Genomic DNA, 72,089 nt, shown 5'->3' on the forward strand with positions numbered 1-72,089 from the left:
TCGAAAGTCAATTTTAGAGAAATATGTGGCTCCTGATAATTCATCCAAGAGATCTTCAACCACACGTACAGGGAACTTGTTTTTAACAATCAAGTTGCTGAGTTGTCTATAGTCAACACAAAATCGTCAAGTCCTATCTTTTTTCTTAGCTAATAGGCATTGGGATGCAAATTCTTGAGTCAATCAAGAGCATGAAATAGCCAAGAGGAAGGCGAATTGTCAAATAAAAAATTTAGTGGAAGCTTAAGGGAAATTGAAAAATGAGCACAAGATTTTTAGAGTGGTTCGACTTTCTAAACCAAAGTCTACATTCACAACCTTAGCTATCCAAACTAAGGATTTTCACAAATTCGCTAATTCATATCAACCTTTGAGGACAAGGCGTAAACTTACAACTCCCTCAAGAATCATACCTCAAATTCTTGAGACACTCTCTCAAAGAAGAAATTACAAATTTGCAAACATAGAAAGGCCTCACAAGGAAATTATTAGCACAATTCAAGAACAATTGAAAACACTTGACAAATAAAACAAATGAGTACAAAAGTGTTCTTTGAAAACAAAAGGAATATTAAAGAATGTTAACTTTGATTTTTGGCCCAATGTGATTGCTTTGGCTTTCTCTTTGATCTCTTATCTTCACATATGACTTAGAATCTTGTTTTCATACATCTTCATTCAATTAGAGCCATTGGGAAGATATTTCTCGCAATAAATGTTGTCCAGACTCCTTAAGTATCGATATTCGTGCTTAGAGTATCGGTACTATCTGCATTAAATACAAAAAATTTGATCGTTGAGAGAGGGGGGTATCGGTACTCCAACTTAAGTATCGATACTTGCACAATATCAGTGCCAAAATAGGCTTTTGGAATTTGTGTTTGCCAAAATCACAAAGGGAGTATTAGTACTCCTATTCAGAGTATTGGTACCACTGAGTATTTTTAGGCCAATAGTATCAATACTAATATCGATACCACATTAACAATATCGGTACCAAATAAATAGTATCGTACTACAGGGTTAAAAATTGATTTTTGACCTTAAAAAGAATTTCTTACAGTATCAGTACCACTCGATTTTTTACCTTAAAAAAGAATTTCTATATTAGAACGATTGAATTCAATATAAACTTGAAAATCGAATAAAAACTTTAAAATTTCTTTAAAAATTCTTTAAAAATATTAATTTTCGATATATCAAAATATCAAAGCATAGTTCAACAATCTCACCTTTTTGAAATAATAAAACCTTTTAAAAAATTTAACATTTTAAAGATTTTCTTAAAAATAAATGCTCCCCTTACTCTAACATTTCTCTCCTTTTTGTTAAATAAAAAGGTAAAACAAGATCAAATTTGCCAAAAACAAATTAGTCAATATAAATATATCCTTGAGCAATAAATATGGTCATAATTTAAAAAAAAAAACTTAAAAGCACCATTACTCCTAAACTATGTCATTTCTATCGAGTTGTCCCCTAAAGTATTTTTTCGGGAAGTTTTGCCCCCTGAAGTTTAAATCTTTACTTTGTTTGCCCCAAACAATTAACTCTGTTAAAACAACATGGGTAAATCTTTTAAATTTGTAACATATAATAATTCATTTATATCACATATCTTTTACTCGACACATAAATTTAATTTATAATAATAAATAATATTATAACGTAAATAATGAACAACAGATTAAGTTGTTTGTACTTGAAATTTTAATGAGAGAAAACTTAAATGCTAAATTAAAATATCATAAATATTGCAATTTCTGCAATTGCTCTTATATTTCTTGCCACGTTCTTCCCCTTCTTTTCGTTTCTTCCATTAACATCCCAATCGATTTTGTATGTTTCGAATGGTAATGAAGATTGAATCCATCTAGTTTTGCCTATTCAATCAGTCCCCAGTGATCATTAAGTCGTATACAAGTATGACGTGAGAAATTGAAAGGGATTAATTCAGTGGGACATCCTCAAACTATGAATTAGATTTTAAATTAGTCCCTAAAATTAAAAATGTTATCAGAGTTTTAGTGTTGTATTAATATTGTCCAGCCATCGACCTACCATCATATCTAACGTAGGTAAATTTGTAAACACATGAGTAGTTATTACATAATTGAATTTATCTTGTGAAAAAAAGAAATAACCCTTCTAAATTATATTCATCGTCTTTTTCTTTTTCTAAATAAAAACTTAAGTTTAATGATTATTTTGTAAGAAAAAAATAATGAGGTGACGAAAACAAAATCGTAAAAATAGTTGAGTCACTAAATATGCAATTTACCCATGTTATTTTTAACAGAGTTAACGGTTTGGGACAAACGAGGAAACGATTTAAACTTTAGGAGACAAAATATCTCGAAAAATACTTTTAGGGGCAACTCGGTACAAATATCATAGTTTAGGGGGATAATGATAAATTTAAGCCTTTAAAAAATAAGCATGACTCAAATATCATAAACCATAATAATCATCAAAATAGCATAGATACCCATAAAAGCATCCAAATATCCAAAAGAAATAAAAATATCTAAATGCAAGACCAAACATGAGCAAATAACAAGCAATCTATAAGAAAAGTATGCATCTAACGAATGGGGATCATCATATGAAGATGGAGCGCGGAAAGAAGTTAAGTCACAAGAAATAACATCAATCATATCTGTCACCGTGTCGAATCTAGCGAGTAAATCACGTCGGGAGTCCACGTGCATCACCTCCAATGACAATTGTCGAGCAACAATCTCAGAAACTTGAGTCACCAAAGCAGAGAAGTGAGACTCAACGATAGCGAATCGTAAGTCCATTGTCTCCATGAACATATGAAAGTAAGGAGGAATCACACCCGCATCCTCACCACTGACTCGAGCAGGATCGTCAGGAATGCGATTCACGAGATCGTCGATATTATGCATCACATCATCGTCCTGAGGCCGAGCTGCTTTAGAGGAAGAACCAACTGCTTGCTTCCCTTTTCTTTGCCAAGTTATGCCAATCTTTTCCCATACCGTATGATCTTAATGATGAGTTCGGTATAAAAAATGAAATTGATGAATACCTTATTGTCTTCATTATTCCCATTCCTCCATGCAACAACCACTTAATGTTTTGTTGGATAACAAACACAGATCCGGCTATGGAGGATCCGACGTTGGAATCGGCCAAGTGTTGAAAATATCGTGTCTGATGCGATGGAACATTTAACTTATGAGTTGCGATTTGCATTAAAAACCTAGAAATTATGTATTTGGAAATGATGTTTTGGCCCTCACTATTTGTTGGAAAAATTACCATAAATTGGAAACTTTGAGCAATATAATTGGCCCTCATTATTTTATTGAATTCTTTTATTATTATAAGTTATAATCTTGTTATTCGATTATTCGTTGTATTTTAAATTCGTCTTTTTCGTTAAAAAATTAACGGTCGTCCGAGCTAGATGTTAATATGTTAACTGAGATAAAATAGTCGTTTGAAATTATGAGAACATACTTTATCATATTTTAGTCACTAAATTAATGTCCAACTCAAACTGTCGTTAATTTTTTAACAGAAAAAAACAAGTTTGAAACATAATGTTAAGTCGAGTGATTATTTGGTAACTTTTTATGATCAAATGACTCAGCAAAAAAACTCTCTATATTAATTTTTTCTTCTTTCTTGACCTCCTATTTTTTAGATTTAGATAAAAAAATACTTTTAACACTAATGAATCATAGAAAGTCCGAAAATCTGGATTTGAGAAAAAATCAAAAAGTTTTTACATAAAATTACCAAATAAAAATAACATTATAGAAACTTTAATGATCAAATTAAAAGAAACCATAATTAAATGACCAAAACAGAAACAAGCTAGAAGTTACGTAAGTAAAGATTTAATTTACACTTCTTCAATTTTATGCACACTTGATGAATTAGATAATACTGCAAGATCAAGAATGAATGTCGTAACTTTTATAAATATAGAATATGGGGTAACTTTTAAAATCTTTTAAAATTAAATACTTGAGGGTTAAGTTTATTTTAATTTATTAAAATTATGACCAAATTGATAGAATATATAAGTAACAGTGACCAAATATGTAATTATACAAAATATTTTAACTGACACATCATCTTCTCCGTTAAATATTAACGACAAGTGACTTAATTGAATGCATTTAAATAGTTGAGTGACCTAATTAACAAAATTTCAAAAATATTGGTCAAAATAAAAAAAGAGCAACAGTTAAACGATCACTGGTATAATTACCCTTTATTTTAAATAATTTATCTTTAAATATTTAACTAATTTATAATTATACGTTGAATCATTTAGAATTTATTTTTTTTATAAATTAAATTAATGATGTTCGTCGCTGTAAAATTTTCTAAAATTTAATTATAAAAATTTATAATGATATATTATCATTTAATTTATTTTACTTAATTTACTTATACTATAAAAGTTATACATTGTCAATAGATCAAATGGTAATTCTTTAGTTTAACTATATTAATCCCTAACCAACTATAGTAAGATAAAACACTAGATTCATTAAACAAAGTTAATGATTCAAACATTGACGATTACGAATGGAGCAAAATAGATTTAAAATATCAACCTTGCTTCCGCAATACTCGATCCGAATTAATCGATCAATAAATCAGATATCAGTATTCTCTACCAAAAAATATATACTAGTCCTTACGTTATTTTAAAAGTAAAAATAATAAGAAAATATTTTATATGCTCAAAACGAACCCATGTCCAGCACACCGCCTGCGGTCACCATATATATCGTTTTTGGGTCACTTTCACAGTTTTTTTCTTCACTTTGAGCAGACTCGAGCGAAACATATATCGTCTCTTAAGCATATATAAGTTTTTTGGATTCATTCATGGTGGAGAGAGAGTTTGTTTCACCCAAAAACTTATAAAAGGAAGAGATACTATGACTGGTTATGAGATGAAGTCCTCTCAGGACCATGCCACCGGCGGAAGCTGCTGGATCTTATGCTAGGATCGGATGCGACGGCGAACTGATGGAATGAACCCCAACCTGAATCTCGGTCGACCTGGTTTATTGAAAATGAAGGCAAATGATCTCTTTCCGAAGCATGGAACTGAGTCGAATGAGGGTTTTCGGTATCTAGAAAGTTAGGGGCCGGAGTACCCGGTGGAACGAAATAGAACCCACCCATCTGATCAGATGTTGAGGCCACTGGCCCAACTTGGGCATTAACTCTGTGATTGCTTGACCTTCGGGAGCCAGAAATAATGGGTGTCCGCATTGGTGGAGAGGTGTTTGGATATTGTGGTTGATAGTATGCCTGGAGGGCTTGAACTCGATTGCGTGCCCGGGCGTTGCTACCAGGGTAAGGAGGGATCAATGAAGAAGCCACCGAACTTCCTGCTCTAGCACCGGAACTGTGGAAACACAGCAAAGGAGAAATTATAAAACCGATTCTAAACCATGTCTGTATACTCAAAAAATGTGACTTTCTAGCTACAAGTAATCGGATTTTAAAGCTAAAATTCCGAAGCAGTTGACCATTTATCGAGAGGGGAGGGGATGTTCAGTATGTCTCAATAAAACCAGTTCATTGGAGTTTCCTAGACTATGGTAAATATTTCAGTAATAACTCAATCCAATCAGAAATGGTAAAATACCTGTGGCCAACAACAAATGGACTCGTAAAAGATCCCAATCTTGGCATATCGGAACTACTCCTGGCTGACCTATGACTGACAGGAGGATTTGAAGGTTGATCGGAACTACTGATTCTACCGTTAAATGTTGAAAATGGCGGGGAATGATCCTCCCAATTATGGTAATGGAGATCCACTGCAGGAAAAGCATAAGATGTAGGTACCTCACCAGGCACTGATGGAGTCCAGGGGTTGTTGAAACTAGAACTATCTGAAACACTTCTGGAATTTGACGATGACGGATGAACGGTTGGCCCAAAGTAAGGTAAACATGGACATGGATGAGCAGTGGGTGCCGAATGTTCGGGAAAGATGGCATTCTGTCCCAGTAACTCATGATCTGCATTCCAACATAACCCATATCAGCATATCAGATTAAACAATCTCCACCACAGAAACATTACTTGCAAAACAAGAAAAGATCTTACATGTGGTTGAAGATAACTCCCCTTCCCTGTAAAAAAAGGAACAATTGAACATCAACAAGGAAAAAGAACTAAGCAAAAGGAAATGAAAGGATAACAATTACCTAAGGAGAGTCAATAATAATATACCACGACAACCTTTTTCAACATAGAACAATAAGAATGCCGTAACGTCCTATTCAGCAAAAAATTAACTATAGTTTTACCGAGATACAATGCTCCATAAATCTAAGGAAATACTTCCACCCCAAAATGAGTCTGGTGACTAACACCTCTAATAAATGAAACTCACGATACTCATTTGTTGCATCTCATACAGAACTGGTCTGAAAGTTCTAAACCTATTTCTAATTAAGAAGATATTAACTTTCTACCAAACACTCTCTCACTCTCTCTTGCCATTATTTATCTCAATGATCCATCCGAGAAAGCATGCAAAAATATGCACAAATATTTTATGTCAATGGAGAGACGGCTGAAAAGCACAATTCAGCATAGAAAATCGAAGCAGAAAACTACTCAGGCTTAGCCTCTAATAAGTGAGGTCATACTTACTCGAATGAAGGAAGTCTTGCTAAGCTTCCAAATGGACACCAGTGAACACCAAATGACTTCAAAAACAATAAAAAAAACCAAAATAAGTTGGGGGTAGAATTTAGTTCGACTCATATGTCAGAAAATGCGTGCATATATAGAGCCAGATAAAGCAAAAGCAAGGAAATGTGATTGTATAAGTTTGCAAAGCGGTACATAGCAGTGAAATTTAAACTATAATCTGTTAAATTTGAAAATTTGACAGGTTTACTGAAAGAAATTCGGTTCGTTAACTAAGAGCCTTAAAAATCCAAATTCTCTCTCTAAATAAATCAATGAAATATCATTTGAAGTGACAGGGCTGGGAGGGTAAGGATGAAAATGTTAGGCATATCTAGATGCAAAAAATTATGGCCATCAAAGGTCAAAACCATTTTGGTTTGCAAAAATGTTGAAAATGCATAGAAATATTGCTCCATTACCATTTCAGAGAGACTTAGATCATAAAGGTCCTCATCATGTGTCCAATCATCGACATTAAACTCTGGATATGTACGGCCACCATTGGCATAAAGCCATTGACCTGTCTCGATTTTTCTACAATTAGGGCATTGCATCGAACCCTTTATATTGAATGCCGAACCGATACAATCTGAAGACAACCATTACAAAATATGTGCTGGTGAATTCAAACGTTTAATATAGATTCTAAAAATCATTTCCTAAAGCTATATACCAACCAAACCAACAAATATAATATACAACAACCAAGTCTCGAATCATCGACATTCAACTAGCATCCATCTCCAGAATCGCAGCTAAACAAAATCATTTAGTACAGCTAATAAAACAGGCAAATCTAAAAGCACATAGAAAAATTTTCCCTTGTACTATGATTCCCTGTTACTAATATAATCTACAAAAATCTACAAATTCTTTGAGTAAACCAGTTCCAAATCTAATCAATTTTTACTTACCCAAATGAAACCGGTGACCGCATTGAAGCTTAGCCCACGACCGATCTCCACTATCGGTAACCGTTTCGAGGCAAATCGAGCATGAAACAGAACCGAAAGACTTTCCTCCATTGCCGCAATCAACACCACCGCAGCCAGCACCACCACCGCCCTCATTACCGTCATCCACCACAACATCATCCTCATAATTACTCCCTAATCCCATAATTTATATCAGTATAAACTTTAAAAAAAACTTCAAATTAACCCACCCAAAAATACCAAAACCTAAACTTTTTCCTAAATTAAAACCACCCTCCTCCTCCTCCTCTAATTTTCCCTACAGGTCCGCCGATTTCAATCGGATTAAATTATTTAAAAACAAAAAACAAAAATTACTCGTCTTCTTAAATTATTTGATATCGACCAAAAGAAAGACAGATAAATTAGACTTAAAAAGGAAGTTATGATTTTTGAACGAAATGAGAAATGAAATGAAGTTTTCTTCTTTTCGCTTTTTTCTTTCTTTTCAATACCACACCAGCATTTTCTTTGTATTTTATCATTTAAAATGACGAAGTAATGTGTCCGAATGATAACCATCCTACGGCTCAGATTCTTTTCTAACTTTTTTTACGGTTTTGATTGCTTTACGTTGACTAAAAATATAGGATAAACTACGCATTTAGTATCTAAACTATTAGTTTTGATACATAAATTTTCATTTTTTTAAAATCATACTTAACATTTATTTTTTTAATTTTAATATTTTTTTATTAAAAACTTAACAAACGGACTGACGTGGTATAACTCTGGTGGACAAACAACCAATCCGATCAGTTGATCACGAGAGAATGACGAGTTGACAAATATAATTCAACTTTAGACCCATCGGATGTGGACCATGAAGATTGGAGGATAAAGAAATTGAAGAGTTCATTGTCGATTTAGGGAGGTTGAGACGTTTCCCCGTGAAACGACCTGAATAACGGTCAGGGGTCAAAAAGGTACGAGATGAAAATTTTGGCCGCATCAATTGATAGAAACGACAGTCGATGATTGTAGACGCGATGACCGATGAACCCATCCGTTAAGTTTTTAACAGTGATGATGATGTATTTAAAATGAAACAAAAATTAAATATTAGACATAATTTTAAAAAAATATGAAAGTTTAAATATTAAAATAGATCAAAATTGATAGCTTAAGTACTAAACTCGTAATTTACCAAAAATATATAACAACTTTCTCTTTGTCTTTGTTTATTTATTCTTTTTATATTATTTCACGTCTTAATCTTATCTATAAATTAGTTTTGTTGACTCAAATTTAAATTTGAAATTCAAAAAAAAAAAAAACGTTTTCCTTTTAAATAGTGCACATGATTTCATGTTAAAATGTAAAAAGAAATTCTTTATTTAACAAGAGAAACATATATTTTTTTTAAAAAATTATATAAAAAGTCGTTAATTTTATTAAAAACATAAAATATACATAATTATAATGAAGATTTATAAGTATAACCGTAAACGTAAAATAAATTACAATTAGGACATTTTTCTATAAAAAATACACAAAAACTAGTTACATAAATCACACAAAAATCATTAAAGGAAAAGGTTAAAAAACCTAACCAATGCTCGAACAAAATAAAGAAACGAACAAATTTTACTGCATTGACAAACAAACCACAAAAGGAGATGAAATTACTGAAGGTCGCCGACAAATCGTAAATCAGAGTCAAGCGATGTGGGAAAATTATCCACGAACGCAAAACGCGTATCCAAATCAATTCGAGAGTCCAAAGCAGGAAAGATAGTCGTGATAACAAATAAGCGCCATCTTGATCAGTCGTGGTGATGTCAAATCAACCCTGAGAAAAAAGATTTAAAAAAGGGCAAAAAAATCTTAAACTATCAAAAAACAGAGAAAACCATATTATAAAGACTGTGATAAATGTACTATATAAATAGAGAACATGTCACAAAGATATAATTATTCTTATTAAAAGTGAAAAAAAGATAACTGACAGACGGCATCCAACATCAAAATTGATGTTGTCGGTGATTAAATAAAATTAAAAAAAAATTAAATTGATCAATAAAATTAATACAAATTATAAAGAACGAAAAAAAATAAGAGAGACGAAGAATGAAAAACAATCACTAGTAATGAGATTTAAAGTAGAATAAATCATTAATTAAATACATGCATTATATTCACATACGATGATATTTTTTTTTGAATTAATCACTGAAATTTGATTTATAGACCGATTAATAAAGATCAAGTACTGCAAAGGCGAGGACAACCCTCCTAACCTAATTTGCTTCATTCGCAAACATCAAGATTCGAACCCTTGATCTTGTTTAAGGGACTTAATGTCTCATCCCACTAGACCAACTAGTTAGTTTTATATTCAATAGAAATGGTTAGTTTTATTAAATTAAAAATACTCATAATCACGGCCCTGTCTTTGACGTGCTGAAAACTCCCTCCGATGCCGACAACTAATCTCAATTTTGATGCAAAATTCTTGAAAGAATAAAGGGAACCGTGGTCAGGGGTGGTCTTGGAAGGAGATGCGTGGACGGTGATTGAGAAGTTATCGTCAACAGACCCAGATCTGTCAGAGATCAATGCCTTGATCCGGGAGGTGTGTCGGAGAGCACGATTCGGGGAAGAGACTAAAATCCATCCATGACTTTGATGCCAGCATTCTTGTCCCACTCTTCAGGAGGGGCAACTTCTGCCATCACCAAAGGGTTTGCACCCAAACGGACGTCTCGTATACGTACGAAAGATCAAGTATGGAGAATTTTACTTGTAAGTGTGCTTACCTCGTCAATGACCCCGAACTCTTTAGCTCTGTTGGCATCCATATAAAATGGTCTTTTCATCACATTGGCTACTGTCTCCGCAGACTAATGAAATATAGTCATACAATGTCAATGGAGTACCTTTGGTTTACACAATTTTGCATATAACAGCTAAAAAGTCATTCATTACACTCACATTTCCAGTGTGTCCCTGTTTGTTATTGCCTGCAAAACAAAGATGCAGTCTGAGGGATTCGTAATACAGATTGGATTTATAAGTTGGAAACTCGAAAAATAAGGCTACTAAAGCTTCAAAGAGGAGCTGAGGACCAAACCTATTTGGTACGTATAAGAACATCACTTGCAGACATCAAGCCAGATGATGGGGCACAATGTTGTTGGATCATAGCTGAAACAGAATACGAGTAAGCACCAAGGACAGAGTCAATAAAAAGTTTATAATCGCAGACGAGCACCGAAACATACCTTTGGCATGAGGCATCATGAAACGATGACCCTTAGTTCCAGCAGGGCAGGCCTGACCTATAGCTGCCCCCACAGCAACTGTATATACCTTTATGAACACGGGTTACCAAGACCCGAGAAAAGTTAACTAGTAGATCATCTCATCCTCGATTTTCTTTCAAATAGGAAAAAGCTCAAGAGACATGCAGAGAAAGACTAAATATTATTATTGAACTATAGAGAACAGGGCAATTCGATATCGTTGAAGAACCGAATTTTACCCCATTGTGTAACTGCATAAGTGCGTCATAAATGGCGAAACCCTCGGTCTCACTTCCAACATGTAGCATAACCGCTTCTAAATTATATGAATATCAACCCTGAAGAGAACAAAACGCATGCACATACAAGAAGGGAACATAATACAAGTGTGAATAACAAGCTGAAGAAGCTCCACCAAGGAAGAAGATGGAACTGTCAAAAGATTAGAGGCTATTCGGGTTTATCTCATAGTTTCGTTTTTACACGAGATCGTGCATTGAATCTACAGAAAAAACTACCCAAATCCAACTTTCAACCCAACTTGGCTTACTTCTTGCTTTAAAAGATATACCATACAATTATAACAACTCCAAAAGATATGTGATACAAACGCATAACATCTCTCTATGCAAAGCACATCGTTTCACCGACATCACGAGTTGTTCCGGTAAAATTTATGTAAAGATACATCGGTTGTTTGGGGGTCCATCCATTGAAGATACATTAGTTCCGCGACTACAAGGTCGGGCACCGCAGGCACAAGCTGACAGATAAAAGGACAGTTAAATTGGTTGAACAAGTTACAAATCACAATGCAATACTGCACACAATGATCATCTCAAAACTCTAACATAATCCAAATACGGCGGCGTATTGGGATTCACCGCACGGTTAAGAATCGTCTCCGGGGAAGAGGCGGCAACGGAAGCGAACTTCGAAAGAAACGGATCCTTGGGGTTTATTGGAGGAATTTGGATTTCAGCGGCGTTTCTGGCGGAGAAAGCGCGGCAGCAGCAACTGAGCCTCACGGTCTTTGGTCCACGAACAGATTGAGAAGAAACTGGAGGCCGGATTGTGTAAGCCATCCCAAAAATTTATTTTTTTTATTTTATTCGATTAAAATATAATTATAAAATAAAACTTAAATAACTCAAAAAAATTATTAATTAATAGATTAATTTTATTTTTTTTAATTTATCTAGGATAAGTACAAAGCATAAAATAAAAATCCATAGATAGTTTAATCCAGATCACAAAAGCCACCAGCTAAAAGCATAAAACAAATCCAGATTATATATATAACCCCATAAACAGATTCAAATCAAAATCAACTGGCGGATGCCACCGGCTCCAATGGCTCCGTTTCAGGCTTCTGCTCACCGAAGACCTTGGCAATCTTCTCGGTAGGAACCAGGGGCAAATACGAGACCACTTTATACCCTTTCTCCGCTCCGATAACCACCGTCTGGTTATACTTATCGGTGCAATAAGCGGCCGTCGGGACGACTACCGAGGCGACTCGAGGGAAGAGGGGGAGTTTATTGAGCGTACGCCAAGTCGAGACGGCACATTGTTCAGCCTTGGGTTCATACTTAGCATAAAGCTCCTTCGCTGTGGGTTCATACTTGGTGTACACGGATTTTGCGTATTCCGAGGCGGTGTTCACCACTCCGTCACGGTGGACATCGGAAGCCACCGCCGGAGCCTTTTGGGCGGCGGAGACGGCTTTGGTTGACATCTGCCTGATGACTGGTGGGACTCGACTATCTAGCTTGGTGACAGATTCATCAACCTGTAATAACAACAAATAATCAATCTTTGGAACTATTTTTTCTTGCGCTTTCCATCAAAGATGGTCCCAGAGGCTGGTAGACTGATCGATATCTATAAAATGTTTCAAATTCTGTATAATTTATATATTTTTACAATTTTTTATAAATAATTTAGGGTAAACTTCACATAACTAAACAATAATTCTAGTTTATTTTAGTATTTAAATTATTTTTTTTAAATCATACTTGATTTCGTTAAAAATTAACTTATTTAATACTTAAAATATTAATTTTGACATATTTTAATATCTAAATTTTTAATTTTTTTCAAACGTCAACATTAAATTTTGAATATATACTAAAATAAAGCAAAAACTAAAATTTTTAACCGTATATATTAAAATAAATAAAAACTAAATTTTATATATGATTTTAAAAAATTAAAAATTTAAGTATTAAAACATATCAAAATGAATAATTTAAGTACTCAAAATATAATTTACCCAATAATTTATTTGCATCCCTAAATTAGGGATTTTATAAATTGGCAATAAAATCCAGATTTAAATTTAAATTATTACAAATCATAATACTTCGCGATTCAGATCATTTCAAGTTTAATACTCGAATTTGAATCCTTTCGAGTTTTTGCATAAATGGATTGAAACAGAGAGATTAGTACCTTGGCATCAACGAATTTAAGAAGCTCAACAGGGACGTCACGATACTTATCGTAAACCGGCCGGACCACGTTCTTAACGGTCCCCTCGACCGTCTCGACGCCAGGCTTCAACGGTCCCGATCTTTCCTTAGCGTAAAGGTAAAGGCTGGTGAAGGACAAGGCAGCGTGGATGGCGGCGACTTGCACGAATTCCAAGTATTTCAGCCTCTGTTGTTCTTCCTCTTTAGCCTTTCAAATCGAAATCAAAAACAAAAATCAATTTTCAAGATCCAAAAAAGGAGGAGAAATCCTATAATGAAAAATACCATTTCCTGCTGGATATCGGAATTGTCTCCTTGAGCCATTAAAACGCAAAGAAACTTCAGCTTTTTCTTCCTTACAGAGAAGAAGAATTTGGGGGCAGAGATTCAATTGATTTGTAGGTTTTTTCGGCGTTGAATTTGTGAGAGAAAAGGAGTGGAAAACGGGGTGGTTTTATAGGGCAGGTGAAGTTGGGCGGTGGGTATGAAAAAGCGGTGAAGTAAACGCGTCGGTTTCGTTGGGGGAGGTGCGGTTGCGGCCGGGGCGTTTTGAATTTGGAGGGTCCTTAAGGGCCAAGTAAGTACGTTATTAAAAATGACGTCAGATTAACTAACCCTAGACCATAGATTTGGGTGTCACGGATTGAGCATGAACTTCTAGAACCTACGGTTGTTTCGAATGAAATTTAGAAAGCATCGTTAAAATGTTTCGTGGGGAGTTGTCCTTTATGTGCTATATTAAAAATATAATAATGTTCAATATATATATATATATATATATATATATATACTGAAATAATATATTATATGATATTTTAATTTTGTATTCGACTTAAATTTTTTTTTCATATTGACGTAATAATTTATATGTGAATAATGATACGATAAAAGAAAAAAATTATTTGTGTGGATCGCTCGATGGTTTATTCACCTTTTTTCTTTCAAATTCATGATTTATTTATTTATTTTCAAGTAAAAATTAAATATTGAGATATTACTACGTTTTTTAAATAGAAAAAGTAAGAAAATTACTAATATTAAAATGTTATTAAAAGTTTCAAATATATATATATATGGGACAGTATACACTTGCACAATGTAAAACAAAAGAATTTTACACAGATTTATAACCATTGGATCTAAATAAATAGATGGTTTAGATTTAATGAATCTTTATGACTCATAAATTTATTTAACTTACAGTAAAATAACATTTTTCTCTTTAAGCTTAAAGTTTCGGATTTAGGGTTTATAATTTAAGCTTTAGGTTTTAGGGTTTTGAGTTTAGTGTTTATAATTTGAGGTTTAGGGTTTAATTTTTTTTAGAAAAATGTAGAAACATCCAAAGTTAAAGGAAAATGTAAAAATTTTCACTAATTCATTGATATGAGGTATTCTTTAAGTTCGGATAAGATAAATATAATCATAATCAAGCCTTTGTGATTGACGATATATATTTTGATTTTTATTATGTGAGTTGGTATGCGTATTTGTGGTAACTATGTTCATTGACTCTATTAGAGCACTTTGAATGATAATTTATGTTGATTGTGTACGTTTCGATAGGTTTTTCCATAATATGTTTAATACTCCAAAATTTTGAAAAGTGATCAAAATGAAAATTTTACGCTCGAAGTAAAAAATTGGAAAAAGTACAAGGACCAAAGTAGTAATTTTTCCAAAATTTTATCAAATAGTTCATTTTTAAGAATGCAGTTTTTATGGAATTCATATTTCGATCCGATTATCCAAATATTTTACTAAATTTTATCGCTTAATAGCTTTTTACACAAATTTCATATCAAAATTTGAATTTCATACAAACTCCATACTTAAAAATGAAATATCCATTTATGAAAAAAAAACTATTCATTTATAGAATAATTTTTTTGATAAAATTACCACTTTGGTTCTTGAAGCTTTCCAAAGTTTCTACTTTGGCAACAAAACTTTTAATTTTTTTTTTGTTTTGATTACTTGTCAAAATTTTGGGGTATTACAATGTGTTAAAATCGAATATGCTACGTTTTGTAGTAATTGTTAAAAAATAATCATATTGCTTTCTGACATGAAATGTTTTATACATTAAAAATATTAAAATTTAAAGAGTTACAATTAAGTCACTTTTGTTTAATTGATTGTAGCAATTATATATATCGTGTATCACTGTATCATCGATCGTCGTATATAATAGTTGATAAACTCTAGATTTGACCATAAGATTCAACTTAATATCTTATTTTCAATTCATCATGTTAGATTCTCAATAATATCGCTTAAAAGTCATGACGTCACCTTTAAACTTTCGAAGTTCTTGAACCTTGATCTATGTCGTCTAACATCGGATGGACTTCGTTTCAAGATATGTTATTTTTCTCACCAACGATAACTTTTCCACTGGTCGAACCGTCGAATGGAACCTATGATCTTTGAGATCCCATAACCTAAAATGAGTTTCATTTTCTGATTTTTATTTATTAATAGACTCATTTGAGGTTTATGACTTTTTGAAATTGGATGAGTAATTTGTAATCTTATTAATAATTGAGTGATTTGTGATGCAATTTACCCAATTAAAAAATTATTAAAAATTGTTTTCTAAGGACACATTCTAACATCTATTTCATTTTAAACAGTCCAATGATATGTTTATGACAAAAAAAATTGATTGGCTCGTTTATAAGTTCTAAAATTGAATGATTTATACTTTTAATAATAACTGAGTGAGTTGTGATGTAATTTATTCTAAAATTAATAATAAACGACATAATCGAATAAAATGTATAGATAAAATATTATTAATAATCGAGTGATTTGTTATATAATTTATCCTAAATTTTTTCTGCCCAAAATTTTCAAAGTGCTGCTCTGTTAGAACTGATACAAGGGTGTGTAAGACTGGTGAATTTTGGGCTATAAGGGGAGTATAGGGCAATTTTGGTCCAATACTGTATGCAAGTTAATTATTTAGCTTAATACGGTATCAGATTTTTTATTTTGGGAATTACGATTTTTGTTACAGTGACTTGGAATAAATTGCGTCGAGATAATAAGTTCTAAAAATATCTTTTTATTGAAACTTGTAACTCCGACACGATAAAAATTAATAAAAATATCATATTTCTCTAAATAAATAAATAAATTGTCTGTGTAGCTCAGTTGGTAGAGTGCAAGGCTCTTAACCTTGTGGTCGTGGAATCGAGCCCCACCGTGGGCAATTCATTATTCTAACTGCTGGAGGTCTTCCACGGAAGCTGCTCTTAACCAGGCGTTGGAGGCAGCCTACTATCTACCTCCCCCATACCTCCATTACATATGGGAATATGGCAAAATATACCTCTAAAACTCTCATGGTACAATAATGTGTTTTCCTTTCTCTAACCATACATTGAATTAAAGTAGAAAATATGTATATTTTAGGATTAAATTGAAATTTGAACCAAAATAAAATAGAAGCTAAGAGATGTTGTGAGCAAGAGAAAACAGGTAACAATAATCTTTTACGGAGATATGGCAAAATTAAAATAAAATTATGATAATAATATTTTCGTCAATAACAAGAAAGACCCATTACTAGATGCACTGCCCACCAATGAACTCTTTCATTTTCTTCATGTATATCAATCAAACGCTCAATCATCCAAAATGATGTTAAATAGGTGGGGGGGGGGGGGGGAATCAAAATTAGAAGAAGAATAGAGCTCAGCTCCTGCACCTTGTAATACGGCTGCAGCCACGGTTGTAAGGGTTGGCCTGAGCTCCGGGCTGGCAGTTGTAGTAGGAAGCACCGCGCCGGGAGCAAGGCACGGTGTTTCTCTGCAGCGCGCCGTAGCTGATGTACCTTGTGGTAGCTAATATGCGCCGGCCGCTCTCGGAGTCCAGCTCGAACTCTTCCCCGGCTAAGCACTCGGCTACGGAGCCCTTGCATGGCGATCCGGTGGGTATCCACTCCAGGATCTGGTGTTGCTGGTGGTCCCCACTCGCATCGACGGTTATTGCCGCCGCCGCCGCTATGAGCGTCGCGCAGATCAAAACAAGCTTGCAATTGAGTGCTTCCATTTGCAAAATTGAAGATCTCTCTCTGTTTTGCTGCTGTGAGCACCGGCAGCTATGACTGTTTCCTTTGCTTTCTTCTCTGCTGCGTCTGTTTGGTGGCTTTATATTTGATTTTTAAAAAAAATCCAGTTGAAAATTGAACGGGAAGAGCACAAAGAGGCTAGCTTGGCACTTATAACTGACATGGCTACGCCCACCGGTATAAATGACAGTGAAACATGCTGTTTATTAACTTTATTATTATTGTCAAGTATGGCTTTAATATTTTTATTAGCCAAGCAACCTTAGATAAGAGATTATTTGTTATTTCTTCGTATTTTAGGTTCGAATTCCGCACATATAAGGGATATAAATACTTATTGTCAAATGATTGAGTCTTAAAAATCTTTAAACATATACTATTTTTTTGTTATCCAGTTCCAAGGCTTCGCATTGACTAATCTAAATCAATCTGGGTCGTACACCTGATTTTAGTGGGTGAGTCTCCCAACATGGATTTTATACATACACAATAACTTGAACCTGAGACTTTACTTAAGTAATATTAAATTGTTTATCATTTGAACCTACCCCGTAGTATATACTAATTTCTTTTTTGTATATGCATTACATTTTTTTTTAAATGAACAAATAGAACACAAAATAAAAAAGAGAAATCTTTTAACGAAAACACCATACCCAGCTGGATATCAGAGTTGTCTCCTTGAGCTATGAAAATAATAAGCAAGTTTAGGTTTTAAACCATAATTAAAACAAAATCAAAATAAAATATTAAATATGATTTTGAAAATAATAATAATTATCTAACATCCTAGATTTGATTGGGTCTATAGTGTCACATTGAGCTATCGAGGCACTGCTTAAAAGATTTGTTCATACTATTTTGAAAATATACACAGTGATATCATAATTAAAATCATACATATCATATATAAAAACATTTTATAAAACATTTTACAAAAACCGGAGAAGATAAAAATAATACAAACTCTTTCTTTAAAAATCTGGATACATAAGTAAGGTCCCCTGAATATGCATGCCCTCTAAAACTACCATACAGTACTCTAAAGAGGATGTTGGAAGTCTAGCCATGATGGTGCTCCACGAGCTACTCAGCTACTAACCTGTCCACTGAAACATATGAAGGCTGAGCTTACAAAACCCAGTAGTATAATCACTAATCTAGAGTAGCATAAGAATTCATAAATGCAAGAATACCAAAGATTGAGTCCTAAGCAGTAGATACATACACGACCTGAATGCAGACAATGACTCTGCTATACTAGTATCTGGTATCACACAACATCATATACTAGCCTCACTGACTCTGCTATGTTAGTATCTGGTATCACACAGCGTCAGATACTAACCGTAATGGGTTACTATGATAGTACCTGATATCAAACAACATCAGATACTAGCCTACTGAGAGGGGGTACTGATATCACACAATGTCGGCAGGGCCCTCTAACTACTGGATGACCTCCTGGTATTACACAACGTCAGGAAGATCATCGAGAAGTGTTGAATTATGTTTTATAATGTTTTGATATAACAAATTAAGGCAAAATGTTTTTGGACTTGATTGAATTTGTTTAAAATTTTCAAAAATAATTCAAAGTCCATTAAACTAGAATTTGAGCACAAAATTATTTTTCTAGATACGTAGTACCGATACTGTTCATGTGGTACTGATACCAAAGGTAAGCGAAGTATCGATACTCTCTATGTAGTATCGAAACTACCAGTTGTTTTCCAAATTGCTCAAATTCTAGAATGCAAAATAGGTACCGATACTCAAAGGGTATTGATACTACTTTACACACTAGTCTCGATACCATAAAACATAATATCGATACTGGTCAAGCCCAACGGTCTTTAACGGCTAGTTTATTTAAATATTACAAAGGTAGTACCAATACTCATTAAAAGAGTAACGATACTCCCTGTCCTGTGCAGTTTTATTTTACAGAAAATTAATCCCCAACGGTTAGAAACGACCACAAACTCATTCCAACTTATAAAAACAAGTTTAAGACACTTGAAGAAGGTTACCAACATCTATCCAAGCATTCATACACAAGAGAAAAGTTTTTCAATCTTTATTTTATTTCTCTTGTAAATATTTGTGTTTTGAGCTTAATTGTATATCCTTAGATTTTGCTTTTGTGAGCTTAAACCTTTGTAAACACCTTCATTTTGAAAGGTTTTTCTTGTTTACATCTTATTCATTTTGTAAAGAGGATTGGTTCTAGCTTAACCTTTGAAAAGCTAGGGAATTATAAAGGTTATCTCTTTATCCTGAAAAAATAAAGAACAAATTAGTGAATTTGTTAGAAAATCCTTAGTGGGGAGTTAAGGTAGTGGATGTAGACTTGGTTGAGAAGTTGGACCACTGTAAATCCTTTTGCAAATTGTCTCTTCTCTATTCTCCTTACTCCCTAATCTTAAAAAGCCAATTCACCCCCTTTTGGCAATTCATTCGGTTGTTCATTTGAGCTTCATCATAGAATCCCAACAAAAAGGAATCACAGTATCACACAGCATCGGAAATTCTCATTGATCTAAAGAATTGGCTTGGTATCACACAACATCAAGCCAAGATTTTCTAATAGCAAAGATACTGAACTGATGCAACTCTATATGCATACCTAAGGCTCAAATGTCATACAACATTAAATATGCTAACTCGCTCTTTGCGAGTGTTCGGGCCTTGCACCCTAGCTAGCTCCTAAAGTGCCTCGTGCACTGACACTGCCCTACTAGTACAATTAAGGTAACCTAGGTGAATTAGAGTACAACTGTACTAACTAGGGTAAGATTGCTCTCTCTTTATATTATATCGCTCGTTTTCTATATAGTGTGTTATGTTGGGGTTTGATATTCTACTACTAATGTTAGTTATTGTGAGGTTATAAACTAGTTGTTCTATACTTAGGGGTATACTAATCATTCTCTAGTTTTAGTGGAGTCTCTGTTTGTTTCAGGGTTTTATGACGATTTTTAGGTTCGCTGTTCTCTGTATTTAACACGGGATAATCCAATACTTAACTCAAGCAACTTTTAGTAGTATCCCTCTAGTCTCCCTTATCGAACTTCCTTTCAAGACCCCTTGAACTGAAAAGTATGGCTTACCTTTCTTGGGTTCACTGATGTTCTCCAAAATTACATTTTTCGTTACTATTGACTCTGACTTAATCCTTGTACCACTTATCGATATATCCTTTGCAACAATCCACATCCTCAACAATTCGTATATATCCTCTTCTATAGGTGTTCCGGCGTAACACACTTAATATGGTTACACAAGTTCTAACCCACTTCTATGAGGGATTATGGGTATCCTTAGTCATTCATGTCCCTTCCGGACTAATTCTTATTGTTACGACTCATCCTTAGCTCTTACAGACCTTAAACGATTCAAAGTTGACCATCCAAAATAAGTAGTATCGATACTTTAGGGTCAAGTATCGATACTCCTATGAGTATCGGTACCAAAAATGCATTATGTCTTCGAAATTAAGGTCCAGTTTCGATACTCCTCTAAGCATTTTCAATACTTCCAATTGAAAGTCCTAGATTTTGGTTCTGATTCATATAGTATCGATACTATTGATCCAGTATCGATACTCAACCTCAAAAATAGGTATTTTAAGCTCGAAAAACTCTCCAAATTCACCCTAAAGGACTTTGTTTGAGTTCTAAACTTATTCTAAAACTTTGGTAATTTGTTTAGGGTCTTAAGGAAGCTTAGAAACATATTTTAAACTTCTAAAACATGATTTGATCTTTATATCAAACTTAGATCCTAAAATGGTTAAGAATCCAAATCTTATTATGAAAGCTTGATAGTACAAAGGATTAAAGATACACCACCTTACAGTAAGATCCCTAATTGAAGCTCCTTGCTTAGCCCAAAATCCTTTTCTTGATTCTTAGGGTGAAAACCTCCTCTTTTCTTAACTAGGATCAACCCAACACTTTGATTCTGTTGTGATTTTCAGAAGCTCGAATCGACAATCAGAACGGTTTACAAAGAGGGGTTGGAACAATTTTTGTGTTTAGGGAGTAAGGAGATTGAAAGATAGAGAATTACACAACGGTTTATAGTGGTTCGACTTCTCAACCGAGTCTACATCCACTACCTTAGCTCCTCACCAAGAATTTTCCAACAAATTCACTAATTTGTTCTTTCTTTTTAAGTACAAAGAGATAACATTTACAACTCCCTAGTTTTTCACGGGATAAACTAAAACATTTCCCTAACTTTTACACTGGCTAAGCTAAAACCATTCCCCTTTGCAAAAGGATGGATAAAAGAAGTAAACAAATACATCTCTCAAAGGTAGGTGTTTACAAGAATTAAGCTCACAAGAACAAAATATTTACAAGAAAAAGATGAAATAAGAATAAAAAGATCTTCTCTTGTGTTTGATTTCTTGAATAGTTGTTCTCTTACTTCTTCAAGTGTCCTCAGCTTGTATTTATAGCTTGAAATGAGTTTGAAGTCGTATATAACCGTTGGGGATGTTTTGGAGCCGTTTTGAGATTATTTTTCTACAAAAATAGGCTGCCTAAAACAGAGTATATCAGTACACTATCAAGGTGTATCGATACCCCTTCATTAAATTCAAATTTTATGACCGCTGGGCTGCGTGAACAATGGGTGTGTCGACACACTGTAACAGTGCATCGGTACACTATTTACGTTCGATGTTTTTTAGCATCGATATTATTCATTATTGTTCATTACTATTCATAAAACATTTTTGTGCTCAAATCCAAATTAAATGAACTTTTAATTATTTTTGAAACCTTTTTAAAACTTTGAATAAATTCAATTAAAGTCCAAAATCATTTTGTCTTTAAATTTGTTATATTGAAACATAATTCAACAGATTCTTTAAAAACGATGTTGCAAGAGAATTAAAAACAAAAATGAACCAAGAAAAAGTTTTAAACTCTTACCTTGAAGCTATGGACACTTGAAGGATAGGAAGGAAGAATGATTCATGAGGAAAAGTAGAGAAAATGTGGGAAAGGAACCAAAGCTGAAATCTTTAAAACCCCTCAAAAATATCTCAAACTTCTACTAATGGGTTAATTGCTCTTTTAGTCCCTCAACTTTTTTACTTTATATTTTAAACCCCTTTTTAGTGGTTAATTGGGCCCTAAACCAAACCCAATTTAACCCAACAACTTAAATTAGAAAATCTACAAGTCCACTTACCTCCCTGATAAACCCAAAACTATTAATCCAAAATTTGAGATGTTATAAATTGTGCGACTAAAATAAGAATTAAATAATAAGTAGATGATTAGATTCGTGGTTTACCCTATTTTGTTTTAGAAAGAGGTAGAGAAAAATTTGTGGTGGTTTAAAAGTTGGACGTAAAGGGCATGCAGGCATTAAAATTGCAGGGCCTGACCGACACAGATCACCACCAAGAAAGTGTTCACGCCTCCCCAAAACTAAATAAACTGCAAGCCATGCCTCCTGCTTGTTATCCACATTTTTATATTGATCAAACCAACATATTTTTCTAGGTTTATTAGTTAAATCCGAATCTACTGGGACCCTATCTGTAGATTTCCAAGATTCTGGAATCAGCACCCAGAAAATGCAAAATCCTCAATCCGGTGATCCAAATCTGAGTCAATTGCATATCCATAAAAATATTAAAATAAAATCTTATATATATATATATTGAATATTGTTTGTTTTAATTCTATTATAATGTTTTTTTATTAAATAAACTTAAGAACACCTTGAAGACAAATGATACTCAAATTCGGATCACCAAAGAGAAACAACCATTAAGTCACATTAAAAATATATTAACAAAATGATCAAAACATATAAAAGAATTATTTGAAGAATATTTTAAATTTTAAAATCTAATTTAAAACAAGTCATATTCCAAAAACTAATATAAAACAATTTTAAAAATCAATTTAATATGGGTCTCGATTTAAAATGAGGATTATAGTATAAACCTTTTGTGCAATTAACTCGATTAGTTTTACATAAATTTAAGACCATTAAATGAATGAAAATAGACGGATAAGATTAACTTCTTACCATTCCGAGTAAAAAAACATTTTTTTCACCGCATTTTCCAAAACAACGAACATACCCTTGATACAATGAAAAAAGAAAGACTAACAAACCAAAGGAATCTCTGTCACCAAATATTTGACTTACCAACAAGCTAACACGAGCACGAAGCTTGTGAGTTGTGATTCATTTCACTCCCTGCAAACCTATAAACAATCAAATATTATAGATCATTCCATGTTAAATGATACCAAAGCTAAATCAGAATGAAGGATATGACTAAAAAAGAGATGTCATTCATTAACTGAGTGTTACTGTTCTTCACAATATGGTGGCGTCGACTGAACGCAGAGTTCGTTATTGTCATCCCCATCCTCCTCCTCGTTTGCATCGACCCAATTACTCGGATGACGTTGTGATAATCCATGCACATTAACCTGGCTCCTATCTGAGCACAACAAACAGGGGGGAACGTTCTCAATTATTGCAGAAGTCAATTAAAAAATTACAAGAGTACAACTAACAAATCCTTTGATTAACCTTGTGCACCAGCCTTGGGGTCCTTTTCGACTTGGCCGCCGGTACTACAGACAGTTAAGAAAACTCAGGTAAAATAAGAGCCCGAAATGGCAAATGACAGGACCTAGCAATTAGGTTTAAAAAGGGATGCAGGATGTTAACGGCAATATTCAGGATACAAAATAGGAGCAGCGGGAACATTCTCTCTAATCGGAGCATCTTTTGTGATCTGCATCATGCTAACCCTTTGAATATCCCTCTGTTCACTGGCATTTAAGTTTTGCTGTCTTTCAACCGGCCGTTCTTCAACCCCATTACCGTTTCTTGCTGCACTTCCTGAAAATGATCTTAACGCATGAGGTTTTGCATGAGCACAACATCAAAATCTCGATGGAGAATATTTCGTTACCTGAGAGGTCAGACCATATTCTGGTGTGACCAGATGTATGCTCAGAGACATTTGCCCTAAACTTCTCTTGCTGTGCTTCAGTCCCTGCCTGGTTATGTACAGTTGTAGCTGCTTGTACAGGTTGAGAGGGATTGCCTTCGTGTAGCTGTGATGTAAGCATGGTTGCAAGTACAAGTGCAGCATCAAAGTTTGAGACAGAGCCATCATCCAGGCCAAACTTTGGTGCCAATAAAATCGGCCTGTTACCGAATAAACATCTATTCAAGATCAAACACACATTCTTCCTTAAAAGTGATAATAGTGCACAGCAAGTGGACGAGACCGATAGTTTAACTGATTCGGGTAGCTATCTTATAGAAAACACATGTTTGATATTAGAAGCAGAGATGCAGCAAAAACAGATGGCACAGGCTTGATATAAGACAAGGCTATCTGAATTGGTCAAAATCACTTGATGATGTGAAATACTTTACAATTCAAAAACAAGTTGTCCTGTGAGTTGCAAAAAAATAGATTCCTAATGTTCCACAAATGCACGAAGAACTAAAATTACTAGAAGAATATCTTACTCGCCGGCTTTGTCAAGAAACAAGTGTATGTCAACCTCGCAGCCTTCGCAAAAAGTCAGGAATGCCTACGTTTCAGTTTTCCTTTTCAGATAACAAAGTGCAAAAACTCGTGTTTACCTCAAGGATCGATGGTAGAAAAAAGATTACTGCGTGTAAGTTGGATATATGAACCAAAGATTATCAAGTTGATGCAAAATCTACTCTCTGGATCGAGATTAGATACCTTTAATTCCTTCATACTAAAAGTAACATCCACAGGATCTCCAGTGTGAGTATACTGCACAAACTCTTCTGAAGGATCTATCCAGAGTTGAGTGTGCAATGAGGAATCATTCTCTGCACGGATAAACGAAAGAATAAATTCCGTTTTCAGATGAAATAGGGGGAAAAAACAATATTGTTGGGTACCTTTAGTTGGATCTATATAACTTCTAAGCTCAACAGCTTTTCCGCCTATTTCATTTGCAGCATCAGAAGGTAAGAACGTCGGCTCTGTTGAGACGATGGTAATTTCCTGAAGTGATGATTGAAAATTAGCTAGCAATCTAGTTAGATCACGAGGCCTAACAACCAAGTTACTTGGAAATCTTCTCCTATCAAGAGACAAGTGTTGTATATCAGGTTCAACATTGCAGGTAATCCAATATGATTTTTTCAAACCTGCCAAGCATATAAGAAGAAAATATTTAAAAACCAAAATAAATCCATTTATGTACGATATCAAAAAAACGTGAGAGGACTCTTTGTGTGGGAATTCCCGTGTTCTCATAAACGCCACAACAAGCAAAATAACTAGATTTTCAAGTCTTCCCGGAACGAGTTACGAGTCCAGTTTCAAATACTTATTTTGGCATTGAGACTGGATTAGTTAGCATAAAACTGAACTTATACACTAACAACAATAAATTAATTGCATTCCAATGCTAAAACTAACTGCATAGAATGGTGTCAACTTCCAGACTCAGAATTATAGCAAATTGTATAGAGTATTAACATACATGAGAAACCTTTCATCTCAGTCCTGATTACCGTATTCGAATATGGAAGAAAAATGCAGTAGAAAATCAAATAAGCACTTTACCGGTATGGCATGCCAAATCCCACTGTATTTTCGGCGCATCAGGATCAGCCAATTTCACAGTCAAGTTATCAATACTTGCAATAGGTGTCCTAAGAACAGAGCAAACAGCCTAAAAATACAAAGTCACTTGAAATGCTACCTTACACGATCCATCAAAAAATTATTTATACAAGCAGTGAAAAACAAAATTATACCTTCAAAAGCACACTGCACTGCACTTGAGTACCAGAAATTGTATACACATCAAAGAAGTTTGGCTTAAACGTAACAGATTGGTAGGCCGACCTTGAAGAATTGAGCGTATGAAGTGCAAGCTGCAAATATTGCCAAGTTTTCAGTCAATTTGTGTGTTTTGGGGGGGGGGGTAGTATAGATGAAAATTCCGAAATATAGACTATGTATTATAATATTCTGTTTGGCTGCAGAGAAATATCTTTCAAACCAAAATCCTTTTCACTACTTCGCCGAACAGCAACTGAAAACAAAATATCACTTCAAACCACCTTGATCTATCTTTCTTTCTTTTCTAAATCTGTTGCATAGAGAATGAATCAAACTATACCTGAATCCAATCACGAATAACTTTGATAGCCTGTGATTTCAGTTCACTTTCCTAATCACCAAACAGTCCGATAAATCAGCATTTACGCCCCTCAAAAACCTTAATTCCAGTGCTTAAACTAACTAAACAAACACTTAGTTCCAATAACTTGCATAAAGAATGAATCGAACTAAACCTGAATTCAATCACGAAAAAAAATGAGAGCCTACGATTTCAGTTCACTTTCCCAATCACCAAACAGCATGATAAATCAGCATTTAAGCTCCTTCAAAAGCTGTATTCCAATGCTTAAAGTAACTAAGCAAACACTTAGCTCCAATTACTGGCTAATGAAACAGTTGAATTAAAGAGATTCAATTCGGAAGTAGGAAGTAGTACCTGAGAAGGAGAAGCTTGGAAGACGAGCTCGTTGCCTACACGTGCGAGGCACGTGATCGAACGACTAAAGGTTTTGAGAGCGTTGTCGCTTAGACTCAGCTCCATCGCCTCTTTTCTCTCTCTCTCTCTCTCTCTCTCTCTCTCTCTCTCTTTAAGCTCCGAGTTTGACTGTATGAGAAATTTGAAAATGCTAAACTCAGCTCTGTGACTTTGAGTTGGGACTCGGAAAGAGAGCGAATTCTGACTTGGGATTGGCGGGAAAAGGAATTAGGGTTTCATCAATATTGGGCCAATGTTGAAATAAATCTGCTTTCCCTTAGGTAATACCGTAATAGGCCATGCTAATTTCAACCCATCAATTTTTAACCTTTATATTTTCCGAGCAAGTTTCAGGAAGAAAAAAAAAAGAATTAGGGTTTCTTAAAAAAAAAGAATTAGGGTTTCTTCCTTTAACATATAAAGAGAGGAAACAAATAACCTAATCCTCAAGTACAAGTTAAAATATAGTTAGATTTTCCTTTTCGTTACACGTTTTTTATGAACATAAACAAACATATAAATGAACATGTTCATTAACGTTAAACGAATATATTCGTGAACGTTAAACAAATCAGATGCAAACATTCAATAATTTAAATGAACACGAGCCAAACATTAACATCTTTAATTAATTAATTAATTAATTAAAGCATTTGCTATTTGTTTATTGTGGACCTAACCACCTTTTAGTGAGACACCTCCATCTTTAGGTACATGGAGTCTTTCATCACAACCATAAAGTTTGGTAGCTCCAAAGCCTATGGCATTTTATTTATTTATTTATTTATTTATTTAATGTTCATCTGCCACCATTGTGTTAACAAATCATGATTGTCACCATTAAAATCATAATTATAGCATCATTAATTTTTTAAATATTTGTTATAAATTTATTTTAGAAAGGTAAAATAATGGGTAAACTACACATTTAATACTTAAACAATATCAGTTTTGTTTCATTTTGATGCCTAAACTTTTATCTGTTTCAAAACCATACATAGTGTTTACTTTTTGTTTCGTTTTGGTACCTCGTTAAAAATTCAGCGGAACTGTTAGAACATGACATTTTTTATGGGTAAATTACATCATTCATCACGTAACTACCTTCTCACTCCTATTTTGATCTCTAAAGTTTACAATTTTCAATTTAATTACTCAACTTTCATATTGCTTATATTTTAATCACTCTAATTTATTTTATTAATATTTTTTGTGACATGACATTTTTATTATTACTTCATTAATATATATAATTAAAATAAAAAATTAAAATTGAAAGTTAGAGTGATTAAATTATGAGTAATTGAAAGTTAAGTAATTAAATTAAAACAATAAACTTCAGTAACCGAAATAAGAGTAAGAAGATAACTAAGTGTTTTTGACGGCAATATACCAAAACAAAACAAAAAGTATATGTTATGTATGATTTAAAACAAATGAAAGTTTAGGTATGGAAATAAAATGAAACTGATAGTTTAAGTATTAAACCTGCAATTTACTCTAATTATTGTTATTTTTAGAATTAAATTATATTACATCAACTTTTATTCAGATTTTTTTTAAAAAAAACAAAGGGTGTATTTCTTTTTAATTTTTAAGGGAAAATAAATTTAAATATTAATGTGAAGAAAGAATTTAAAAATTAAATTAATAAAAGAAATTGATGAATTCAAATATAAATGCTGCTTATTCCTCTTCTAGATTCACCCCTTTCGAAGATCTCATCCTTATCAATAAATTCATCTGAAAATGCTCTGCTTATTCTTCTTCTGGTTGCTTCTACACACAACTCGCTAAAAGCTTGGTAGGACCTTTTTTTCTGATAAATTACCTTTTAGATCCTTTTACTTCTAATTTTTTATAAATTGAACTATGATTAATAACTTTTTCAGTTTTAATTGATTCTTAAGTTTTTGTCGAATTCAAAGTCAAACAAATTAGATTCTAATCCATTCTTTAAAAGAATTAAATTAATAATTCAATAATCAAATTTCAACCCTGATTTTGTTGTTGTTTATATTAGACTCCTAAAATTTTATTCCGACTCTATCTCTAGATTTTATATTTGAAAGCCGTTTAAATAGGGATTAACCTAGTTAAGAGGTGTGAAGGATCATGGTCCTCAAAATTTATGATTTTTTTAACTATTAGTATCCGATCTATTGATCGAATAATTTGGATCAGGTATTGAAGAGGCAAAGACGATCCTCCCAATCCAATTTACTCCATTCTCAATCGTTGGGATTTGAACCTCTAACCATGCTTTAGGAAATGTTTTATTCTACTAGACCAACTGGTTGTTATTTTCTAAAATATTTAGATTTTTATATTTAATGTATATCTATTTGATTCTAACTTCGTTTATACATCTATAGGACCATTGGATGAGAGAAATTAAAGGCTGAGATTAACATTAGAAAATATTAAGATGTTCGCTGGAAAAAAAACAATGAGTTAATCTCCGCCTTTGATTTACTTCGATTCAATAATCATAAAAAGATATAAAATTAAAAAAGTTATACCCGACGGAAGTGGATCCTAACTAACTATATATATACAATTCAATTACAAATCATAAAACTTTTTAGTTTTAAAGAGATTTAAAATCGTTGGATGAAAATAATTAAACGACTGAAATTAATAGTAAAAATATAAAGATATTTATCAAAATAAAAAATAAATCTTAATTATTTATTTCATCTCATCCAACGACCTTAAATCTAAATCGATATGGAATGCCATACTTAATGGTATAGTATTGGGAGAAATGAGAAGGCTTGGGAAGCAAGAAAGATGGGGTAGAGGGAATCAGGTTCATATTAATGGAAATTGCCCCTGATTTGATAAACCAGGAATATGCTGTTAGATTGATTGATTGATTGACTCAACACTGAGTTGATATTGATTTTGTTTTTTCCCCTCAAAATTTTGTGCTGCTTTTGGTTTAAGACTTCTCGTTAATCAGTTTCATTAATACAATTTAGTTGTCACTTGTTCCATATATATAATGGGGTAAGGGGAGGTACGATAATAAGTTACCCTCAATATTAGGTTGAGAGCAGCTTCCGTAGGAGACCTCCAAATTATAAAATACCCTCCATAAGACTTGATCCCACGACCTCAAGGTTAAGAACCTTATGCTCTACCAACTGAGCTTGATGGTCATTTCATTTTCATGAATACAATTTTCATTTTCATGAATACAATGGTCATGTTAAATCTTATATTGCTTAATCAATTGATAACCCACTAAATTAACTTCTAAAAAAATTACACTGCTTTACATGCATACGTACGTACATACATATACATACATGCATATATATGGTGTTCAAACAGTTAGTTCAGTTAATTGATCGAAACAAATTATCTAAATTTCATTAATCAATTTTTTTTCCATTTAACCGTTAATCAAATTGAATTTTTTTAAGAACTTTAATATAACCGAACTAAGTTCGGTTAATTGATCGGTTAATCGAATTAACTGAAATTTATAAATAATATAAATTAAATATTTAATATTTTGGTTTGTTCAATTAATTCAAGTTCATTCGGTTAAAATCGAATTTTAAACACCCCTATAACTAAATAATATATATAACATATTGAATATTTAATAACTTTGGTTAATTAGTTTAATTAACTGATTTTCAACCGAACTAACCGAAATCAAAATTTAAAAAGAACCATTAACCGTTAATCGACTGAATTCAAAATTAACAGATCGATTATCCGACCAATTCAGTTTTAATCGAATTATGGACACCCCTGCATCTATCTTATCTTTCCCCTATACGTATTTTTATCGTTTTTCAAAAACTCATATTTTTTCCAGTTTTAATACGATACAAATACGATGTAGTATTTGTTCAAAGATTCTCAACCATTTTACAATAAATGCTCGTACCCTTATATATACGATACCAAAATCTGAAACCTCAAGAAATAACAATAATCCTTTAACTACTGAGATTATTTAGCTTATGCAATTATTGAGCTTTCAAAAGTTATAAAATAGATATTAAATTTATCATATTATTACAAAATAATCATAATAACGTTATAATAAATGTAAACTTTTAATAAATGTAATGATCATTTTTTAAATATTTAATAAACTTTAATGATTGTTGTAACAATTCTATAAATTTAATAATTATTTTTGTAGAAATTTAACGATCAAAATTATTGAAAATTAATTTAATGACATATGATGTACTTTACCCTAATTTTTTAAAAAAGATTCTCATTAAACCTCTCGAAGTTTTTGAAAATTTTAATTAGGCTTCTAAATAATTCAAAGGTTTTAATTAACCCTCAAGCTGTTATGACAAAATTCATCACTGATAACAGAGGTGAGAAAGTAGGGAATATGACAACGTAAACCATCAATTTTCTTTTATTTTCATTGATCACCCCTAGGGATAGAAATGCACAAAGTCGGATTTAAATCCGATCCGATTTTTTCACCTAGCCAAAAAATCGGTTTATAAAAAAACCGGTTCGGATTCTAACTGTTTTGGAGGGCCGAATGGTGTAACCAGTTTCGGTTTGAAAAAAAAAACTGATTTTATTATTAAAATTATCGTCATCAATTGCAACAAAGTTTACGATAATTGAAATACTTAAATACTTCCAAGTTCGATAAATTCAAATACTTAAAAACTTTTAAGTTCGATAATTGAAACAAAATTTACAATAATTGAAATAAAGTTTAAAAATAAACTACATCGCCATCTCTTCTTCATCATCTTCGCCTTCTTCAATATGTAAGTTTGATTCTAAATCGACATCAATTGCATCTTCTGGGGTGGTGATATGTTTAAGTGTTGTGTAATAAGATTTGAGAAAGTTGTAATTAACCAAATACATTCACAACCTATTTATACATGTTTAGGGTGGTAAAATGGTAAATTTTTTTTAGAAAAAAAGGTCACAAAACCCCCCAACGATTAGTTTTTTAAACCCATACCGATTTTTTCTATATAAAAAACCGGTTTTTTAACCGGTCATTTTTTTCCCAAACCGGTTATATTATCCGTTTAAAAACCGGTTTTTTTAAAATTCGGTTTCGGATATTTTTTGCACAAAATCGGATATTCGAATTTTTTGTGCAGTTCTATCTAGGGATGTGCATGGGACTAGAACCGACAGGTTCCAATCATATCGTATTTAAAAAAATCGAGTTCGAGCCTGGTCGGATTTGAGTTTTTTTAAATTGTTTAAAAAAATTATTTTTATATATTTAAGAATAATTACAATAATATATGTATATATTATTTTGTTTCATTAAATCTTTATTTTTATTAAATAAAAATAATATTTTTAATAAATATTATTTCATGTTTGATCAAGCCAAATTAAGATTTTATCTTTAAAAAAATCGAGTTCAGATCAAGTGAAAAATATATATATATTAAATCAAGTTCGTGAGATTTTTAATTTTTAAGTTGGATCAGGTAGATCGAAAATTCGACCCGACCCGTTCCTAATAACCCCAACACACACACCCCACCTCAAAACACCAAATTTTGGTGCACAAAGTTCGACACAAAAAGCTCAGAAAACATGCCCATCTGCTTTATTGTTTGTACTAAAAGGATGATATATGGGGTCCCATGATCTGAGTAAGCTCATAATTAAGACCAGCATGTGTGAAAGAAGAATTGATGTATCATGAAGAAAGGGAGTCCATAAAAGATTCTCTTTCAACCCATTTTTCAGCATAAAAATAAAAAACCTTGTAGCAATGATCAGCATCTGCCATTCCTCTTAAACAGTCGACTTAAAGATGAAACACCTGCAAAAATCATGAGAATCCCTTTTAACCCCTCAAGAGCTTGGAATGTCAAAATGAACTTCTTCAAGTGCACAGGAGAATACAAACCCAAAGGGATGAGCTTTCTCTGTGTATGTATTTGGATAAGGATTTGTTAAAAGGGTGATTTTGATAGATTTATGGTGTTAGAGTAAAGAATTGTCCATGCAGCTCAGTTGGTAGAACGCAAGGCTTTTAATTTTGTGATCGTAGGATCGAGTCTCACGATGGGTAATTCATAATTCGGAAGTCTCCCACGGAAGCTGCTCACAACCTGGTGTTGGGAGCAGCCTACTATCCTATCTCCCCTTACCCCATTACATATGAGAATAAGGGTCAGTTAATTTTATGGTGTTAGAGTAAAAATAATAATCTTAAAAGTATTTTTAATATGATCGATATAATCATAAAATAAATCTCGAGAAATCACTGAAGTCATTCAATAAATTTACCGACATTTTTTTCTCCTCCTACTTATGGAGAAAGTAATCTTTTTATTCTCTCTTTTGATTAATCTTAAAAGTAATCTTTTAGAGTAAAAATAATAATCTTAAAAGTATTTTTAATATGATTGATATAATCATAAAATAAATCTAGAGAAATCACTGAAGTCATTCAATAAATTTACCGACATTTTTTTTCTCCTCCTACTTATGGAGAATGTAATCTTTGTATTCTCTCTTTTGATTAATCTTAGAAGTAATCTTTTAGAGTAAAAATAATAATCTTAAAAGTATTTTTAATATGATCGATATAATCATAAAATAAATCTCGAGAAATCACTGAAGTCATTCAATAAATTCACCGACATTTTTTCTCTCCTCCTACTTATGGAGAAAGTAATCTTTTTATTCTCTCTTTTGATTAATCTTAGAAGTAATCTTTTAGAGTAAAAATAATAATCTTAAAAGTATTTTTAATATGATCGATATAGTCATAAAATAAATCTCGAGAAATCACTGAAGTCACTCAATAAATTTACCGACATTTTTTTTCTCCTCCTACTTATGGAGAAAGTAATCTTTTTATTCTCTCTTTTGATTAATATGTCTACAAATTCTCTTTTAAGGAATTGGAAAAGAAAGAATAACGCTTGCTAGGAAAAAGAAGAAGGGGGAGAGTGTTTATTTTTGAGCAGCTAGTTAACGCTTAAGTAAGCTTTTGAATTCGAGTTTTTGTGTTTGCTGAAAAATTTTGTCTGGAGATTCACTCACCAAAAACATGTGTACGACACAGATCGGTCTAAATTAGTTAAGACAAAACTTTGGAATCTGGAAAACAATAAAAAAATTAAAAATAATTTGATAGATATTAAATTATGTTAAAATTTTATTGTACTCTTTTTTAATATGATCGATATAATCATAAAATAAATATCAAAAAATCACTGATGTCATTTAATAAATTCACCGACATTTTTTCCCCTTATGCGGAGAAAATTCTTTTTATTCTCTCTTTTGGTTAATAAAGATACGTCCACAAATTCTCTTTCAAGGACTTGGAAAAGAAAGAATGACACTTACTATGAAAAAAATGGAGAGTGATTATAAAAAGAATTTAATGTGATCTTTTGACCAACAGTTTTTATCGTTGATTATTACGATGCTAACGTAGCAATCCACAATGAATTATGACGTGGCAAGTGGCTAAATTCTTTTTTTTTAAAGTTCGAGGTGTGAATTCTTTTTTTAAAGAGTATGAAAAGTCCCTATACTTTTAAAAATAAACTAATATGACTCTCTAATTATTTATCTTTCAATGTAGTCCTCTAACTAAGAAAAATACTCAATGCTACCCTTTGACCAATGTTCTTGACCAATTTTTTTCGTCATTGACTAATGCATTCGTTAATTCCTGTTGACGTGGTATGTCAAGCATATTAGCACCCTCCGTTTGATGCTGACTAAGTGTCTTTTGGGTTTATAAATCCAAGTTGATATAAATCCAAAACGCGCCCAATCAACATTAAACGGAAGGCATCGAGGCATCGACCTGCTTGACGAATCACGTCAACAGAAATTAACGTAATCGTTGGAAAATGATAAAAAAACGTTAGTTAGAGGGATATATTTAGTTTTTTTTATTTAAAAGATCATATTAAGATAAGAAACGGGAGAGTCATTTCGATTTCTTTTTAAAAATACAAAAACTTCACGTACCTTATAAAAAAATCAAATCAGCAAATATTATTTGCATTAAAAAATAATGACATTACAATGGGATTCCACTGTTCTAACTTCGAACACACAGTCTTGCATTTATTGGAGTCAAAAGTTGCTAACAATTAGGTCCAGAGGGACCTATATGCATAAAGAGCTTGCATGTTTTGTTTTGATAATGAACTTTAAGTTATCTGCAACCCTACTCAATTGCTTTACTTCTAAGGTCTTGTTAGTCAATATATTATATTCTAAATAGAATCCAAATCAACAAATTATTGAATATTTAAAAATTTAAAATGAAAGAAAGTTTTTGGGCAAAGTACACAAATAGTCCCCTAATTATGGGGCATTATTTTGTTAAGTCTCATGACAATCAAGAGTTGCAAAAAAAAAAAAAAAAACTCATGACTATTGAGCTTCATTTTATTGAATCCACTGACTATTAAAAGTTATAAAATAATCACTAAATTATTCATATGTTTCAGATTTGTCATTCTTGGTTAAAAACTAGCTGCAGTCTGGACTAGACATAAATTTATTGATTGTGATCAGGGGCGGATGTATGTGGCTCCTTAGAGGAGCCATTGCACACCCATTATTTTGAGAAAAATGTTAAATTTAGTTTAGTTTGTTAATAAAAATAGAAAAAAGTAAAAAAAATTGCATACTCAAATTTTTAGAATATGAACATTAAAATTTTAGACTCCCATTTTTTAATTTCTAGATCCGCCACTTATTGTGCTATGATAAAATTTGATCTCGAAATCGTTTGAGTCGTGTTTAATGAATTGATTCTCCGTTTGCATGCATTATGTCGTCGAGTCTATACTCAACATTATTCTATTGAGTCCGCATTTGAAAGTAACAACAACGCTCGTAGACATCATTAAAGATGTGATTTTATCATATCTCATTTAGTAAGTTAAAGTTTATCTCAAAATATCGTCAAATTTTTAATAAAAATAAATAAATTTAAAATATATAAATAATTAAAAAAATATTTTTAAAACTTTTAATAATAAAAAATCTCATCAAAGTAATAACCTCTAGGATGTACCTTACCCCAACTTACTACATGTAGAATAAAAGGATGCAATAAAAGCAAGTGTGGAGAAAGTAATGAGTAGTCACAGATTTCAAAGAAGGTAAATTTAATGAGAGAGAGATTGCTTTTGGTTGTAAAAGAAAACTTGGCAGCGAGAGTAAATGGCCTTAATGGCCCTGCTGGTGCTGCTGCTCCACTCATAAGCAGGTAGAGAGATAGGGGTTTTATTGACTCTTTACTTCCACTAGGGACAAAAATCATGGCATTTCACCTGTAATGTCAACAAAAGCAACACTTTGTTTACCCTTCAACCACTAGGCAATGGGTTACTGAACGAATTGTTTTTCCCTTTCAAAATATTGCACAAAAAACCAGGTAGAATTTTAAAATTTCATCAATTAATTTTGGAAAAATTATTTAGTTTTAATGAAAAAGCTAATAATTAGTAATTTAATTATTTATCGGTTAGTATCACATGTCTCTTGTCATTATATTTTCTTATGGCGTTTAAAAAAAATTATTGATAACTATCAACTTTTTGTTGTAAGTAAACTATGTGTTCAGTATATAAATTATTAATTTTGATTTATTTTATAATATATAAATTTTCATTTTTTTAAAATCATACATAATATTTACTTTTTGTTTCATTTTAGTATTATGCCGTTAAATGTTTAACGGAAGGACTGATGTGACATAGTTCTGGTGAACGGAGGACCAATTCGAACAGTGGGCCACGAGAGAATGACAATTTAACCAACACGGTCCAGTTTCAGGCCCATCGGACGTTGGACCATGGAGATCGAAAGATAAACAAATTGAAAAGTCCATCTTCGATTTGAGGAAATTGAGGCATCTTCTGGTGAAACGAAGGCCGTAATCGCATTTAGAGATTGAAAAAATGTGTAGACTTAAAAGTTTGGGCTTAATCGGGTGACAAATGCAATGATCAGAAACTATGGACGCGATGGCCGAAGAGCTCGTCCGTTAAGTTTTAAACGACAATGTACTAAAATGAAACAAAAACTAAATGTTAGGTATGATTTTAAAAAAATGAAAGTTTAGGCACTAGAACTGATCAAAACTGGTAATTTAGGTACTAAGCACGTACTTTACCCTTTTATTTTTTTAGAGGATATTAATATATCTTTTTAGAATTTTTCATTAAAATTCTATAAATTTAATGTAGAAAAATTACAGTATATCATGTAATAAAAATATTTTACGGAAAAGGTCTTAAAACTTAACAATTAACGTAAAATAACTTAATTAGTTTAATTTTTTATTTTAAGAATTTAATTGATTCAATTTTCAAAATCAATGACTTAATTGAATATTTAAATTTTTTAAAAACTTAATTGATCTTTTTCAAAAGTTTGAGTGCGTCAAACACATTTAAACCTAAATAAAAACATCAGATTTCATGTTTACACATCAGAAATGACGTGTTTTGGGGATATTTTAAAGGGTTCCGCACAAAGTTTGGTACCAAAGTGCAAAATGACAAGTTTTTAAAGCTTCATGTAGCATCACCTAACATGACAATTGTCTTTCAATGTGGCAAAATTTCCCAACAAGAAAAAAAAACATGAGCCTTGGGCCCGAAATACAAATTAAATCTTTGGGATAAAATAATTTTCAGTCCTTAAATTTTGATAATATTTTTAATTTACTCTCTAAATTTTTTGGTTTACGGTAATTTTAAATTTGATACTTTATTTATTTTTCTCATTTTTTAGTTCGTTTGATGTTGTACACTTTGAGACCAAACCACGTGCTGTACTCTTAGAGTGTCAAATTGATAGAAAATAAAAATGTAAGTACTAAAGATGACCAAAATTTTGCAATGATTAAATTTAAAAAATTATCAAATTCAATGACTAAAAGTCAATTTAATCCTAAATCTTTTGAGGGTCCATTCCATTTAACTATAGCTAAGCATTCATTTAAACAGCGCCATCAAAATAAAAGCTAAAAATGCCAAATCAAATCGAACGAGGCTCAATTTTCTTGGCCCCAAAGTCTAAATTAAATGTTTGGGATAAAACCGTTTTAATCCCTAATCTTAATAAATGTTCATTATTTGATCCCTAAATTCTTTTTGATACACATTAATCCTTAAATTTGGTGAACACTTTGAAATCATACCGTCCTCTCAAAATGACACCTCATTAGAATAAGCAAAGACAAAAGTTAACAGAACAACGTGTAAAAAGAACTAAAGGCCAAAATGAGAAAATTATCAAATTCAAGGACTAAAAATTAGTATAGTCCTAAATAAAAGCTAAAACGCCAAATCAAAACCTACATTTTACACATCACATAGAGGAAAGAAAGTAAAGAGGAGTGGGGCAAAGGCCCTACACCATCTTTTCCACCACTCTTATTGCTTTAACCTAACTTCGAGTACAAGGTTTCCTTCCATATCTACATACATTGCAAAATTATACCCCCACAAAACACACTTATACTTGTATAAGCTCGGTATTCTTTATACATGTCACATTATCGAACATGCGTTCGGGTTTTCGTCGCTGAACATCTCGAACGAATCGGACTGTCGGGATGAGTACGATGGATACGATGAGTACATGTCTGGATCAGGCGGTGGACGTTCGCTCATGTGGCCCGGGTGCATATACGCATACGAATACAGCGGAGGTGAGGTGTAATACGATGTACTATAGCTACTACTTGGATACGCCGTGTTGTAGCTAGTGAGGTACATCGGCGGTGCATTGTAGTACGTCGGGTACTCGTACATCGGGTGCTGATGTGGCGGGCCGTGATTGGCTGGAGATGATATGGGAATCGGACCATGGGGTCCTTGACCTTTGAAATGTGATCCAATGGTTGGTGGTGCAGCTTTGCCGTGATGTTCCTTTTCATCAGCATTAGCATTCGTATTTGCCTTTTGCCCCATCTTTTTGTTCTTTTTACTCATATTGCCACTGCCACTTTCTCAGCAGCATTACCCTCACTTTCACCGCCGGCACCACCACCATCACCGCCTCCAACTTTCTTCTCATCCCCCGGGGACTGGTTACCAGCCGCCGGGGTCACATTTTGCTTCACCTCAGGTTTCGGTTCCTTGGCTTGATCATGGGTCACATTTTGCTTCCCCTCAGCCACCTTGCTTGACCCGGCACCATTCTCGGAGCTTTTAGCACCGTCGTCTTGATGAACGGAGGCTTCGTTTTTCACCGTTTCTTTCTCTTTCTCGCCGCCATGGTTACTGTTATCATTAGCTTCATCACTGGGCAACTTGTTTGCCTTTGTTCTTCGATTTCCCTTGCCTTTTCTCTTTTTGTTCAGATTTTTCAGGCCATATCTCTGCATGTCTCCCTTTCTTAACTAGCTTCTTGATCAAAGTCTCCGGATTTACGTGTACGTTGGCTTTTACAGTTGCTTTTTGTTGTTTCAAATCAGCATAAGCCTCGTAAACGCCTGCAAATCACAAAGAAAACAGAATGGAAGATGAACGAGAGAGAAAATGATGGGTAAAAACAGAAGAAATTTCCCCGCAAAATAAAATTTTGATAAATGAACGAGGGGTTAACTGAAAATCAAAACAAAACCCAGATGAGAAAAGTTGACAAACGACAAGATTTTGATTGTTCGAAACAATTTTGGACTAAAAATCACTGATATCATACCATAGTGATGAACAAAAACTATGTTAAAGTAAAAGATAAGAGATTGTTCAAAATATTACCATCGATTTTTCTCAGTTTCTTTTCGACTTTCCTCTTGCAACCTTCACAATGAATGGAGACTTTCAACACCCAAGCCTGAGAAAATCCATAAAAAATAAAGGGTGAAAATCATTCGACAAAGAGAGGGAAAAAAAGGGGGATTTAGTTTTTGTTTTTGTTCATGCATGCTTCTACCTTGTACTTGAGAGGAGGTTCTTGGTTTTCTTCAACCTCTGGTTTAGCTTCTTGTTTGGTTTCTGGTTTTCCTTCTGATGTAGCCATTGGAACAATAGCAAAGGGAAAGGCAAGAAGAAGAAAATGTTTTTGTAAGAAAACTGAGTTGAAAACACAGAGAGAGGGAATAAATTCTGAGGGAAAATGCTTAAGAAGTGAGGGCTTAAAGAGGAAGGAAAAAGAAATTAAAGTAGGGACTGGGAGTTGGTGCTGAGTGGGGGTGGCAAAAGGACTAGCTTACTAGCTTCTGTGAAATAAATAAATTAATTTACTACATTAATATTATTTACGTTATTTTTCATTAAAAAATAATAATAATTTGAGTTCAACGTTAATTTTTTAACTAAGATACTGAGTTTATATTATATCATATATTAGTTAGTAGGTTAACGTTCAACTCAAACTGACATCATTTTTTAAAAGAAAATGACGATTTAGAACACAATGAATTATCAGGTGACTATTTTGTAACTCTTAATTATTAGAAGACTCAATAAAATAATATCGTATAACCAAATGACCATTTATATACTTTAGGCATAATTATAAGAATCTTGTTTAGTTTTAAAATCGAATCTCCTTAAACTATTATAAAAAAATAAGGATAAAATACAAATATGATTCTCGATTATAAAATACCATTTTATTAAATTTTCGATTATTAAAAGTTATAAAATTTTTTTCTAATTGAAAAACGTGGTCTCCAGAAAATCTTCAAACATGAGATTCACCTTGACAAATTCTGCTGCAGGCCATGCATCGAAAGGGCTTAAGTTCATCACTGCCAAAATAGAAGTGCCCGTAAATATAAAAGGAGACTCGATCAATAAAATACAGTTCAAATGATTTTGTTATCAGATTTTATCATATCTTAATCAGAAAATTAACGTCCAAGTTAAACGACCATTAATTTTTTAACAAAAAGACGAGTTTGGAACATATAATAGTCGAGTCAAAATTTTGTAACTTTCAATAATTGATGGACTCAACAAATTAACACCGTATAATCAGAGGACCACATATATAGGTCAAATTCGAACTCAATCAAACACGATTTTACATTTAAAAACCCGATACTAAACCTATTCCAATCCTTTTTTTTTATTAAATCCAACTTTATAAAATCTGATTAAATCTAAATCCATTAAGTATCTACCGGCGATCAAAACAACACCAAAACATGATGTTAGGGATCTTTTTGAAAAAGGAAAAATCAGTAGGATGATGAAACAGAAATTAAGTAATAGGTGATTGATTAAATAGGTAATTTACCCTAATAAAATAGGAAGGATAGTTGGGTAAGAGTCATCATGAATTCAATATTATAAATTGGAAAGTTTAACCAATGAGGAGATGAAAGGACTTTGATCCTTAAGAAGCATTAAGAATAAAGTCGTCCATTTTCAAGTGCCAAAATAGTATATGGAAAGTGCTTAGAAAATGCATATACAAATTACAAGCAACAAAGGTGTTTAGAAAGTGCCTAGAAGTTCTCCTTGTGGAAATCGAATTTGGTGCTGGTCTTCCTTGAAAACTCTTGAGATAACCTTCTTAGCTCCCCTGTTAGTCCAGGTGCACCACAACATATATAATTTTATATTTTATGTTGTTTAATATTTATGTCATCGTGCAGCCACCGCGCCGCCGTGTCGATAAATAGATCTTTCTTTTAGTTTAAGAAATGAAAATTAGAGTATGCTATTGGAAATACTGATATGTATCAATATATGATTATGTAGATATTGAACATAAATCTGTTCCGGAACAATCAAAGAATTAGAATCAATTTGAATTAAGTGAGGCTAAGGTGAGTGCTTAATAGAATTATAGTTTAATGGAATTAAGACTTGTAATAAATTGAAAATAATAAAAAAATTAGTTACACATGTTGGAAACCCCACCACATTCATGCACACCATTTTTTATTTTAAATTTTGGTAGGTTTAGTAAAAGAATTGGTATATTTAGACTAACCCTTCTAAATTCATCCATGCTTGCAGATACAATATTTCGTATGCAAGTTAATTATGGGTGTACATGCCTTCTCCAAATCATCAACACTGCAATTAATGAACTAAAATTCTACTCCATCGTGAATCACACCCTCACACTCGTTGCACAAGATGCTTCCTACGTTAAAAGGTTTACCAGCGACTATATGATGATCAACCTTGGACAAACCATGGATGTTTTAGCTGTCGCCAACCAAAACGCCGGACGTTATTACATGGCTACTAGACCTTTCTCCGATGCTGCTTTTCGGCCCGTTGACTTCATTACCACTGGAGTTTAGATGGGGGATGATTTCCCTAGTAAATATCTCAGATTTGGTGGGATTTAGGCTATTTTTAATGGGGTTTTAGATTTGGTTGTTTGCTGATTTGATTTGCCACACTGTTCGGTTGGATTTGATGACGAAGGCAATGTGGGAGTCCTCGTAGCCGGTTCACGCGTCGGGGAGCAGAGCGGTGGAGCTCACACACTAGTTGGATGGTCGATCAACACTGTAGGTGGTGGTTGTTGACACATTTAGGGTTAAAAACCCTAGATGGAGTTGCATCTGGGACATTGATTTTCGTCAGATCTGACGGTGGAGATCGTGTGATGCATAGAGGCTGCTGAGGGTTCAAGAAACCCTAAATGAAACTTCCAATCATTTAATAATGAATGCTCAAATATCTTTGCAGACGTCAAGCTTAAACTCGAAGCTTTTAAAAAGAACAATCATCCCTTTAGTCATTGAGGTTACTCAATTTGTTGCTAAGGCATCCAATTTATTAAATATTGTGGGTTCGCAAAAACTTGATTTGATTTTTTTATATTTATTTAATTATAGATTATGCTTTATTTTATATTTGTTTTTTTATTTTATTTTAGATTATTTTTATTTTTATTTTTTTTTAGTTTTAGTTTTTGTTATTATTTTAAGTCTTGAATGTTTTTTTATGAAAATACTAGTTTTTTATTTTTCAATTTTTTATTTTATATATTTATGTATATAATATAAATATTTAAATAGATTTAATTTTGGAATAACATACAATTATTATTGATGAGATAAAAAAACATTTCAAATATCACATATGAAAAGCTATGCTCATGACCTTAAATAGTTGGTACAAAAATGTCATCAATAGACTATATTTCTTTAGTTATATATTTTTGGCTTAAATATACAAAAGGTGCCCAATGTATGCATTTGATTCTAGTTTAGTGTCTAACATTTATTTTGTTCTAGTTTGGTGCCTAACGTTTTATTCTGTAATTCAAATTGAGTTGAGCCATGGCAGACCGTTAAATTTGACCGCTAAATGCCACTTGTAATGATTTTTTAATATTAAAAATGATTTCTCCCTCTCTTCCTCTTTCTCTTCGCCAGTAAAGTCCCTGAACTGTGTAACAAGTAAGCACCGAAGGCCAAACAGGGATCATGTGGATCCACAGGCAGCAAATTTGGATTAAGAAACAAAAGTATTGTTTCAATTGCTTGAACCAGAGACAACAAGGTTCGATAAGTTTCAATTGCTTGCTTGGGCCGTTCCCGAGCAATATGAGGTACAACTATCAATCTAAGAAGTTGTCTGTCATCAAGGGTTGAGTTTTGATCACCGTTCGATGGTGAGTATTTTTGTGGTGGTAATTCGAGCTGGGGTGGCCGGACGGCAGCGGATTTGGCCGATAAAGGAGTCGATGGTGAGATGTTGATTTGGGGGTTAGGGATTACAAATTTGGGGAAAATGGGATAGCTCAATCAAGGGGAAATAAATTTCACCGGGTATTAAAAATGGGCAAATTCAGGTTCTAATCCTTGCATTCACCAAGACTTCCTTAAATTGTCTACTAGTTACTAAATTTTATAATTTAGTCCCCAAAATTTCAACCTTTTTGATTCTTTTATTTTCTTTCTAATTTTTTTTCTAAAAATTGGGCTGTGACAGTACAATTTTGGTATCGATACTCTAGGGGAGTATCGATACTTCCCATAGGAGTATCAATATTTCTTCTTCGTTTTCAATAGAAATCAGTTGTGGATTATTGATACCCTTAATGGAGTATCGATACTAAAAGGGTGGTATCGATACCGAGAGGTTAGTATCTATACCAGAGTGCATTTTTGAGAATGAAAGTTCAGGGGCTTTAAAAAAATATGAGGTTTCCCAAAACTCTTTAATTCCTCTCAAATAAAACTACAAGTGAGAACAAGAATAATGTTAACTACAACTAGCCTTGATTGAATACTCGGGAAAAGATCAGGACACCCAGGTTACTTTAGTAACTGATACTAGTATCAATGAATATAATCAGTCTGAATATCCTTAGGTAGTGCGCGACGCACTTTAAACTGACTAACTAGAGCCGAGGCCTGACACTCTCGAGGGGTGGGTTAGTCAAGGGTGTTGTGTTCGATGTAGAGTTCCGAGACTAGAGGGGTGCTTGAGCTCCGAGATGCAGAACCCTTAATCGCACCATGATGTCTACCATAGAGTACAGAGTGGGTATACGAGTATACTCACTGATGCATTAAACTTGATAGTTGGAGAATTTATTGAACACTTTTAGTATGATTTAGTTGTTAGTGTGACATTGGGCTAGTAAACTCATCGTTTGAAATTTATTTCCTTACGCAGATTCGTAGGTGGAGCATTCAAGGAGCCTTTTGAGCATCCGAGATCCAGACCGAGTTCAGAGCATAATACGTCTCAAGTATTTCTTAGAGGACATGTATATTTATAGACTCTGTTTGTATATTCGAGTTGTAAGTTATTTGAAAAGTCAATATGTATATTTTTGATATTTTTATTTTGAGATCTCCCCGATTTAAATACTTTATTTATACTTTATGATGAACTTCTTTATTGGACTAGTTTTCAAATGGTCGTTTTTAATAAAAAATTCAGGAAAATTTTAGATTAACCATTCCGATGGTTCCGTGTAGCATTCTAATAAGTCACTTGTGTGTCGTACTGATTTAGAGTGTTACAAAACCACTAGTTTAAAACTAAAAAGTAATTATATCTTTTGATTTTTGAACAAATAACAAACCACTACAAAACAAGCATTTTACCCTGATTAATATAAGGTTGGAAACAATCTTGTTACTTTGGACAGAATATAACCAACTAATCATTACTTTTTTTAAGTCAGATGATTATAACTTTTTATAATCGGGTGACTCCATAATAAGGTTCTTATAATCGAATGACTATTTAAATATTTTACCCTAGTGAATATAAAGTTGGAAACAATCTTTCTTGTAATTAGGAAAACATATCAAAGAGAATACGGGTATTCTCCTCATATGACAGTAATACCAATTATGGAAACAATCTTTCTTGTAAGGAAAAAGATCAAATATATTTTGAATATTATTGGATCACTTCTCTCCAATAACTTGTCCCCTCGGCCACTTATAACTTCAAGAGAATTTGCATGTATTTTCCCACTTAGGGCACCATATTATGAAGAGTTTTAAGGTGTATGCCATTTTCATGCTGGTTCTCCTTGTTGCAGCAGGTAAACCATTCATTGATTTACTCGATCATAATTCTTCTTATAATTTAACGTCGATTATAATAAAAAAAATAGTTATTATTCGTAATTTTTTATTGTAATATTTTCGTTTGATCATTTCAAATATATAGGAAAAGAAGCAGTAGGAGAGGTAACATGCCAATCAATTGTAAATCTTACTGGTTGCTCACACTTGGCTTGCTTGACAAAGTGCGCAATTTCATATGGAGCTTCTGCTAGAGGAGTTTGTGTTGGGTTTCTCTTTTACTGTCGATGTACTTATCCTTGTTAACCTTTTTTTAAAAAATTGTGTATGATGTGACCAAATCTCATTAATAATGAATAAAAAACTTTTTTATTGTATTCTTCCTAAATTTTTTTTGGGTTTTATATTTTTGTTTTCGTATGAGTTTTGGGTTTAAATTTTGAGAATATTATAAGCGGCGAAAAAATTTAGGAAAATAGAGGTATTTGAGAATTATTTTGATATTTAAGTCATTTTTTACAATACATGTGAAATTTGTTATAGGAGGTGACGAGTTCAATAGGATATATTAAAATTTTAAAAAATAAAACTTGTCATATAAAATGTAATAAAATTGTATGGAATTTATCACGAGGAGCGGCGAATTTCAATTATTCATTATATTTTATGACACTTGTCAACGTCTCATGACGAGTTCCACGTACACCGTAACAAATGACCTAGATCATAAAATAGTTATCAAACACCTCTATTTTTTAAACTTTCTCCCGCATGCATTGTCTGGCCGAATAACTCAATTTTTTTTGGTGATTATTGTCCTCATTTTTTTTCTATATTTGGGTGCATTATAATCCTGATTTATTCCTTTAATAATATTAATGAATTTATTGCCATAGTTAAAAAATATAAAGAAACTATCACTTAATTGGATGACGTTAGGAATGAAAATGAAAGATTCAAAAGTTTGGGGACCAATTTAGAATGAGTGTCATAGTTTGGGGATGAAATTGGAATGCTCAAAAGTTTAAGTACTAATTTAGATTAAAAAGTAACAGTTTAAGGTTAAAATTAGAATATTCAAAAAATTTAAAGATTAATTTAAAATAGGGATTATAGTTTGAGGACATACAATGCAATTAACTAGAATTACAAGATAGTATATGTTAAAAAAACTTCTATTCATTTGATAACGAATGCTCAAATATGTTTGTAGACGTCAAAGCTTAAACTCGAAGCTTTTAAAAACAACCATCCCTTTAATCATTGAAGTTGTTCAATTTGTAACTAAGGTATCCAATTTATTAAATATTGTGGGTTCGCAAAAACTTGATTTGATTTTTTAATATTTATTTAATTATAGATTATGCTTTATTTTATATTTTATTTTAGATTTTTTTAGTTTTAGATTTTGTTATTATTTTAAGTTCTTGAATGTTTTTAATATGAAAATACTAGTTTTTTGTTTTAAAATTTTTTATTTTATATATTTATGTATATAATATAAATATTATATAGATTTAATTTAGGAACAACATACAATTATTATTGATGAGATAAAAAAACATTTCAAATATCACATACGAAAAGCTATGCTCATGACCTTAAATAGTTGGTACAAACATTTCATCAATAGACTATATTTCTTTAGTTATATATTTTTGGCTTAAATATATAAAAGGTGTCCAACGTATGTGTTTAGTTTTAATTTAGTGTCTAATATTTATTTTGTTCCAGTTTAGTGTTTTAATATTTTATTCTGTAACTTAAATTGAGTCAGTGATGAAATGACCATCCAACTTAGTTGGTAGACCGCAAGGTTCTTAACCTTGAGGTCGTGAGATCGAGTCCCACAGAGGGTATTTCATAATTTGGAGGTCTCCCACGAAAGCTGCTCTCAATCTAGAGTTAGGACAGCCTACTATCCTAGCTCCCCTTACCCCCATTACATACGGGAATAAGGAAATTGAGTCAGTGAGGTACAGCTATCAATCTAATAAGTTGCCTGTCAGCAGAAAGTATTAATGCCAATAACTTCCATCCTCTTCCCGAGTTTTCAGCCACCATGCTAGAATACTTCATTGCGTTGTTGAAGGCTACATCAAAATTCCTCTTAACTGCATTTTCCAGACTGAGGTCAAGCAAAAGCCAAGGAACTTGTAGCAGCATTCCCATAGCAAATGCCAATGAACTTATGGGCTTGAACATTGAAATGTCCATTCGCTTCATCTGCCAAATTGATCACATTACGAGCAAAAGCTATTCCATGACGAGCATGCTTTGGATCTTGAGGAGATATATAAGCACCAAACAATAAAGCAAGGATATGAGGTTCGTGCTTTGCTTCGGACAGGCCGGAAACCTCTTTAACAAGTTCAATGCCACCTCATTCTGGCCAGCAGCAGCATAACGAAGAGCAAGAAAATACCACCTCTCGGCTCTTTCATATATGCCTGGAGGGGCCTGCTCCCCATCCTCTGCTAGTAATTCAAACAGCTCAGTAGCTGAGAGAGCATTTAACGGAGGATTGGTACATTAATCCTACTATGAACCAGGAGTTTCAAATCAGGGAGCTTGGTTTTCTCGTTCCCTTAACTCTTCAACCAACCTGAGGAGGTCGGCGATGTCAGAGGGACAAGGCTGGACCTGGGCTGAGGATCGAGGGAAGTAAACGCCGAATGAACGTGAGAAACCCGCCTTGTGGGAAGTGTTCGTTTGTTGTTAGCTGAGCTTGAAGATGACAATGGGGGTTTTGATGGAGTTTCTTGCTTTGGGGTTGAAGATTTCAAGATTTCCCAAACCATTTACTCGTCGATCTTCGCTCTTCCCTTCACTTTTACTTCCTTCCTCGTCGCCAAATCCTCCGTTTATTATTCTATTTATAACAGTGGTGATGGTGGTTTAATCGGTAGCTTTTCTATGGCTACAGAAGGAATCAGATACCTTATGACCGACCATTATCGAGATCCAATTTTTACAAATATGGATATCCAACTTTTACGGATTAGAATCCAATTATAAACAGATTGTCCACTCTCACGATTGGTCAAGATAGTAATTTTTATTATCATTTTGATTTTTTCTATTTTGGACTCTCAGATTAGATTTGGATACGTAATTTACATTTGTGAATAGTTTTTTTTTTCACGTCACTCGATTCTGATTTGTATGTTATTTGTGGTCTTTAAATAGATTGATATCATTCTGCAATTCGTTTGATGATGCAATCAGAATTGTTCGTAAATACCATTTGTTTGAGAATATTTTGTTAAGTTTTTAAACATTTTCTTTACATGGTCATTGTATGATTATAAGTCATTAGTTTTCTTGTGTTAATGGTTACATAAAAATGTCTTTATTATGTTTTAAGTTTACGGTGGTTGTGGTTCAAGCTATTGAAAGAGCATAAAATTAAATACAAACAGATCTGATCGCATCGGCAAACGACCTACAAAAGGCGATCAAGCTATTGAAAGAGTACCGACAAACCACAAATCAAACTCGAGCGACGTAAAAAACTATCAACGAATGTAAATCGAGTACCCAAATCCAATCTGATGGTCCAAAGCAGGAAAGATCATAAGATACCAAATAAGCGCCATCTTGATCAGTCGTGACGATGTGTGACGATGTGAAATCAACCCTTAAAAATGATAAATAAAAAACGACCAAAGAACCGAAAAATATGTAAAAAAAACATAAGAAAATGTGCCATAAAGACATATGAAAACGTGTAACATAGACAGACTTATTGAAAATAAAAAAAAATAAAAGAAAATAAAGATATGATATAAAAAAAAAAGAAATAAAGAATACAAACAATCGAGAATCAATATTAAAGTTGGTGCTCCTACCGATCAACAAAGACGAAAAAGAAAAGATATGAACATCACACAGACAATATAAAACTAAATTTTTAAGATTTCTTTTATTTTCTTTCTTAAAAAGTAAATAAATATTGTTGTTGTTGTTTTTAATTTTTCTAATAAGATATTTTGAATGTGATAATTTTAAAATTAAAAAGAAATACATTTAGTGAGTTAGAAAGGTATATTTAAATTTTTTATGAATAAATAATAAATAAAATACTTATCTCTACTTTAAAACGGTATGTACAATTATTTTCAATATTGGTAATGTATGATATAATTATTTTTAAATAATAAAATTATCTTAATATAATTTAAATTTATTGAATGCACAACAACAATTTTAAGTCGAATACAAAAAAGGCAAAACAACACTAGAATTAGGCTAAACGACATCATTTTCATGATGTAGCTTTATTGACGGTTCACTCCTGTGCATACTTTTTAGGGTAAAATATATATTTGGTGCCTAAATTATTACTTTTGTTCCAATTTGGTACACAGACTTTATTTTGGTGCCTAATATTTAGTTTAGCTTTATTTTGAAGATGCAGTGGAGCCAAGAGTTAGATTGGGCTTGCCAAGAGTTAGCTTTATTTTGATGATGCAGTGGAGCCAAAATTTCTGGTATCTAAAGCGCCTCTCAGATAGGTTAGAATTCTCGACTTATTTGCCTAATTTGTAGTATGATTTCAATCTTTTCATTAAATTCCGTTTTTCCCTTTAACTTTTAAATCCCTTAACTTAATTGTGTTTGCTTTGTGTTGATTTTGTGTACTGGGATGAAGCTCTCGTCACTATGTTGAATGCGTTACTAATTTGTTTATTTCTTAAAATAAGTTCTATCGTTTGTCTCTGTAAATTACATTTGCCTGCCCTAGTGAAAGACTTGAGTTTCTAGATTCTACGGCTAATGTTAAGTGTATTAGAAACTTTAGAAAATGGGAAAAAAGAAAGAAAGAAAGGGAACTCAGCTGAACCAAGTAGCTTTTGCTTTATTTATATAATTGAAGTATGTTTGACCGTAGGATGGATTTTGTTTGCTCTTTGGTTGACAGTCCTTATGAAACGGGAGGAAACGTTGTGTCCTCTGATCAAGTTATCGAGAAACTTATTGAAATGGGGTTTGAGAATTCTGATGCTGTAGAAGCTGTAAAAGCCATAGGACCATCAGTTGATGCTGCGGTTGAGTATGTTTTGAATGGTTGTGGTAGGGATACACTCAGTTCATCGACTAGTTCTCAAAGTTCTTCAAGGGATTTAAAGAGTTTGGGTAAGAGAGTTATGACCACTTCCCAATGTAAAGGTCAAGTGCGACAGTCCACGATATGGGATCATTTTCAGTCCTCAAGGAAACCTAAGCGAAGCAGAGGTAATGATGTATCTGATGGGGTTGTGTCCAGAACCCAGGTGCTGCCTAGTCTTGAGGAAGAACAAAAGGGACCATTTCTCCTTATAAATAATCAATTAGAAAATGTGGCAGAACCATTCCAAGTTAGCTGTGCCGAGGAGCCGGATGTTGGATCAAATTGGGGGCCAAAGGTTCATGGTTTATTAAGAAAGCATTTTGGTTATTCATCCTTGAAGAGTTTCCAGAAGGAAGCCTTGGCTGCTTGGCTTGCACACCAAGACTGTCTTGTTCTTGCAGCAACGGGATCTGGTTAATCTTTATTCACTTGCGTTTCTTGTTTTTTCCATTCACTTTATAATTTCATAACTTGGAGAGTACTTTGCCTTCTGCAGGGAAGTCTCTCTGTTTTCAGATTCCAGCATTATTAACAGGAAAGGTTGTAGTTGTTGTTTCTCCTTTGATAAGCTTGATGCATGATCAGTGCTTAAAATTATCAAAACTTGAGGTCTCTGCTTGTTTTCTTGGATCTGGACAACCAGACAGCAGTGTGGAGCAGAAAGCGATGAGAGGAATGTATAGTATTATATATGTTTGTCCAGAAACAATTCTGAGGTAGATGCGTTCATTGCATCTTGCATGTCTCTGAACATTTTAATTCTTTATTTTGTTTGTAATCGAGAAACTACTAGTACTTTTGTGCAGACTAATAAAACCTCTTCAGAGGCTAGCAGAAATCAAGGAATCACATTGTTTGCAATTGATGAAGTCCATTGTATATCTAAGTGGGGCCATGATTTCGGCCTGACTACGGGTATGTATTCCTTTGTATTATTTATTTGGTCCTTTCTCATTTTTAATGTCACCTATCTTTTTATAATTTGTAATTTTATTTAATTATGTCTTTCTAAGTTGTATGTATATGTTCCACTGTCAGGCGATTGTCTATTTTGCGAGAGAATTTCAGTGCTAGAAGTTTGAAATTCTTGAAGTATAACATCCCAATTATGGCATTGACTGCAATTGCAACAGTTCGGGTTCGACAAGACATTCTTGATTCTTTGTGCATGTCAAAGGAGACAAAGTTTGTGGTTACTTCATTCTTCCGTCCAAATTTACGATTCTCAGTGAGTTTTCACTTGTTTCGACGTGTTTTAAATCACATTTGGTTTTTTTTCCTCTTCTGCTTTCTCCATCATTTTTCAAGCTTACACTTGTCTAATTTTATCTTGTTCAAATTTCCTTTATAATGCACAAACTGAACTTCTCTCTAGTATCTCTTATCATGAAATCCTGTGTTTTAGTGGAACCTTAAAAAAACATTTCTTCTCTTACAGGTGAAACACTGTAGAACATCTGCGTCTTCATATAGAACGGATTTCTGTCAACTAATAGATGTTTATGCTAGAAAGAAAAAGATTGATGGAATGAAACAACCTCCAGGTTTTCATGAATTTCATTGTCAATCTGATCCAGATGATTTTTCTGCAAGCGATTTTAATGACATTGAAGAAAGTGATTATGAGAATTCAGAAAAGGAAAATGGTCCAATTTCTTCGAGGGATAGGGAAATGTCAGCTGAGTACTTAGAAAATGATGTCGATATCTTTCAGAGTGTGGAAGATTGGGACGGTATAATCTTCTGGGACTTTAATTTGATCTTTTACGTATGCTATCATTTGGCTTATGCTATAGACATGAAAAGATTCCAGCTTCACAGCATTTCTGCTATATATTAATTGCTTTTGTTTTCAGTTGCCTATGGTGAATTTGGTGGACAAGTTCTTTGTGAAGAATGGAATTCACATGGGCCAACTGAGACAATTGATCCACCTCTGCAAGAGCCTTTGGAATAAGGTCCGACCATCATATATGTTCCCACAAGAAAAGAAACGCTGAGCATTGCAAAGTATCTTTGCAAATTTGGAGTAAAGGCTGCTGCTTACAATGCAGCGGTAAATATTTATGGAAAATTTACTCTGTTTATGCATTGATGCATATCACATCCTTGCAATCACTAAGCACTAGTTCTTTCAACTTTTAAGTTTGACTATCTTTTTTTTTCATCTGCATTCTTACTAAATCAAAACATCAATTTCTTGCAATCATTTAAACTCTATTTGTCATGTGATTTTGGACTGGGTGTCTGCTTGGTTCTTGTTTACTATGGCATTGTTTCTGTCATAGATACTGTTTTCCATGTTTCTTATTTTTACTGTCACTGTTCATGCTAACGAATCATCCTGTTGGTCCAATAAAACTGTCTTGGCATATTCTCTGGTTATTTGTCTGGTGTTTTTACTGGTAAACCTTGCATTCTAGGTTCTACATGAGTACATGCTAATGATAGGGAGATTTTTTTTTTTGTATGATAAATAGCTATATATAAGTTTCCCCCACTTTTCTTTTCAGTTGCCAAAATCACATTTAAGGCAGGTTCACAAGGAATTTCATGAAGACTCCCTAAAGGTAAGGTTTATCATGATTGACCTAGGTAGTTAATTGGTTCTGCGTGATTCTATATTTTTATTGTAATCTGTTTGTAAAGTTTTCCAGAAATTACATCGTTTTAGTATTAGATATTTAGATTTCTTTAAAAAATTCAGTTACTTTTCTGATTCTCAAAAGTCAAAACCATTTTACTTTTAGGATGAAGCCTAGATATGATTGCATATACAATGATGAGCTTCATTCTCTCTCTATAAAATGGTTGTTACATAGCTGTTGATGAATCTGCTTTTGTTTGTTCTGCACTCTGTCTATGTTTTAGACCCTTTACATCCTTTTTCATTTTTTTTCCTGTATTGTTTATTGGGATCAAATGAAACTGTGTAGATTAACTACTGTTTGTCATCTTATCCAGTCATCTAACAGGCAAGGTTTCTATGCAGGTTATTGTTGCAACAATGGCTTTCGGAATGGGGATTGACAAGTTAAATGTTCGAAGAATCATACATTATGGTTGGCCACAGGTTTATCTTCTGGCTTTGATGTATTGTGCATCTTCTGTTGTAACTTTTATGCCTATTATTTTACGGGTTTATGTCATATGTTGGGGGTATAATTCTCTCTTTTTTGTTCACTTGAGCATTAAAGCTTGATTCTGCTTGCAGAGTTTGGAAGCATATTATCAAGAAGCTGGTCGAGCCAGAAGGGATGGAAAATTAGCATGTTGCAGTAAGCCTGTTTTCTATTTTAGAATATATGTCAATCATTGTCAAAGGAAAATCATATGTACTTTGTTTTCTAACTGAGAACTAATACATTTTACCCTTAACAGTACTATCTGAGGCTTGTTTTTGATCAGCTTCTTTACCCGCTATTTTGGGTACATTTTTAATGTGAACTTGATCTGCACTCTTTCTGCTAGCAGTTTTATATGCAAACTTATCAAGAGTACCAACACTACTGCCTAGTAAAAGAAGCGAAGAACAGTCAAGAACGGCTTATAAAATGTTATCTGAAATTTTCAGGTTTACATAAAAATATGTTCTTGTTTTGCTCTCTTTCCTCTTTGATGTTTTATCACAACTTTTTATTCACTTGCAGATATGGAATGAATACTTCTTGTCGAGGGAAAATCCTTGTCGAGTACTTTGGGGAGGATTTCGGTGATGAGAAGTGCCTCTTGTATGTAAGCTTATTTTAAGGTTTTGTATGGTACCATATGCAATGTTATTTTGGGATTTTTCATTTTTGTATGAATACTTATTGTTATATATTTGAAAGGGAAATCAATCTAGAACTATAAAAAGATAAGTTTATAACTGTTTGTGTGTATGTGCATATATATATATATATATATATTCTAACTATTTTAGTGAAATTCCTTTTCCTCAGGTGTGACGTTTGTGTTGATGGACCTCCTAAAATGCAGGATATGAAAGAGGAGGCAAATATTTTTATGCAAATTATTGCGGCTCGTTATGTAAGTGTGGTTTTTTCATTTTTGTGGTCTAATTTCTTACATTGCATTAGAAACTTGAAGACAACATGAAATTAAGATCAAATTATACACTGGGGATCAATTGGATTTAGTTTCTGAAATATTCCATTCATGATATTCATATAAAAATTGCAGGCAGAGAGCAGTTTCATGGACGGTACATATGATGATTCTCTGTGTAGTGATATTGAACGGAAAAAATTCGTAGCGAAGCCAAACCTCAGAACCTTTGTTTGTAAAATAAGGGAGCAGGTGATGTACCTCTCGTCCCTGAATCTACCTGGTTTAACATGTGGTATATATGTTCTTCTATCTGATGATTGCCATATGATGGCCATATGCAGTCTCAAAAATTTTGCAACGATGGATCTGCTGTGGTGGAGAGGCCTTGCTCGAATCATGGAAGCTAAAGGATTTATCGGAGAGGGGAACGATAAGGTATACGCTTAACAACCGGCCTTCCCCGATTTTAGTCCATGAACAAAATATTAAGTCCTCTTTCATTGCTCCTTTTTATTGGTTGTTCATTTCTTTTCTTAGATTCCATAAGGCTTGCATTTCTAACACACGAAACGACACGAATATATCTCATGAGCACTCCGGTTTATTGTTTAACCGTGCAGATCCATGTTCAGATCAAATTTCCAGAACCAACAAAAGGGGGACTGGCGTTTCTCCAGTCTGAAAGTGATGAAGCTTTCTGTGTTTACCCGGAAGCAGATATGCTTCTCTCAATGAGAAAACCGAGAGCTTATTCCAGTTTCTCCGATTGGGGAAAGGGCTGGGCTGATCCTGAGATCCATCGTCAGCGTTTGGAGAAATGCCGGTCATCCAACATGAAACCCGAGAGGCAAGAAAAAGAAGATCGAAAAAACATTTCTCGGATACTAGTACTTCTCGGGGTAGAATATCCGCGAAAATCTCGAAACAGAAATGGTGAGTTTGAATATTTATTCTTTCCACATGATCAGAGTGGACAAAGTTTAGAGGATTAAACCATTTCACGAAGCAAACAGTGGAGCAAGAGTATCAAGCAAGCAACCAAGAACGTGTTAATGTAGAAGCAAGGCATCTCCTTTTCTCTACATAAACAAGACTTCATTTCTCATTCTCCTAATAAACAGAAGCGTCTCGATGGACTATGTTCGAATAATTTTCGCAGTTTTCGGCTTCTCCACTTCGCTCATTTTCGTTCTCCCCGGTTTGAAGAAATGGCAAAGGCAACAGGTTTTGATAGAGAAGCTAAGGATCATTAGCCAGGCATTGGAACATGCTGAAGAAAGAGCTATGAGGTTCCAAGAAAGGCATGACCGTATACTTGGCCAAATGTGTTCTTATTATATGGTTAATCAAGAGCTTGAAGACGCCGTGGCCGGCGCTCGGACCGCCATGAACGAGGCTTTGGAGTTTGCTGTTGGATTGAGGAAGATGCAATTGCAGATTCTGAGGTCCATCGATGAAATTGATGCTTTTCATGTTGGATAGATTAAAATGTCAATCATGGAGAATTAAAGTAATTTTCTTTTCCCTTTTCAATTCACTTTAAAGATGATTTTTGAAGTTATTGTATATAATAATATTTTCATCTACAATATTGAAACATATAAAAAATATTAGTCATTATATTTAAAAAGGGGCCGGGTCCGCTTACATTATTTAAAAATAAAAAGTTTTAAATTTTTTTGAGATCGTTGGATGAAAAAAAAATCAAAGTCTAAGATTAATAGTAAAATTAAGAATATATTCACTAAAATAATAATAAATTAATCTCAGCCTTTGATATCTCTTCATCCAATGATTCTAAAAGAGTTTTGTACCATATAAATGGATTTTAACCCATTTAATAATATATGTAAAAGCACTTTTTTAGAAAAATTGACGAGAAAATCAGTTATTATTCGTCATGGTACTAAATGAAATATTTACATAAAAATATGTATTATAAAATGAAAGTTATAATTTAAGGATAAAATAATAACAAATAAAATTTTGAGAATCAGTTTAGAATGAAAATCATTTTTTAAGAATATATAATATAATTAACTCTATATGTATATATTTTACGGTAAATTGTACCAGTGGTCACTTAACTAAAATCTCCTTTTATTTTGACAATTATTTTTTAAATTTTGTCGATTAGATTATCCAATTATTTGAATGCATCAATCAAGCCAATTGTCGTTAATATTTAATGGAAGTGCTGACATGTCATTAATAAAATTGGCATAATTACACATTTAATCCTCATTACTTACACATTTTATCAAATTAGTTATAATTTTTAAATTAGTTTACAATACATTTAATCTTCCAATTATATAAAGATATGTGCTATAATAATAATACTGGATAAAATTTTTCTTAATTTAATTTTTATTAAAGATTTCTTTCCTCCAATCAGACGATGACACCTGACATCATGTGGAAGAAAAATAAATAATGTGTGAAGATGTTTCACAACATTTCTTATTTAACTTATATTATAAGGAATGTCAAAAAATGAAAACAAAAGTAACATAAAATAACTCGAACCATAGCTTATTGCGAAATATAAAAACCAACTTACACTCGTAATTTAAAATAGATATTATTAATTAACTAAAGATATTAAATATAATTTAAAAATATAAAAATCTTAAATTTAATTGATAGGGTGAAAGTGAAATGATCGACATTAGTGGAAAGTGAACTAGTATTTCGGGTTTTGAGTACGGATGGGCATGATACCTAAATCAGACGGGTTTCGATCTGATCCAATCTGATTGAGTCAAATATTTTTTTAAAAAAAATTAAATTCGGGTCGGATTGGATCGTGTCAGGTTCGTGTTTAGAGTAAAAAATACATAACCCAAAAAATTATATTTTTACCTTATATATTTAGGGAAAATTACACTAATACAATCTATATATTATTTTCTTTCAATTAAATCTTTATTTTTACTAAATAAAAATAATATTTTTTAATAATTATATTATTTCAAATTGGTCGTGTCGGATTCGGATCGAATGAAAGGTGTATATTTTTTGGGTCGGATTCAGATCAGATGAAGGATTTATAATTTTCAGATCAGTCAGAAGGACAAAATCCGACCCGACCCATACCTATCCCTAGTTTTGACGGGCTGCAATCAGATAGCATAGAACACATGGGATATAATTTTTTTACTGTTCAACCAGGTTTTTGTTCAGAAAATTCCAAGGAATCATTATGTGGCTGTTTGGTTCAGGGGATCTGGAATTACCGGGGAATGATCCCTATAACACAAAACTTAACTAGAATCCATAGATTCCCACAAATCTCTCAAGGCCCGTTTTTTGTTCTATGCTTAAAAACTAATGAAATGGAACTTAAAACAAAGTTTGGAGGATGAAGATTGACATTCTCACTTTAGTTTCACCATACTAGACTTGAAATGCTCGAACTCTCACTTAGAATGCAAGAGGGAAGAAAGAAGAAGAGCATTTGGTGAGAAGATAAGGGGAGTGGTTCACATAATATAAGACAGGAGAATCTTCCTTGTATCTAATCATTGTTTCATTTTCATGAACATCTTTTGAGTTAAGCTAATTCGATACAAACCTGGGAACACCTATCAGAGCATCTTTATATGATCTTGCATCTCTTATAGTATACCTTTGCACCCAAACTTTGTTGCCCGTGATGGGTTCTCTGGCCTTCCTTGAGCCCCGACCTTCCTTAGTATCCATGAATACCCTAATATAGAAGTTCGGCTCAATCCATTAACCGTACATACTGATTGAAGATTCCTACTTGACCTTCTCATCTTTAAAAAGAAAGAAATTAATTTTAATAAAAATATTCTAAATTTTTTAAATTTAATTATAATTTTAAATACATTAAATATAGTTATATTTGAATTAAAATTTATAAATAATTTAATAATTTAAAAATCATAATCAAGGCCATCTTCAACACCAGCTTCATAGGCATCCTCAACCATATTACCGATCAACATTCCACCCAATAATCCACCGGCTATCCCCAATCCCAACCCTGCCCCCATCCCTCCTTTCTTCGACTTCTTCGGTTTCTGCTCCGACGGCGGGTACCCATATCCACCATTCGCCGTCGGATACACATACCCTGGAGCCAGTCCCTGCTGGTACCCATACGGCAGAGGAGGAGGATAACCACTGGGTGCAGGGTAAGCATACCCCACCACCCCCTGTGGAGGCGGAGCATGATGCCCCGAGCTCGGCTCCGGATAACCAGGCGGCGGTGGCGGATACGCCATAACCAGCTTCTCCCCATGTTTATTGCTCATATTGTTGTTTCTATCCACGTACATGGATGAGGACGCCGCGATCGGAGGCGGCGTGACGGATGGCATGGTGAACGGTTCCCTGAATTTGTAAGAGAAACTTAACACGCCTTTTGTCTTCCCGTTCGGCAACCTGACGCTATAACTCACGTTCTGGTACTCCACCTTGGAGTTCCCGTCGTTGTGATCGAGCAGGTCCTTGATCGGCACCTGGACGGTCCCGATCTCTTTGTCGCGGAGCATAAGACCGGACTTCAATCGGATCACGAGGTTGTGGTGGTTCCGACGGGCGATGGCCTCGTCGATGGTCATATTCATGGTGTGATTCCAGTTCGGGTATGCACCGCACTCCTTGTCGATGGGTGTTTTCTGCGCCGTGCGACGGTCACCGTTGACTGAAACGACGGCATAGACGTTCATCTTGGTGAAAATATTGACGTTCTTGAGGTCTTTGGCACAATGGAGATTGATTTCTAATGGCATGAGCTCCATTGTTGGAATTTTGGGGACGAGAATGAAAGAGACACGGGAGAATGGTAATGATTATATATAGGGATATACCAAATAGAATACGAACTAAATAAGGTGGCATCATTTTTAGCAGCAATATGTTTTTTTGGAGGGATTAATTATCCAACTAATCCTTTGGTTTAATTTAGTTTTAGTTAAATTCGAGATTCTTTTTTGATAATGACATCAATAAGTCTAAATTGATAATATCATTATTCTTCAAACGCCAATGTGATGCCAATATTTTTAAGAAAAATAATTAAGTATTTGATTGACGTGCAAATTTATTATTGATCTAATATAATTACTTATGAAACGGTGAAAAAAAATTACATGATCAGACATCGCATAAAAAATTTACCTTGTACAAGTCCCTGAATAGTTACTAAGGACAGGGGGATTTTTATTGTGTTCATCTTTGTAACAAGAGCAAATGTCTCAAAGTATTCTGTCCCATAGGTTTGAGAGTACTCCTTTGCCACCAACCTTGTTATCTGACTTACACTTGACTATAAATACCCATCTATATCCCACTGTTTTCTTCCCTTCTGTCAGCTTCACCAAATCCCATGTTCTATTCCTCTTTAGTGCTTCTATTTCCTCTTTTATAGCATTTTTCTAGTTCTCATTCTCTAATGCCTCAGATACAATCTTAAGAATTATAATAGCATTTAGGCTGGTAAGGAAGGCTTTGTGATTGGTGGATAAGTTTTTGTGTTGGTCATGAACAGATAGGAAGGATATTTTGTGGTACAAGTTCTTTTTCCTTTTCTAATGGAAATTTCAAAATCAAACATAGAATTATTTTCAGAATCATTTTGATCAGAATGAGTTTCAGAATGTACCTCAGACTGTATAGGAGCAGGAGAAGGGTATGATTGGATCTGCATAGGTGCTTTCTTCCTTGAGTAGACCAATAGGGGATGAGTAGTGTCCTGGATATTTGGTTGTGGTGTTTTAGGCTCTAATTATAGAGAAGTTGGAGTAGGAGTAGGCTGTGTTGTAGGAGAAGGAGTAGGTTGTGTTTGTTGTATTTGTTCAAAATATATAGGTATATGGAAGTTAATGAGGGGCTATATGAGAAACAAATATGCATCCTTATCTTCCCTAAATGATATCTCCCCCCTGAAGATAAGGAACAATAAAATAACATTCTTTTTCCACAAAAGTGACATCAGCAGACGTGTATTGTTTCTTATAGGTGGGTGATAACACTTGTAGCCTTTTTTAGTGGAAAAATAACCAATAAATATGCATTTAAATGCCTTTGGATCAAGCTTACCCCGGCCTTGAGAATGTATATGAACAAAAGCAACATACTCAAATATTCTAGGTTTTAGGTTAAGTGTTGGGCTAAAATTTGGAAAAATATTTGTGAGGACTTGAAGTGAACTTTGGGATTAAAGAGTTTTAGTGGGTAGTCTATTCATCATGTAAGTGGCAGTTAACACATCCTCTCCCCAGTAATGTTTAGGAACTTTTTTAAATAGAAGGGAACTTGTTATGGCGAGGATATGAAATTCTTCCTTTCTGCTACACCAGTCTGTTGGGGAGTATTTACATAGGAAGATTCATGTATGATAAATTTTTTTAGAAAATAGAGAGATATGACTTGATTAAAGTTGTCATTGACATTGTCTGATCTGAACTGCTTTATTTCAACCCCAAATTGAATCTTAATCATGGTGTAAAAGGTTTTAAAAGTAGAGCTAACATTTGATTTCTATTTAGTAGGAAGATCCATGTAACTCGAGTACAATCGTCTATAAATGACATAAATCATCTAGCACTAGTTATGTTAGGAATAGTGGAAGGCCCCCAAACATCATAATGAATAAGAGTAAAAGGACTGGATGTCTCTTTATTACTTGTTGGGAAATAAAAACGTTTATGTAACACCCCAGATTCTGGGTTTGTAGTTTCGGGTTTACCTTAAAGGTAAATGGACCCCGTGAATTTTATATTTTCAAGTTGTTGGGTTAATTGGTTTGAGTTTAGAGCCCAATTAGCAAAAAAAAAAAGAGACTTTAAGTTTTGAAATTAAAGAAGTATCAAAAAGGCACAATTATTCCATTTTAAAAGTTGAGCCTATTTATTTATTTCATTTTCTTTTCCCTTCATTTTCACGTTTCTTTTTTCTTCTTCTCCTCTCCAAGAATTTAGCCAAGGTAAGAGTTTAAGTCTTTTCGTGCTTCATTTTCATTTGTAATCCTTTTAGCAAAGTCTTTTTAACGTTTCAAGACATTTTATTTTAGGGTAAAAATGATCCCTATTTTGAAGTGTTGAATGTGTGTTAACTAGCACGAACCAACTTACCTCAGTGGTTAAAGGAATCGTTGTTGTTCCTAGAGGTCACGAGTTCGAACACCATCGACTGCAGCAGAGTGATTGAGCGTTCATTTCAAATGGTTGAGAGTATATTTAGAACAAATATTACTTTGTTAATCACCTTAGCTTAATAAAAAAAAGATTGTGTGTTAACTAACGGTTTCCATATATAAATAGGGTTATTTGCTCGGGTTATTTGCTCCAAAATGAAACGTCAGTGCCAAAATGCTCCAAAAAATAATGGTAATTCCACTCTATTATAGATGTGTAAAAGTTCGTTACGAACTTTGATGAATGTAAGATATAATAATATATGGGGTAAACTATGATTTTAGTACATAAATTATCGGTTTTTATTTGTCTTAGTACTTAAACGTTCAATTTTTTTTAAAAATCATAACGTTTAGTTTTTATTTCATTTTAGTATTACTCTTTAAAAACTTAACACGTTTAGTACCTAAACTATCAGTTTTGGTTCATTTTAATACCTAAACTTTCAAAACTTAACGTTAAATTTTGATAATAGGTACTAAAATAAAACAAAAACTAGATTTTTAATAGCGTGATACTAAAATGAAACAAAAACTAAACTTAAGGTATAATTTTGAAAAAAATTAAAAGTTTAGGTACTAAAATGGACCAAAACTGATAGTTTAGACACTAAACTTGTAATTTACCATGATATATTTTCTATGAAAAAAACCTTGTTTAGGGTAGGTTAATACGAAATGCATGGGTTTAATGCTTAATATCTTGCCCTTTAGCAATAACATTTAGATTCATCTAAAACATCAATCCATGGCTACAAGAATGCATTTCAAAAAGAAAAGTGATGAAAGAAGTTACAAGCAAAAGGGAGATACCTAAGCTTTCTACTTGTATTTTTAAACTTTCCACATTGCTGCATGTTGCTGAAAATGGCTAAACCCTTGAACCCTACCTTCCCCAATTCCTCCCAACTGATCCAATTCTTGCTGCTGCTGCTGCTGCTGATGCTGATGCTTCTCAAGTAGATTCCTCGGTCTCGATCCCCCAATCCCCAAGAAATCAACAGTCATCGTATCAGCACTGAACCCTGATAAACCAGCACAACTCGCATTGTTCTGCTCGAAAATCCCCGAAAACATCGCCATATCGTTGTTAACAGCTGAGCTTTGCATCGAAAAAAACGATGGTGGCGCCATGGTACTTGTGGTGACCAAACTTTGGTTAATCAACGTTGGAGAGTTGAGGCTGCTGGTACTTGCCGTTGCACCCATTTGAGCTGCTTTCTGCAACAATGCAGTGGCGGACATGGAGGCCGGGCCGGAGAAGAGGTGTCCGCTGTTTCCGTCGAACCGAATATTGCCGGGTTTCGCTCCGCCGAACACGCTTCCGTGGCCGTCTGAAAACATGGTTCGCGTCATGTTTAACGGCTGCAAAGAGCTTTTAGTGTCGTTGCTGAACGGATCTGATATGTTGGGATTGTTATTGATTGGAATTGCGGGGATGAGATGATCGGCGGCGGCGGCAACAACTTGGCCTTGTGGATTTGTCGGTCCAACGTTTGGTACTGCAAGTCCTTGGCTCGCTTTGTTGTTTTCTTCGGTTAGGGAATCACAGAAAGCTCTATGCGTTATAAAGCTGTCCCTTCTGCACACACACACACACACACAAATTGGGTTAGTGATTTATCACTTAATCTTTAGATTATCGACGAGAACCATGGTTAAGGCTTTTAACATTGACTAACATTATTGATGTGATGAGATCACCATATTAAAATAACAATTCCATGTGGTCAAACAAAGACTATAACTCTTTAATCTCCATATTCATTGACCCAAAATACAATATGTTGAACTAATCTAAATAAAATAAGATATAAAAAACCTAATCTTCAACGTTTTTTTAATGATTTTTTTTTTTATTTTTTTAATGTATTAGTATTCAAAATGACTCATATTAGATGGAAAGAGCTAGTTGATTATCGATCTATATGTGTTGATGACGTAGGATTTTCACATATATTAATTATTGACGTGTAATGACATGATTGATACATCACCGGGTGATAATATGGCATGTACCACATCACTCAACGTGATATCATAATATGTATCACGTCACTCAAAGTGATGAGATGACATATAATTAAGCACATGATATCACATCTGCAACATGCATTGGTTGTTAGTCAACTAACGAATTTCATTCAATATATATATATGATATTTTGATAAAAATTAAAACATTCGGAGATAAGATATTTTAAGAAAAAGATAAAAAAAAATAAAACGATTATTTGAATAAATATTAGAGGCTTATTTCAGTATTATAGCTCTAAATGATCCAATGTAAGCAAGATCATCTATTAGAGTCTTGTGAATAGAAAAACGTTGGGAGAAAGACTTTCCATGCATTATTATAGTGGATATATATACCTGGAGAAAATGGTGCCACAGTCACATTTGTATTCCTTTGTGCCACAGGTCTTGGAATGAGCTTTCCAATCAGATTGCACGGCGTATTTCTTGGAACACTTGTCGCATTTCCATTTCTTCTCGCCATGTTTTCGACAGAAATGCTTCTTGATCCCCGTGAGATCGCCGAGTGCTCGAGCCGGGTTGTGGTGGACGCACGACGGCTCCGGGCAAACGTAAACCCTTTTGCGGATCTCGGCGGTGGTTCTTTGCTTCAGCTTCCACGGCAGGTTATGGCCCCGACGATGGAGCTGAAGGTTTTGTTCTCTTTGGAACCCTTTGTTGCAGATTTCACATACGAATCGATTCGTGGCCAGAAGTGTCTTTGGTGATAAAGCAATCACTTCTGCATTGGGATCTGCACATAAAAAAAGAAAAGAATCATGCAGGACACTGTGATTACAATCACTTTGGGTTATTTTTTTCTACCATTAAACAGTTGAAAAACAAAAGGAAAGAACAAAAGAGAGAAATAAGTAGGACCAATCACAAGTTATTCGAATTTGTTTAGATCAAAGTTTGATTAATGTATCCTAGCATAATAAATATTTATAATTAAATTTAAATATAAATCGAATAACTCGACTCGAAAGATATTTAGATAAAATTTGATTGAATTATCGCCATTTTTACCATTAAACGGGTTTAAACAAAAGAAATGAAAAAACAAAAGGGAGAGAAACTAGGGTAAGCCAAACTGTTTATACTGCAATGATTGTGATAACCAACCAATAATTGAAACCCTTTTCCTTTGCACAGCTTAAAGAATGAAAACTTCAATAATTCAACCCAGATTTCTTCTAAAAAAATATTATTTTTTCCCGAGAAAAAGTACTAAGATCTTGCTCATAACAAAACCAGCTCAAAAAATGGTTTCCTTGTTGCGTTCGATCCGAAAACTTTCCAAATCCGGCAAGTAAAAGACAACAAAAAAACAACTTGAATTGTATCATCTGCTTATATTCCGTTAACTTATCAGCAAAACATTTTTACCAAACAAATCACATGAATCGTTCCTCCATTCCCACAGATCTTGAAAACCCTATTTTCTGATGACTTACCAGGAGTGCCGGGGAGGCTCCGTTTCTTCTTCGTCGGCGGAGGCACCGTATGCGGTTGCTCCTTGGGAGCAGTCGAGGCGTTGCTGTTAGTCGGAAGCAAAGAGTTGGTGGAGCCATGGAAGTTCTGTCCATCGCCTGTGATATTGGACATCGAAACAAAGGGAAGAAAAAAACAAAATTTAAATAAACAAAAGCTTTTTGTCTTTCTTCCAAATCAGGCTCTCTTGTTTCTTTCTTTCTTCTTTCTTTTGTATTATTCCTAGTTCTTGGTGCTCATCACCGGGAATTTTAATTATTTGTTTATATTAATGAAGAGGGAAAACAAACAAACAGAGAAAGCTTGGGATTTTTGTTCTAGGTAAAGGAAGACAAGAACCAAGAATTTCTCCTTTCTTCTACCTATAGATAAGTGAACATATATATGTAGCACACTCGACCGGGTTTTTCTTTGGCTAGAGTCTATTATTGATTAATAAATATTACTACTAGGTAGTGTGTGTGTGTATATATTTATTTTCAAGAGCTTTGACTAATGCTATAAGAAATTGCCCTAGTTTTTTTTGGGTATTCTAATAAATTGTCCTTATCCCAAAAATTTTACATTTTTGTGGAGTTAGTTAGCCTATATTAACTTGCCATACTAAGTTCAACTCATCAAGTGAATTCAGTCATTGAGATTAATGTTGTTTTTTTAGAAATTTTATATTTGAACAGTGTGTCTGTAGGGTATATACACATTGCGTCAATAATTAAGAAAGATTATGAACAAATATTACCTTGTAACCCCAGAGAGACTATTCAAAAAAGATGTTCGAATCAAATTTAGTCCATACATTAGTACTCCTCTTTAAAAAGAGTTCATCTCAACTTAGAGCTTGTGAATTAAATTTTATTTATTTCAATCTAGAAAATTTACAATGATATTGACTAGTGAGAAAATAAATTAAAGGATAGAAAACTATGATATATGAAGAATCATATGACATTATACAATATATATATATATATATATATATGTGTGATTTGATTTATTTTGTAAAATACTCTTGTATTTATCTATGCTATAGTAAGAATTTTCTTCTCTATCCGCGATTTTATGATTAGATTTATGTGTCTTATTTATAATTTCATTTATTTAGTTGTAGATTTATTTTATCGATATTAGAAATTTAAGTTATACAACAAAGTGATTACAATATAATGTTTTTTTAGAATTTTTTTTTAATTATTCACAATTTACATGTATCTTAGGGACATAATTATTCTAACTCAATCTTTAGGAACTTGGTCTTATTATTTGAATTCATGAATCGCTTCATTAATAGTAATATTTCAGGAACATAGGGGGTACTATAGACATTTCACAACCACGGAAGCTAGTTTATTTCAAACAATGCCAGCGACAATTTATAAAAAAAAAAAGCAATTTTATTCCCGAAAAGCCCTTGAATTTGACCGAAAACCACGAGACGGACAGTAAAGTGGCTGCCGCCGTGAGCGAGGGAATTGACGGAATTAGCCTCATCGATTCACGGGTGCACTGATTGAATACTTCTCGAAAAGGACTCGACAATGGTACAAAAATTCTCAACCTTCACGTGCACCTAGGGCTTAGGGTTTTCCCCAAAAGGTGCCAGATCTCACAAGGGTATTCTACATATTTCGCTTAAATATAGGGGTAATTATGTAATTTAAAGACTGTCGAATATGATGGGATGGTGATGTGTCATACGTGGCTGTGAGGTTTTATATATATATATATATAAATTGGTAATTTACAAATGAGAGGGACATATCAATATTTTATTATTAATTACTCCTAATTTATGCTTAAATTGCGCTGCAAGACAAAACTGTCTGCAATGATTCTCAATTGTCATTTTCGACACAAAATCAGGGAAAATGTTTAGTTTATTTTAATTAAAATATTATAAAAAATATTTTTACAAACAGAGTCGATTAAAATGATAAATAGTTTAACGTCGGTTAAGTAAAGTCTCGTGTTTGAGCAAAGGTATTCGTTATTTGATTTTAATTAAATTAACCAATTAAATTTAATTAGTTCGATTAATTCGGTCGATCACTGAATTAGTTCGATCGAAAAATAATTAGTATTTTTTTAATATTTCAGTTAATGGTTAATTCAGTTTGAAATAAGTTAATTAATTGAATTAACTAAATTATTAAATATTATATATAATATTAAATACATATTTTAAGCTAAAAACTCATTAAGAATTAAGATCCAATTATTTTTAACCACACTAGACTCGTTAAATTATTAATACCTAATTAAATTTTAACCCAGATAAGAAAAATACTTCTATTATATTCAAATTAATCTAATTAAAAAATTATAAAAAAAATCGGTTAATTCAATTAACCAATCAAAATAATTGAACTTTATTCAATTAGATTAATACTTTCAAAAAAAAAGTTTGATTCGATTAATGGTTAAAAATCAATTAATTCAGTTAATGATAATTCGGTTTGGTCAGTGGCCGAATTAACCATTTGAACACCCTATGTTTGAGTTTTTGTGTATGTAGAAAATATTCGCTGGGAGACTTACTCACCAAAGCCAGGCATGCGACATGGGTCGTCCGGATTAATCAGAGCGGAGCCTTAGAACCGAGAGGGTAACAAAAAAATATTTTCTAAAAGAATATATATTGTAAATTAATTTTATTTTTATAAGTAATATATTTATATAATCACAATCGATTTGAATCATTACAGTGCAAAAAAATTAATTGAAAATCGAAATATATATAAACTTAGACCGAAATAAATCTAAAGAAGATAAACATATGATATAACTTAAATCAGAATAAATATGTACCGAAAACTCACCCATGTACTTTAGGGGTAAAGTAAATAAATGGTCCCTGATTATTTGACAACACTTTGTTGAGTCTATTGACTATTAAAAGTTACAAAATAGTCCTTTGACTATAGGATGTTTATCTATTAAGTTCACGACTATTTAAAGTTACAAATGGTTATCCGACTATTTATATGTTTCAAACTCATCATTTTCTATTAAAAATTGACGTCTGTGTGATATGGGCGTTAACATACTAACTAGGATATCATAAAATTTGATATCAGAATCTCAAACGACTATACAATTCAAATGATTTTAGGACCATTTTTTTTCATATAACAGTCAGTATATTAACATCCAATTTAGATGATATTCATTATTTAAAGAAAAATGATGAGTTTGGAACATATGAATAGTTGAGTGGCCATTTTGTAACTTATAATAGTCGGGGGACTCAACAAATCAACATCCTATACTCGAGGGACTAAAGGAATCAACACAACATTTTCATATAATCAAGGGATCATTTGTGTACTTCACCCTATAATTTACATATGATATTAAAATTTACTTTTAATATTAGGGTAAACTACAGAGTTAGTCACTTTTGTTTCATTTTTTTAAACGTACGGTCACTCGCTCCAAAAAGGCTAATATGTTGTCATTTTTTCATTTTAATTAAGACGTGGTCACTGAGACGTTAGTTGCCGTTATTTGAATGATGTGACATATTAGTAAAAGGTTTAATTTTTATTTGAACCTTTAAATTTGAGATAAATTACTAATTATAGGTCTTTTTGTAAACCTAAAATAGTTCAGGGATAAAACATCAATTTACCCCTTCTTCCCACATGTTTATCAACAAATCCGAAACCTCGAGCTTCACCCCTTCCACAACAGCAACGGGAATGTTCACACCGATTAGGTTTGGTTCGCAAGACGTCAGGAAGCACATAGATAGTGACGGGGAGGCCTAACGGTGACTGGATCGATCGAAATTCGTTGATAACAGTGCGATGGTTTTGATTTCTCTGAAAAAACTTCGACAAGCTTTCCACATCGAATGTCAGTGGCTCATGGGGAACTCTCAACGGGGTTTTGATTGTTGTGATCAGGCGCTCACGATGTTATCGACGGTGACTGTCACCAATGACCGAACGATGACTGTCACTGATGACCGAACGATGACTGTCACCGATGACCGAACGATGACGGGGGATCGATGGAATGGTGACGAGGTTAAAATAAAATTTAGGGGCTTTGATTTTAGGGATTTTCCATTTCTGTTTTGGGAAGAAAACATAGGGGAAAATGGGTAAATTGATTTTTTATCCTTGATTTATTTTGGATTTACAAAAAACCCATAATTAGTAATTTATCTCAAGTTTAAGGGTTCAAATAAAAATTAAACATTTTTACTAACGTGCCACGTTATCCAACTAACGACAGCTAATGTCTCAATGACCATGTCTTAATTAAAATGAAACAAAAGTGACCACATATTAACTTTTTTGGATCAAGTGACCATACGTTTTAAAAAAGAAACAAAAGTGACGAACTTTGTAGTTTACCCTTAATATTATTAAGAAAATTGATTTTTGATGGACTAATAATCACAAAAATGGACTTTTCTCTTTATTATAGGATCATATTTTTTCACGAACTAATTTACCTCTGTAGTTAAAGAAATCATTGTTGTTTTTAGATGTCACGGATTCGAGTATCATCAACTGCAAAGATGATTGAATGTTTATTGTCAAATGATCAAAAGTATTTAGAACAAATAATACTTTGAAATCATCTTGACTTAAAAAAAAGAAATGATATGTTTTATTTGTGGTTATTTCTTCTAACAATAATAATTTCAGAGTTTGTATTTATATATTTTTTATATCCGTTGTAAACTCATATGTTGTGTTAGTGGTTACTTTTTTCAATAATAATAATAACTTTAAGAATCGAATCTAACTTTCCCCCCCTTAAGAGTAGAGCTGAGCATTTAATTGAGTTGAATAATTTTTTTTTAATTCTTCTAATTAACTAGTCTTATTTTATAATTTAAATTTGATTTGAAATTTTTTTAATTTCTGTTTAAATTTAGTTGTAAATATTTAAAATATTATGATATTATATAATTCCAATTTAAATGGTTCTTTTATAATCATTTACAATACATAAAGATTTCTTCATTTTTTTCATATGTGATATACGTATATTATATAAAGTCGAGACACTCGACTCAAACTTAAAAATCAATTTACTAATTACTAAAATTGGGTTATTTGAGTTATTATTTGAGTTGTATTTTATAACTCGACTTGAACTTGAATTTTTTTCGAGTCAAGTTGAGTTTATAAAATTACAACTCGAAATCAATTCGAATTGAGTCACAAAAATTATTTTTTAGTCGAGTCGAGTTTTAGTCACTCCTCCTTAACAATACAATGCAAATTACTATTGTGTTAATTTTGATGAAAATTATTAATTTCATTAATGGGGAGTTAAAATCCATTTTACTTGGGTTAGTGTTATTGGAAGTGGAATCTCCGGTCACACTGCATGAAAGTGAAAGTAGAAGTGTACTTTTAAAGACGGAATATGAGGGTGTTGGATCGACAAGCGTACGAATCTAACTCGTACACAATATAGATATACACAAATATACTATGAAAAATAAAAAGACAAAAGTGGAACACTTGTAAGCTCTGTCACTTTCCTTAAGCTTCCTATTTTCATGCAAAAGTAGCAATTTAGCTCTCCTTTTGTTACAATTAACAAAAAGGCAAAAAGGCATCATGTGCATGTAATTTTAAAAAAAATAATATACTTCTCGTATTATTTTTCTCTTAATGTGATCCTCTAACTCAGAAAACAAGTCCAATTAGCCTTTTGACCAACGTTTTTTGCCGTTTGATCGTTATGGTACTGACGTGACAATTCATATTGTTGACGTGACGGTATATAGTACTAACGTGAGGGTTCATCTACCATGTCTGAGTTACCAATTTAGTTAATCTGCCATGTTACATGCCACGTTATCAACCACTATGGACTTCCACATCAATATTGTGAACCACCACGTCAATACTTGAGATGACACATCAACACAGTAAACGATCAAACGACGAAACACGTTGGTCAAAGAATCACATTAAACTTATTTTTTAAGTTTAATATATAATAATTTTAGATTTTTAAGAAAAATAACCGCCTTCACTCACCTGCTTCATAGGTAAAATTCCGTCAAATTATTTTACAATCTTATCACATTCCGCGATATATAAGATAATCAGCTTTTTTTCGATTTTGTCATTAATTAGTTGCAGTGCTGTAGCACTATCAATTTTCATGTGAATTCATCATACATTGTGGATTCAAAAAAAAAATTGATGTTGATTATCATTCGTAAAATAAAATAATTAATTGAAGAAATTCAGATTTTAAGATGAATATAATTTTTTTAAAATAAATATCATTAATAAAATAAATAATTAATAAAAAAAATTTAAATATCAAAATAAATATGTCTATTCCCACCAAATTGTGGCTCCACCACTGTACGTAACACTGTAACAGTTGAAATCATGTATTTGCATTGATGAACAAGGTTGGTGGGACTCGTCTGCATGGCTATACAAATTTTGTTGTCCAAAACCCTATCAATATTAACTAGGTTTAAATGAGTTTGCTGTCTGTAGGGATAGGTATGAGACCCATTAAAAGGTGATGTTTGTGTTGGGTTGAGTTTAGGGTAAAAATACATGATCCAACTCGATTAGGAAAAAATAATTTTACCTTATATATTTAGTGGTAATTATAATAATACCCCTCTAAATATTTTTTTTTCACTAAATCCCTATTTTTATTGAATAAAAATAATATTTTTTATTATTTCGGGTTGGGTTGAATAAGGTAGAAGGTGTATATTTTTC

General features: G+C 33.0%; 7 protein-coding genes and 2 pseudogenes across 8 annotated transcripts; 1 reads left to right on the forward strand and 8 right to left on the reverse strand.

The window, feature by feature from the left end:
* Positions 1-4,818: 4,818 nt before the first annotated feature.
* LOC120154787 (E3 ubiquitin-protein ligase RFI2-like) lies at positions 4,819-8,094 on the reverse strand. 2 transcript variants are annotated; one of them, XM_039166439.1, is made up of 7 exons: positions 7,626-8,094; positions 7,131-7,300; positions 6,670-6,725; positions 6,118-6,143; positions 5,651-6,029; positions 5,154-5,407; positions 4,819-5,055 (listed from the first exon to the last, which is right to left on the reverse strand). In XM_039166439.1, exons 1-7 carry the CDS (start codon positions 7,828-7,830, stop codon positions 4,997-4,999), a joined length of 1,149 nt encoding a protein of 382 aa, XP_039022370.1. In that variant the 5' UTR covers positions 7,831-8,094; the 3' UTR covers positions 4,819-4,996. The 2 variants fall into 2 exon arrangements, with proteins under 2 accessions (XP_039022370.1, XP_039022369.1); XM_039166438.1 differs by having other exon boundaries at positions 4,819-5,407; positions 7,626-8,089.
* A 2,537-nt stretch (positions 8,095-10,631) lies between these two features.
* On the reverse strand, positions 10,632-12,015 carry LOC120154803 (annotated as a pseudogene).
* Positions 12,016-12,149: 134 nt separating this feature from the next.
* Positions 12,150-13,850, reverse strand: LOC120154751 (REF/SRPP-like protein At3g05500). Its single transcript, XM_039166408.1, has 3 exons — positions 13,690-13,850; positions 13,385-13,612; positions 12,150-12,722 (listed from the first exon to the last, which is right to left on the reverse strand). Exons 1-3 carry the CDS (start codon positions 13,726-13,728, stop codon positions 12,258-12,260), a joined length of 732 nt encoding a protein of 243 aa, XP_039022339.1. The 5' UTR covers positions 13,729-13,850; the 3' UTR covers positions 12,150-12,257.
* A 3,234-nt stretch (positions 13,851-17,084) lies between these two features.
* LOC120154752 (rapid alkalinization factor-like) lies at positions 17,085-17,511 on the reverse strand. The gene has a single exon (XM_039166409.1). It carries the CDS (start codon positions 17,461-17,463, stop codon positions 17,107-17,109), a length of 357 nt encoding a protein of 118 aa, XP_039022340.1. The 5' UTR covers positions 17,464-17,511; the 3' UTR covers positions 17,085-17,106.
* A 6,315-nt stretch (positions 17,512-23,826) lies between these two features.
* On the reverse strand, positions 23,827-27,297 carry LOC120154765 (cell cycle checkpoint control protein RAD9A-like). The gene is made up of 11 exons (XM_039166420.1): positions 27,182-27,297; positions 27,037-27,150; positions 26,291-26,410; positions 26,097-26,205; positions 25,424-25,675; positions 25,239-25,351; positions 25,016-25,080; positions 24,447-24,685; positions 24,217-24,373; positions 24,059-24,102; positions 23,827-23,966 (listed from the first exon to the last, which is right to left on the reverse strand). The coding sequence occupies exons 2-11, from the start codon at positions 27,139-27,141 to the stop codon at positions 23,830-23,832; spliced, it is 1,341 nt and encodes a 446-aa protein (XP_039022351.1). The 5' UTR covers positions 27,142-27,150; positions 27,182-27,297; the 3' UTR covers positions 23,827-23,829.
* Positions 27,298-38,443: 11,146 nt separating this feature from the next.
* Positions 38,444-40,243, reverse strand: LOC120154815 (heavy metal-associated isoprenylated plant protein 35-like). Its single transcript, XM_039166461.1, is given in 5 exon segments — positions 38,444-39,058; positions 39,061-39,356; positions 39,358-39,547; positions 39,816-39,891; positions 39,991-40,243. Coding segments are annotated over 5 exon segments (1,107 nt in total). The 5' UTR covers positions 40,078-40,243; the 3' UTR covers positions 38,444-38,600.
* A 9,720-nt stretch (positions 40,244-49,963) lies between these two features.
* LOC120154809 lies at positions 49,964-55,709 on the forward strand (annotated as a pseudogene).
* A 2,882-nt stretch (positions 55,710-58,591) lies between these two features.
* Positions 58,592-59,486, reverse strand: LOC120154801 (protein SRC2-like). Its single transcript, XM_039166451.1, has one exon. The coding sequence runs from the start codon at positions 59,459-59,461 to the stop codon at positions 58,592-58,594; it is 870 nt and encodes a 289-aa protein (XP_039022382.1). The 5' UTR covers positions 59,462-59,486.
* A 3,063-nt stretch (positions 59,487-62,549) lies between these two features.
* LOC120154800 (zinc finger protein NUTCRACKER-like) lies at positions 62,550-65,723 on the reverse strand. Its single transcript, XM_039166450.1, has 3 exons — positions 65,331-65,723; positions 64,231-64,627; positions 62,550-63,439 (listed from the first exon to the last, which is right to left on the reverse strand). The coding sequence occupies exons 1-3, from the start codon at positions 65,479-65,481 to the stop codon at positions 62,692-62,694; spliced, it is 1,296 nt and encodes a 431-aa protein (XP_039022381.1). The 5' UTR covers positions 65,482-65,723; the 3' UTR covers positions 62,550-62,691.
* Between the last annotated feature and the right edge of the window lie 6,366 nt (positions 65,724-72,089).

The sequence above is a fragment of the Hibiscus syriacus genome, unplaced genomic scaffold (genome assembly GCF_006381635.1).
Source record: "Hibiscus syriacus cultivar Baekdansim isolate YM2019G1 unplaced genomic scaffold, ASM638163v2 tig00111151_pilon, whole genome shotgun sequence".
NCBI lineage: Eukaryota > Viridiplantae > Streptophyta > Magnoliopsida > Malvales > Malvaceae > Hibiscus > Hibiscus syriacus.

Coding starts and splice junctions, on each gene's coding strand:
- LOC120154787 (XM_039166438.1), bottom strand. CDS start 7,830: ATGGGATTAGGGAGTAATTATGAGGATGATGTTGTGGTGGATGACGGT. Junction 7,301..7,625: donor CGGTCACCGGTTTCATTTGG/GTAAGTAAAAAT, acceptor GGTTGTCTTCAG/ATTGTATCGGTTCGGCATTC. Junction 6,726..7,130: donor ATCTAAGTCTCTCTGAAATG/GTAATGGAGCAA, acceptor TTGTTTTTGAAG/TCATTTGGTGTTCACTGGTG.
- LOC120154751 (XM_039166408.1), bottom strand. CDS start 13,728: ATGGCTCAAGGAGACAATTCCGATATCCAGCAGGAAATG. Junction 13,613..13,689: donor CCGATATCCAGCAGGAAATG/GTATTTTTCATT, acceptor TCGATTTGAAAG/GCTAAAGAGGAAGAACAACA. Junction 12,723..13,384: donor TTAAATTCGTTGATGCCAAG/GTACTAATCTCT, acceptor TTGTTATTACAG/GTTGATGAATCTGTCACCAA.
- LOC120154765 (XM_039166420.1), bottom strand. CDS start 27,141: ATGGAGCTGAGTCTAAGCGACAACGCTCTCAAAACCTTTAGTCGTTCG. Junction 25,352..25,423: donor TTATATAGATCCAACTAAAG/GTACCCAACAAT, acceptor TTATCCGTGCAG/AGAATGATTCCTCATTGCAC. Junction 23,967..24,058: donor CCCCAAGGCTGGTGCACAAG/GTTAATCAAAGG, acceptor TGTTGTGCTCAG/ATAGGAGCCAGGTTAATGTG.
- LOC120154752 (XM_039166409.1), bottom strand. CDS start 17,463: ATGGAAGCACTCAATTGCAAGCTTGTTTTGATCTGCGCGACGCTCATA.
- LOC120154801 (XM_039166451.1), bottom strand. CDS start 59,461: ATGGAGCTCATGCCATTAGAAATCAATCTCCATTGTGCCAAAGACCTC.
- LOC120154800 (XM_039166450.1), bottom strand. CDS start 65,481: ATGTCCAATATCACAGGCGATGGACAGAACTTCCATGGCTCCACCAAC. Junction 64,628..65,330: donor GAGCCTCCCCGGCACTCCTG/GTAAGTCATCAG, acceptor TTTTATGTGCAG/ATCCCAATGCAGAAGTGATT. Junction 63,440..64,230: donor TGTGGCACCATTTTCTCCAG/GTATATATATCC, acceptor GTGTGTGTGCAG/AAGGGACAGCTTTATAACGC.